The sequence below is a fragment of the Mastomys coucha genome, unplaced genomic scaffold, assembly GCF_008632895.1.
Source record: "Mastomys coucha isolate ucsf_1 unplaced genomic scaffold, UCSF_Mcou_1 pScaffold18, whole genome shotgun sequence".
NCBI lineage: Eukaryota > Metazoa > Chordata > Mammalia > Rodentia > Muridae > Mastomys > Mastomys coucha.
The window spans coordinates 90,828,445-90,892,216 of record NW_022196900.1 but is presented as its reverse complement, the minus strand read 5'-3'; the positions used below and the strand labels follow the sequence as shown (position 1 = coordinate 90,892,216).

General features: G+C 49.3%; 4 protein-coding genes across 11 annotated transcripts in view; 2 read left to right on the top strand and 2 right to left on the bottom strand.

The window, feature by feature from the left end:
• The window catches only part of Selenon (selenoprotein N), a 13,096-nt gene extending 3,969 nt beyond the window's left edge, over nt 1-9,127 (top strand). The window contains exons 3-12 of the mRNA XM_031379029.1: nt 388-521; nt 2,921-3,130; nt 3,332-3,456; nt 3,944-4,081; nt 5,507-5,588; nt 5,696-5,884; nt 6,104-6,209; nt 7,795-7,907; nt 7,995-8,096; nt 8,749-9,127. Of these exons, the coding sequence (XP_031234889.1) occupies nt 388-521; nt 2,921-3,130; nt 3,332-3,456; nt 3,944-4,081; nt 5,507-5,588; nt 5,696-5,884; nt 6,104-6,209; nt 7,795-7,907; nt 7,995-8,096; nt 8,749-8,922 (1,373 nt within the window). The 3' untranslated portion in view covers nt 8,923-9,127. The remainder of the gene's footprint in view (nt 1-387; nt 522-2,920; nt 3,131-3,331; nt 3,457-3,943; nt 4,082-5,506; nt 5,589-5,695; nt 5,885-6,103; nt 6,210-7,794; nt 7,908-7,994; nt 8,097-8,748) is intronic.
• A 3,741-nt stretch (nt 9,128-12,868) lies between these two features.
• Mtfr1l (mitochondrial fission regulator 1 like) lies at nt 12,869-22,593 on the top strand. 7 transcript variants are annotated; one of them, XM_031379024.1, is made up of 7 exons: nt 12,869-12,999; nt 15,864-15,989; nt 16,342-16,446; nt 17,898-18,007; nt 18,208-18,419; nt 19,304-19,625; nt 21,667-22,593. In XM_031379024.1, exons 2-7 carry the CDS (start codon nt 15,975-15,977, stop codon nt 21,770-21,772), a joined length of 870 nt encoding a protein of 289 aa, XP_031234884.1. In that variant the 5' UTR covers nt 12,869-12,999; nt 15,864-15,974; the 3' UTR covers nt 21,773-22,593. The 7 variants fall into 7 exon arrangements, with proteins under 7 accessions (XP_031234884.1, XP_031234888.1, XP_031234887.1 ...); XM_031379028.1 differs by having other exon boundaries at nt 12,869-13,021; nt 19,413-19,625; nt 21,667-22,073; XM_031379027.1 differs by having other exon boundaries at nt 12,870-13,021; nt 19,340-19,625; nt 21,667-22,073.
• A 1,667-nt stretch (nt 22,594-24,260) lies between these two features.
• Aunip (aurora kinase A and ninein interacting protein) lies at nt 24,261-37,425 on the bottom strand. 2 transcript variants are annotated; one of them, XM_031379020.1, is made up of 3 exons: nt 37,242-37,425; nt 26,423-26,552; nt 24,261-25,254 (listed from the first exon to the last, which is right to left on the bottom strand). In XM_031379020.1, the coding sequence occupies exons 1-3, from the start codon at nt 37,419-37,421 to the stop codon at nt 24,422-24,424; spliced, it is 1,143 nt and encodes a 380-aa protein (XP_031234880.1). In that variant the 5' UTR covers nt 37,422-37,425; the 3' UTR covers nt 24,261-24,421. The 2 variants fall into 2 exon arrangements, with proteins under 2 accessions (XP_031234880.1, XP_031234881.1); XM_031379021.1 differs by lacking the exon at nt 37,242-37,425 and adding an exon at nt 36,293-37,231.
• A 2,205-nt stretch (nt 37,426-39,630) lies between these two features.
• On the bottom strand, nt 39,631-51,631 carry Paqr7 (progestin and adipoQ receptor family member 7). Its single transcript, XM_031379019.1, has 2 exons — nt 51,089-51,631; nt 39,631-41,622 (listed from the first exon to the last, which is right to left on the bottom strand). The coding sequence occupies exon 2, from the start codon at nt 41,590-41,592 to the stop codon at nt 40,546-40,548; it is 1,047 nt and encodes a 348-aa protein (XP_031234879.1). The 5' UTR covers nt 41,593-41,622; nt 51,089-51,631; the 3' UTR covers nt 39,631-40,545.
• Between the last annotated feature and the right edge of the window lie 12,141 nt (nt 51,632-63,772).

Genomic DNA, 63,772 nt, shown 5'->3' with positions numbered 1-63,772 from the left:
CTCATCCAATGACATAGCTCAGATCAGGGAGAAGCAGGTCCAGTCTCCGCCCACCCGTGCTCATCCAACGACACAGCTCAACCTATGACTTGCTTTTCTTTTTGCTAAGCTCCCCTTGACTGCGCCCCTCACAGTAGCCTAAGATCCAGAAGGGGATCATAACCGATGTGGATTCAGAGTGACACAGGTCTAGCTTGGAGTCCCGACTCCCCCCTTGCCTAGTTTGTGACTTCATCTGCTCCCAGGCTGTGGGGAAAGTAGAACCCCATGCATGGCGACTTAGTTATCAGCTCCATCCCCAGCCTAGCTCCCTTGTCCTAGGCATCCTGAGAGAAGTGAGGCTTGTGGTCCAAGGGCAGGGCCTCTTCAGCCACCTCTGTCCCACAGGGTCAGTTCCTGTGGCCAGCGACGAGGAGGAGGAGCTGCCCCATGACCCCAGCGAGGAGACTCTTACTATAGAAGCCCGATTCCAGCCACTGCTCACGGAGACCATGACCAAGAGCAAAGATGGCTTCCTAGGGGTGAGTAGGGCCTGAGTGACGAGCGGCACAGGAGGGCCTGTGTACACTTGCTCCTGAGGACAGGCCTGTGCCCTCCTCCTCAGGCCTGTCAGCGTCCCTCATGTGCCCACTGCATTTAAGAAGTGGAGCTTGCTTTCCACTTCGGTCTGGCAGGAGAGCAGGAGAGAGCTGCAGAGGGAGGGAGCTGCAGAGGCCTCTTCCCTTCCCAGGGAAGTTAGGAGAGCTTATTGACAGGGGTGACAGCTAACAGGCTGTCCCCAGGATGGGAGTGAGCTAGAAAAGGAGCCTGTGTGATGGGGTACTCTCTGCCCACTTATTTCCTGGACCTGTAGCCCACTCCTGGCATGAGGCAGATGTTTTGTCAAATGCCCATGACCTGTTGCATGTTCAGCCTCTGGCGGGGATTATGGGGAGAACGAGCCCCTGAGGAAGAGGAGGGGAGAGGCAGGCAGGTGCTTGTATTGTTAGCTTCTTCCTGGCTCAATGTCCTGAGGACACAGAGAGCCCATTGCAGAGTCATGCCCGCCCCTCCCCAACTGGCTGTCACCTCTCCTACCAGGTCCTCTGGCTTTTCTTCCTATTCACTGGGTTTACTTCCCCCCTTCTTGCCCACTGTTCCCTCTGCCACAAGCAGCCATCGCTCCGGGCCCTTCCCGTACCCGCCCAGCAAAGCTCCACTTCTACCTAAGCTAGAGCTTGCCACAAAAAGTGGTGGGGCAGGCAGGCCAGAGGGCAGGTGCGGCTGGCCCAAGGCCTGAGTGGCATGCTAGCTCATGGGGCCGCAGAGGAGTCTAGCTTCCTGAGGGTCTCTTTGCCTGACTTCTAGCTTTGGTTTTGCAGAAGCCGAATGCCTTTGTGGGTTGACTGTGGAATTAGATTTGTGTTCTCCAGGCTGGGGATGGAGGTGGGGGTGCTGTGTGTAAGTTAGACCAATTCCTGGAGTGGGTAGAGGCAGGGAGATGGAAGGAGGGAACAGACTGGAGGATAGAGAGGAAGAAAGGGTGGGGTGCGGCTGCTGCTGACACGTGGGGCAGAGCAGGTGACTCAAACTCCTGGCTGGGGACCAGTGCTTGGTGTGCTGTTGGCCCAAGTAGGGGCTGTAAGAAGGGAGATCGTAAGACCACTTGGGACACAAAGCATTGAGGTGTCCAGAGCATGTCAGGGGGACTTCTGTAAGTGAAAACACAGCTTTGACCTTCTTGCGGAGACCTTGAATGGAGGAGTGATTGAAGGTGATGTCCCTGCCCAGCAGAGTGCCCCCACCCCCAAGAAGGGTAGGAATGGTAGTGAGATAAAAACCAGAGGGACTGTTTCACTCCAGGAGGTAGGGCAGTGTCCAGAACCCAGAACCCTTCCTCTGGCAATGCCCTGTAGGGTTGGCAGCCTGTGAGCAGGACCAGCAGGCAGGCAGCTCAGCCTGACCCTCCTTTGAGAACCTGTCAGATTCATCTAGATGGGAGCTCCCTGGACCATGCCTCCTCCTCTGGCCTCTCTCCAAGCCCTGCTCTTTTGGCATAGCGGAGATGGAGAGGGAGGGAGGGGCCTGCTGCCCAGCAAGGATTGGCAGTTTCCCAGGGGTCTGAATCCCTAAGGGGATGACACTCCCCTGTTCTGGAAATGATGCTTCAAGGGGTACAGCGCCTGCAGATAGTGTATGCAGACAGGTGCTTATGGTCCATAAGGTCACAGAGGAGCTACAGAAGCAAGAGCCATAACAGGGGGCCACCATCCTGCCTCTGAGCTTCAGGGCACATGTAGATAGATAGCCCTGCAGCTGTTGGCTAACCAGTTCTGCACACACACTCTTCAGCTAAAAGAGACAGGTGAGGGAAGGCCTTGCATGATGGACTAAGTATGATGTGGCAGGTGACTCGAGGTAGGGCCTTCTCTGGTGGTGATCTTCCTTCCTCGACCCTGGGGTTCTGCTCTTAACTCTGGAGTCTTCTCGATATTTTACTCCCCTCCTTCATCAGACTACACAGCAAACCCAAATTCTGATCAGCTATGGTTTGGGGTGCACTTTGGGGGGTTAGAGAAAACAGGATTGCCTAAGGGCCAGCAGCCTAGGGCAGGGCCTGGCACCTGGGACTGGTTGGAGGCTTATGCAGAGGCTGGGGTGGGACCTGCTCCACCACCCTGTTCTAGGCCAGGTGGCATCTCCAGCTACATAGCTGCCCACCCTGCATATGCTGCCCTGGCCTGGGCTAGGTCTGGAAAGCCACGGAAGCCAGGGCAGGTTGTGTGTGAGGTGGGCCTCTCTCTAGCAGGACAGTGCTAAGCTTGTGGCCATCTCTGAGGCATGACCTTCCCCGTGCTCCCTCTCCTGTCCCAGCCTATAGTCTAGCTGGCCTTGAGGGACATAGACAGGGCATCCAAGAGCCTTGGCTTCCCCGTCCCAGGTCTCCCGCCTCGCTCTGGCAGGCCTCCGCAACTGGACCACAGCCGCCTCTCCAAACGCAGTGTTTGCCGCCCGCCACTTCCGGCCCTTCCTGCCCCCTCCAGGTCAGGAGCTGGGCCAGCCCTGGTGGATTATCCCTGGGGAGTTGAGTGTCTTCACAGGCTATTTGTCCAACAACCGATTCTACCCACCGCCGCCCAAGGGCAAGGAGGTAAGAATAGCAGAGGGAGATGCAGGTCCCACCTGGAGCCACCTCAGGAGTGGCCCTTCCTGTGTAAACCTGGACCCAAGAGCCAGGCATGCCTCCCCCTCAGTCTCCCTCTCTCGCGCCTTCGGGTCCAGAGCTGACCCTCGGCTTACAGATCCAGGCTCAGAGCCCAACAAACCAGCTTGGATCTTACCCCTGCCCTAGGTCATCATCCACCGCCTACTGAGCATGTTCCACCCGCGCCCCTTTGTGAAGACCCGCTTTGCCCCTCAGGGCACCGTGGCCTGCCTGACTGCCATCAGCGATTCCTACTACACTGTGATGTTCCGGTGAGTGTCACTGTGCTTGGAAGTGTAGGAGAAGGCCAAGCCAGAGGCCCCCAACTTTACCACCTCCCTCCATGTTGGGTTTCAGCTCTCCGAGCCTCAGTTTCCTCCTCGATGGGTCAGGGGAATAGTAACTTCCTTCAGAGGGCACACGATTTGGTGAGAGGTGTCTGGAACTTGCTTAGCCCTGAACTGGAGCTAGCTGGTGGCCAGGGTGGTATCATCCACAGAAGAGGGCCAGGATATGGGCTATACACACACACACACACACACACACACACACACACACACACACACACACACAATCTGGAGAGGGATGGCTGGAGAGGGTTCTAAGGATGGCGGCACAGAGCTTTCTAGAGGACTGACATTTGTAGTATATCTCCTAGTTTCTCCTTGTCTCTGACCACATAGGAGTCTGGCCAAGGCTCCCTGGGCTCTGGGAGAGACTGGGGAGGGATCCGGGCTTAGCAAACTCCATTCCGAACAGGATCCACGCCGAGTTCCAGCTTAGCGAGCCTCCTGACTTCCCCTTCTGGTTCTCACCGGGCCAGTTCACCGGCCACATCATCTTATCCAAAGATGCTACACACATCCGTGACTTCAGGCTGTTTGTGCCCAATCACAGGTAGGAGCTAGTCCTGGCAGGGCCTCAGCACCTTTCTCCTGTGTTCTGCTCCTGCTGCTATTATTATTCAGTTCCCTGAGCTCAGAAATCAAGGGGCACATAGACCCTTCCGTCTTTGCCCTCTCCCTCGCTCCCCAGCGCTGCCTCTTGGGAGGGACTTGTGGCTGGCCAAGAAGAGGCAGCAGGGAACAGCTAAGTGGTCCTACCGACTTCTCACAGATATCTCCAGGCATTCAGCACTCCCTCCACCTCTATGGGAGCCCAACACAGTTTTCCCTAGGGCCAAGCAAACCAGCTGAGGTCTTTGCTCTTTGCCCCCAACTGCCAGCAGGCTCTCCCTGGACTGGTTTCTCTCGTCCTCCTAAAATAGCCTAGAGAGACATGGAACCTCGCCTACTTGTGCCCCCAAGAGGAAAGTCAGCAACTGGACAGGGCCTTGGTGGGACTTCTGGGACAACTGTTAAACGCTAGTTATTTGCCTGTTCTGGGTCAGCCCCATCAGCTGATCTGGGGACCGAAGGGTGGAGTGTTGGGGCTTGGGGTGGGTTCAAGACTCTTCCCCATAGCAAGTAGACTTTAAGCAGGCCCATGGATGTCTTATGCAAGAGCTGGGAATCCTGAGGCCCCAATTCAAAACTTGCTCTTGGTAGCAGTGGGCTGTGTGGCTATGAGCGAGGCCCTGGCTCTCTCTGGGCCTGTTTCCTCCCCATCCTGGTAGAAGACTAAGTGTCTTACCCACGGATCAGGGGTAACCATGGTTGGGAGAGCCTGAACTTACGTACCATGGTTGGGAGAGCCTGAACTTACCTACCATGGTTGGGAGAGCCTGAACTTACCTAGAGTGGTTTCTTTCCCTCTCTAGAGAGGCTGGGAGAGACATGAAAGTCTACCTACCCCCCTTCATGAGTTGAACTCAGTGCTGGGGCAGAAGCTGGCCTCAGTGTACCTGATTCGAGGACCAAATAACACAGAGGGTAGATGACTAGCCAGGATCTACTGCTTCTAGGACTGTCTAAGAATCAGGCCCCAGGGACAGACACCTCAGAGTATTTAGTCACTGTGCAGTCTTTTGCTTGGCGGTCCTGGGGCTCCCCCATGTGGCAGAACTTCAGATTGCACTGAGCAAGCCAGACTTCTATCCTCTGCAGGTGAGAGAGCTAGCCAGGGCCTCAGCACCCACCTGGCTCTTACTGCTGCCTCATCCTGTGTCCTGCAGCGAGGAGCTGCCCCTGTCTCTGCCACAAAGGGTCATGAGCAGTATATGGGTCATGCTGTGAGAGCCCTGTGCACTATCCAGAGCTGGCCCAGGCTCTACTGTCAAAATCCTAGGGACACATCTGCGGGTCTCTGTCTTCAGCTACTTTCGTTAAACAGGATGGCACCTGGGCTTTGATGGTGACATTGTTTTACTCTGGCCATCCTTAGGTCCCTGAATGTGGACATGGAATGGCTGTACGGGGCCAGTGAGACCAGCAACATGGAGGTAGACATTGGCTACGTCCCCCAGGTGAACACTCAGATGCCCCATCTCCCCACTTCTGCAGAGTAGACCATCCCTGACGGTTTCTCAGGGTCCCTCTCTGAGACACCCCTCACCACTGACTTCCGGCCCAGATGGAGCTGGAGGCTGTGGGCCCCTCAGTGCCCTCTGTGATCCTGGATGAGGACGGTAACATGATTGACAGCCGTCTGCCCTCGGGAGAACCTCTCCAGTTTGTGTTTGAGGAGATCAAGTGGCATCAGGAGCTGAGCTGGGAAGAAGCTGCCCGGCGCTTAGAAGTGGCCATGTACCCGTTCAAGAAGGTGAGCGCTGGGCATGAAGGCCAGAGTAAGACTCCAAGACACCAAGGCATGGGAGTCCCCTCTGCTACTCTGAACTTGGAGAAGGATCACATGGCTCAGCCATGTCCCCCTCCCCCAAACACACACACACACACACACACACACACACTTTACTGGCACTGGCACAACCACAGATAGGACCCCAGCCGCTCAGTAGCTTCTATTTTGGTTTGACCACAGGTGAGCTACTTGCCGTTCACGGAGGCCTTTGACAGAGCCAAGGCTGAGAACAAACTCGTTCATTCCATTTTGCTGTGGGGGGCCCTGGACGACCAGTCCTGCTGAGGTGAGGGAACCCCTGGTCAGCTCTAAGGGGAAGTAGGGAATTTTATACCCTATGGATGGGTCACAAGAAGCTCTGAGACAAACAGGACTTGGAGCCATGAAGACTTGGGCCACCAAGGCCCCAGGGACGCTTGCAGTACTTGGGTAAGCCTAGAAAACGATACCAAAGTGTAGGGAAAAGGCCAGGCAGATGTGTTCATGCTTAGCCATTTTAATCCAGTGACCTTGACCAAGCAACATTCTAGCCCTGAGTCTCAGTTTCCTCAACCATGAAATGGGCAGAGCATACCAGTCATGGCATTGGGTGTCAACATATCTTGTGCTCTGTAAAGTCTACATGTGAGAGAGGAGACAGTGCCAGAAGCTAGGCTTGGGTTTCTTATCCAGAGTGTTTGCCAAAGACCTTCTGGAAAGTTCTCTGGGTGTCCAACAGGACAAAAGATGAGATAAGCAAAGATCTTATCTTATCAAAGATGAGATAAGCAATGCTCCTGCCCTCATCTTGTCACCCAGCCAACATGGGCACCTGCTGTAGCTACGCTTTATCCTAGTGTGGTGTAGACGCAGGTGCTGGGCAGGGAGTGGCGTACCAGGCAAAGTGGGCAGGTAACAGAACTGAAGCTGGGGGAGTCGGGAGGTTTCTTGGAGAAAGTGACATTTAAACTGAGACGATAAGAGATGGCGTAGGGGTGTGTCACATGACAGGAGGAAGAGGGTTTGAGTGGAAAGTGCCTGTGTAAAAGCCCTAGAGACTGAGAACTAAGTGGGATCAAGAATCCATCACTGGGACTGGAGAGATGGCTCAATGGTTAAGAGGACTGGCTGCTTTTCCAGAGGACCTGGGTTCAAATCCCACCGCCCACATGGAAGCTCATGACTATCTATAATTCCCAGCTCCATACATGCAGGCAAAACATCAAGCACATAAAAAATAAATAGGTCTTTTAAAAAAAAATAGAAAAGAGAGAGAGAAAAAGAGAGAGAGAGAGAGAGAGAGAGAGAGAGAATCAGTCACTGTGAGCAGGCTCTGGGCCACTTCCAGCCACAGCTCAACATGCCAGTATGTCCATTTTGACCCCACCACCTCCTTCATTCAGTGTCTACTCCTTGAGAGTCTATTCTTGGGTTTCCATTTCTTTTTTTTTCTTTTTTCTTTTTTCTTTTTTTGTTTTTTTTCGAGACAGGGTTTCTCTGTGTAGCCCTGGCTGTCCTGGAACTCACTCTGTAGACCAGGCTGGCCTCGAACTAAGAAATCCGCCTGCCTCTGCCTCCCAGGTGCTGGGATTAAAGGTGTGCACCACCACTGCCCGTCGGGTTTCCGTTTCTTGAGATAGGTTCTCAGTCTGTAGCCCAGGCTAGCCTATAACTCAGTCATCCTGTAGCCCAGGCTGGCCCTGAATTTGTGGTAATTCTCCTGCCTTAGCCTCCTGAGTGCTAGGATATAGGTCACTCCTGTCTTCTATCTACTCTTTCAACCCATTACATCACCTGGGTATGGAGACATTCCAAAACCCCACAGAATTTACCTAAACTGAGGTCATTGCTGTAAAATCAGGACTACTCACCCTTGGCCTTACCCTGAACAGGTTCCGGGCGGACTCTCCGGGAGACTGTCCTGGAAAGCCCGCCCATCCTCACTCTCCTCAATGATAGCTTCATCAGTACCTGGTCCCTGGTAAAGGAACTGGAAGACCTGAAGGTGAGCACGGGATCAGGGGGAGTGGCCTGTGGGAGTCCCCACGACTGCACTGGGCCCAGATACCAGGAAGTATCATTGTCCCTACAGATCCAGCAGGAGAACCCACTCCACCGGCAGCTGGCAAGCCTGCACCTGGAGAAGTACAGCTTTCCTGTGGAGATGATGGTCTGCCTGCCCAATGGCACTGTGGTAGGTCCCCAGTGACAGTGGACAGCGGGCAGGGACACAGGGGGTGGTCTCCATCGCTGGCATAGCGGTCCTGAGCAGACTTCAGAGCTGCTTTGGGGAAGGTACCAAAACAGAGCCAAACATGACCCAAGGGAAGGCTCCCTGGACCACTCTAGCCAGGGAAGGAGGGTAGAGAGGAATAGACAGCCTAGCCTGAGCCAAGGTTCCCCTTCGCTCTTCGGGCTGCTTAGAGGGCCTGGCATCAGGTTGAAGCAGTTTTGGAAAACGTGCCCATTTTCAGACTGGTAGAGTAAGGCTCCCATTGGAAACAGCTGCCCCATCTTAAGTCTCCGTTTTGCCAGAGTGGGAGGACAGGGCTACAGGAGGGGAGTGAGCTGGCTAGCCTTTAGTGGGTGGTAGCCAGGAGCCGCAGCTGGGGCTAGATGGGAGAGGAAACACAGTGTGTTTGTAGCTTCTGCTGGTCCTGGCTCAGGTGAGAAAAGTCCTTGGAAGTATGAGGTGCCAGGTAGGAAAGGCCTGGGTTACTGGTTCCTACCCCGGGACGACCCGGCCTGGGTATCTCTAGGCAGCACGTATTTAGTGTGAGATCCTGAAGCCGATGGAGACTGAGCGGGCCTGGGTAGATGTTCTTTTCACCAGGTCCTTCCTCTAGGTTCACCACATCAACGCCAACTACTTCCTGGACATCACCTCCATGAAACCTGAAGAGATGGAGAATCACAACGTCTTCAGTTTCTCATCCACCTTTGAGGACCCATCCACAGCTACCTATATGCAGTTCCTGAGGGAAGGACTCCGGCGGGGCCTGCCCCTCCTCCAGCCCTAGTGTGCCTAGTCCCAGACAACCTGGACCTGGTGAAAACGTGGCCGACAGAATCCACGTGCCCTTGGAGCCACGGTGCCCCTAGTCCATTTCAGACTAGAAGTGGTCCCCACCTCATCCCCAGGCTGCCTAGAGAGGTCCAAGGTCAACTGAGGCTGCCACCTTCAAGTAGCCTGAAGGGTGGTGGCAAGATGAGGGGACCTGCCTATCCGGTCATGTGACTGAGCTTAAGCCTGCTACCACTAGCAGCTCATCTGGCTCCAAGAGCTTCTTCGAGTCCCCCCAAAAGGGGTCAGGGGAGACCTCCCTCGACCTTCCACAAAGTGATGTAGTTCAGGACCTCAGTGTGAATAAGGAGTGGGCTGGAAAGGTAGACAGTCCCTTCTTCCTAGACTCCCAAGCCAAAGGAATCAAAAGAGCTGGGCCCAGGGGACCAGGTGGCCAGCCCTCTGCCTGCTTGGAGCCTTCTGTGCTGCCTGTCCCCTAGGTAGCCTTCTGTGCACCGTGCCCCCAGCTGGGATCATGGTCAGCTGGAGACAGCTGTCTGGAGCCTGGGTACAGAAGTGGAGGCCATATTGTCACACTTCTACCCTTCAGCCCATTGACCTGATGACCTGAGCCCAGGCCTGTTCGAGGAATTGGAAAAGTTCACTGTGAAGTAGGTTGCAATAGATTCCCGCCACCTGACCCCTGTTCCATAGACGTGTGGCCCAGCCAAAGAGCGCGGCCTTTCTTATATCCAGCACTGTTTAGGCTCCCAGGGCACTGCCGGTCAACTCACTCACCACAGGATGGCCACCAGCACCTTTGGGAAACTGGTGAACATCTTGAACTGCTGACCATGGCCAGTCTTTTTTATGCATACAGAAAAGTGGTTTTTTTTATACGAACTTTCTCACGGTTTCTAGATATTTTTTAAAACTCTGAATGCTGAAGAGAAAGAAGAGGGCCGTGTCTTCCCCCAGCAGCAGCCGCATGATGGCTGGGTCTGAAATCCCAAGTGGATCCAGCCTGATGTCCTCGCAGTTGCACACAGGGGGAGGAAATAAGCCCATCTTCCTTCTCTTCCAGCTTTTTACAAGCAGTCAAGGCTCAGTATTCCCCAGCTCTGTCCTGTGCTCCACTCTCCCAAGAACCAACCACCTTGAACTCAATCTCATCAGAACCTTCTTGAGATCAGCCGGGTCCCTGTGTGCCATCTCTTTCCCCAGCTTCAGCAGGGGCTCAGGCTTCAACTGTGCAGAGGAGGGAGGCACATAGACTATCCCTGAGTCATACTGCCCTTCCTGCCCCTGGGGTCACCACAGAGAGCCCCCCCACACTGTCTGGCTCCCAAGAGCCTTGTCTCTGGGGTGCCCTGTGAAGATCACATACATTTTCTCATAACAAACCATGAATTGGGAACTTGCCCCCATTTTCAGAGGAAGTCATTGGAGTCTTAGGGAAGCAAAGTGACTTCCCAGGATCACTCAGAGGACCAGAGTTGTGATCTAAACCCACATGACTCTAAAGGCTATATCTAGGTTTTGGGGGTGCCCTGGCTCATTTCCCCCTGTGGTGGGAAGGGAATCCCTTCAAATCACGTCTTCTGGTAAACAGAGCAGGCGTCAATAGCTCTGCCAGGTACTCTGGGCAGTCCTGTGGGAAGTACTGATTGCTGGGGCTTTCTGGGTCTTCATCAGGCGCCTCTGCACATCCCCAGCTGCCATCTTATCACCCCTCTGCCTTTGTTCCCCCATCCCCAGCATTCCTGTAATAAAATTGAAGAGCCTAAGTAGCTTGGTGCTTTTCCTTTGAGCAGGATGTTTGGTTTTGTCCTTCCATAGCCAGAACGCCACCCCTGTTGGGGAATGGGCAAGGGTGGGCACATTTGAGCTGGAATGTTTTGGAAGCCTTGTCTGTCAACAGAGGTTGAGAGACTTGCAGAAGGCAAGTTTGTAATAGATAGAATGACAAACTATAGTACAGAACCCGGAAGTTTGTGTTGAGAATGGTCCTGATGTTGAACTCATTAGAAGTTGAGTGTATGACCAGTATTAGATAACTATGGGAAGAAATGTACCTGTGGGGGTGATGGGATGACTCACTGTGTAAAGGTGTTTGCTACTCAGACAACTTGAGTTCAGTCCCTGAATTCCCCATGGTGGAGAGAAGCAATTCCTGGTTTGGTTTGGTTTGTTTGTTTGTTTTTGTCTTTGTTGTTTGTTTGTTGTTTTTTGAGACAGGGTTTCTCTGTATAGCCCCAGCTGTCCTGGAACTCACTCTGTAGACCAGGCTGGCCTCGAACTCAGAAATCTGCCTGTCTCTGCCTCCCAAGTGCTGGGATTAAAGGCGTGCGCCACCACTGCCTGGCCCTGGTTATCTTTTGACCTCCTCATAGGCACCATAGTGCACACACAGTGGTAGGATGTAAGGATGGAGAAGATCTGTAAAAGAAGGTTGAGTCAGAAGTCAAGGAAACATGCTGAGCCAGAGTGTGTCAAAGCCTAGCCTTCCACAGAAGAAAGGCTCTGCAAACCACACTGCAAAGCCAAACCAGCCCTTTGTTTCCATATCATTTTCACTGACACAGAGAGGTAAAGTCAGTTTCCAGGCTATGGCTTGATTATAACCAGTTATTTATCCTACGGGAACCAGCGCAACATGAAGTACAAGAAAAACATAAGCCAGGCAAAGGTGGTGCACGCCTTTAATCCCAGCACTTGGGAGGCAGAGGCAGGTGGATTTCTGAGTTCGAGGCCAGCCTGGTCTACAGAGTGAGTTCCAGGACAGCCTGTGCTATACAGAGAAACCCTGTCTCGAAAAACCAAAAAAAAAAAAAAAAAGGAAAAATATTTAAATGGTCCGGTGCCACACAGTGGTGGCTTTGTCACTGATAGACTGTGTGTCTGACAGTGATACCCAGCAATCAAAAAGGAGCTGAGAAATTCCAGCTATCTAGAACTTGGCCCCTGCTCTATCTGTGTTTAGATGTAAATGTCTACAATTGGGATACAACTTCCCTGGGATTTAGCACAGTTGCAGCTGTGCAGGGTTGTAGCCTGGAGCAACAGGCTTTACGAATTCACCTAGGTGTGCAGTGTATTATGTAGGTGTGTGTAAGAACTCACTGTTTGTATAACTCAGTCACCTAAGGACACGTTTCTCAGAGAGTACCCGCGCTTCAGCAACATATAACTATAATTTCAAGAGGACAACAATAGACAAATAAAGCATGTACGGGTGTAGTAAGGCAGGTCTGGGCATAATGCCCATTGTGACTGCATAGAGCTGTCCACCCACGAATCCAACACATTTGTTCCTGGCAGGTGGGGATTACAGGCTTTGGGACCAAGGGAATGCAACTGGTGAGTCAGGCAAAGCCATGTGCAGAGAAAAAAGTGTATCCCCATTAACTGGATGCCATGGAGACCAGGAGAAAGAGCGAGCTTGAGAGCTTCGGAGTCTCTGAGAGTCATCAATCCACCCATCTAATTAACAGACTGAATTATGCTGCACACGTGTGTACGCGTGTATGCGTGTGTGAGACAGTGATCTTTGAGCTTTTAAGTAGAAGAAAGCTACTCCGAAGCTTTGGAGGACATGCCTCAAAGGCGAAAGCAACTATTTTTGCTGTGGGTTGTGTCTGGGAAGCGTGAACTGCGAGTCCAGAGTAGGCAGGAAGGGTTGAAATGCCAAGATGACATGATTCGGAGACTTCCTGCCGCAGAAGTAGGGACTGCATCAACTGTTTTCGGTGCTGAGCGGCAACACTGGCAGGCTGCCGCTTTCCAGAAGTTTGTTGACACTAAACACGAGAAGCAACTCCCACGGCAGCAACTAAACTCACAAGGAAACTCCAGCGGATGGAAGCACAGAATCGCCCCCCCGCCCGGGGAGAGGGCGTGGCCCAGAGAGGGTGTGGCCTCCTGGCGGCATGCCGTCCACTCAGAGCCCGCGTCCGGTCCCGGCCCCGTGCTAGGCCCGCCTCTCCTGGGCGTGTAGCTTGCCGCGCAGCTGCAAACGATTGCTTCCGGAGGCGGATCAGCGGAAGTGAGGACGTTGGAGGCTTAGCCGCCCGCTGTGGTAGGAGGGGCTGAGGTGAGCGGAGCTCGAATCCGAGGTGAGCCCGGTGCGGGGTCGGGCAGGCGGCGGGTCGGTGAGCGTCGCGTTTGCGTCCCCGGCCGGCGTCTCCGTGCCGGCGCGGGGCAGCACGCGTCCCCTGCTCCCGTGCAAGTTCTCGCGGGAGTTGCCGCTGTCTGCCCCGCTTAGCGAGGGCGCTAGTCCCCGGGCGGAGCTGCTGGCCAAGTCACCCAGCGGTCCGGATCGACCCGGCCGTTGGAGTGCGGTACGCCCGGGCCGCGCGGCGATCTGGGACCTCGCTGGCCTGGGGGCTCCTGCGAGCTCGGGCCCGGCCCGGCCCGGCCCGGCCCGTGGGTGCAAGGGCCGCTGGACGCGCGGTAGGGACTCGGCCGACCTTGGCCCGGGCCGGGTCGCCGTCGCGGGGCTGGGGACGCGTCGTTGAGGGCGCACGGTGCTGCCTCCGGCCGGCCCTTGGCGCCTAGTTAGACCCTCGCGCGCTCTGCCCAGGTGCCCGCCGGGCACTGCCGGGCAAAAGTTTCTCCCTGGCCCAGGACTGCGGGTCGAGGCCCTTCTCGGAGCAGAGAGGGTCGGCTGAGGGAGACCACACGTAAAGACGCGTGCACGGCCAGCGCGGAAGGGGCCGGGGAGCGGAGACCCCGGGCTGCGGAACAGGCGAGAGCGGCTAGCGGGCACGCGGGGGGCGGGGCCCGAGCCTAAGTTAGTGTCGCCTGCAACGCGCTTACAGTGGCTGGCAGGGGCCGAGGTGTGGGCCGTTTGGTTACTTCCATTTCTGTTTTGAGCAGCCTCGGAAGGCGATCCAGGCCGCTACGGAGTGAACTAAGGACCCAAGCTGCCCGGGACAGAGTGATGGATAAGCAGGGTGCTGAGGGACGGGGGATGAGCTGCTTAAGGAAGGGTTTTGTTGGGTCCCAGAGGCAGTGGTATAGACTGGGACACACAGCTAGGGCGTGTTGGGAGCTGGTAGCCCGGTAGCAGTATGGCCCCAGCAGAGGACTAGGGAGGGAGTACGGGCTGCAAATCGTGTACTTGCCAGAGCTTGGTCTGGAGAGAGCTGGAAGATGGAGTACACCCTGCTGGCAGGACTGTGGAGTCTAGGAGAGAGTTGAAAGTTTTAAACATCTGAGCAATAGAACGGGCAGCTTGCCGGGCAGTGGTGGCGTATGCCTTTAATCCCAGCACTTGGGAGGCAGAGACAGGTGGATTTCTGAGTTCGAGGCCAGCCTGGTCTACAGAGTGAGTTCCAGGACAGCCAGGACTGCACAGAGAAACCGTCTTGAAAAACCGAAAAACAAAAGAACGGGCAGCTCATTAAAATGCTGTCACTTGAAGTTTGGATTCGGTTGGAGTTTTTGGAGATGAAGCAGGACAGGAGAGGGTGTAATGGCAGAAGTAGCACACTTAAGTGGCATTTAGCAAGAAGTCTGGCATACGGGGACTTTGTAGGCTTGAAGAGGACTGCACATATCAGAACCTGGGCCAGACAAGTCCTTTCCTCTCTCCATGTGTACTCCCATGACCACTCTCTAAGGCAGAAGAGGAACTCCAGCTCTCCCTTAAGAGATACTGGCCATCCAGTTCATCTCCTCACTGAGAGAACCAGACCTAGGATCTCCAATGACTTCTTACGGAGGAATTGCAAACCCTCAGGATAAGACCTCTGGTCTGCCTTTTGTAATCTCTTGGGATGCTCTGTCCTCTTCAGAAGTCAGTCCTTCACTTTCCTATTCTCTCCAAACTCACCATGGGGCCCTGGGCTGTAGTCACCTCATATGACCGGTCACCTGCCTCATGTGCCTCTTAATGATACCCAGCCTTTCATAGAAAAATGTGTCCAGGTCCTGTCCTGCTGGACTTGAGTTCCTTAAAGGCATAGATGTCTGGCTGGAGAGATGGCTCAGCGGTTAAGAGCACTGACTGCTCTTCTGGAGGACCTGAGTTCAAATCCCAGCAACCACATGGTGGCTCACAACCATCAGTAATGGGATTCAACGTCCCTTTCTAGTGTGTCTGAAGACAGCTACAGTGTACTTATATAAATAAAAAAAATAAATAATATTTTTTTAAAAAGCACAAATGTCTACATGCCTGGCACTAGTGGGTATTTTTGTGTTTAATGGACATAAAAAGCTCACGGACAGAACCTCCATGCCAGGGTAGCTGTGAAGGGTGCAGTCAGGAGCTTTGTATATTAACCTTATAAATGCATTTTCAAAATTCAGGAGTAACTGTCTTATTTTAAATTTTGTTAAGCACTTTACCCACCCAATTTCACTGACCTTTAGGGTAGCCAGAGTGGCAACTTTACCTTTTTCTCCATTTTACCAATGAGGAAAGCAACATCCAAAAGACAGAGTCATAGATAAGGAAAAAGAAAAAAGGAAAAAAAAAAGCTCTTGGGGCTGGAGGTGTGGTTCTGTGACAGAATGTTGCAGTTGGGGTCGGGGTGATGCATTACAACCACTTAAAGCTCTTTTCCCCATAGCCCAGTAGACTGAAATTAGCATGAGTTGGCTGTTGAGTCTTTCTTACCTACTTGAATTTTCAAGAATGCTTAGGCTTGGATGGCTTTCTTGGTTTTGCTCTCCTTTGATCTTTGTGACCACCCAAGTGTTCTATCTGCATCTTGGAGGCGTTGCCTTGCTAGAGCCCGGAAGTTTCCCTGGGTTGGCCAGGCTTTCTCAGCCGGTCTGAAACACAGCCTGTAATGGGTCTGTCTGTGTTTAGAAAAGCCAGGGTCAAGGAAGGGCAGCCTCTTGGGCTAGCTTTCTGCCTTTAAACATTGGCGATGCTGGTTTTAGTAATGGCTCTGCAGAGGTTGTTTTGTGGCCACTGAGTGCCTGCTCTCTGGGGTTGTTTCACAGGAAAGAAACTCTCATACTCCCAGAAATGGCCTGATATGAAGGAGTTACACCTCCAGCTTCCCCTGTGGGTGCCTCGTCCTTCAGGTGCCGGAGCTGGCTGAAACATCAGGAATGGAAGCCAATGTGGTAAGAAGTCCCAAGGCAGGGGGCTAGAGAGCAGTACTATGCTTGCTTAAGAACTACACGAGGTCCTGAGACAACAGTTCATTTTTGCTTTTCTCTGAAGCCCTGCCATTTGAGCAAGGCTGGGATCCTACTTCCTTTTTTGTACAGAGGAACATGAGGGAGCCTGACCAGCCATACCACCAGCTAATTCTCGTCCCTTCTCTAGACCCTCCCCACCACTGACTACTTTAGCAGCAGCAGCTGTAGAGACTGGCCCTAGCAATTGGCTTGACTCACCTCCAGGAAGAGAAAGGCAGGCAAGGAACAGTAGTTGGACTCACTCTGAGGTTTGGGGTTATCTGTCTTTCTCTAGACTATCCCAATCTGGCAAAACAAGCCACATGGGGCTGCTCGCAGTGTGGTAAGAAGAATTGGGACCAATCTCCCCCTGAAACCCTGTCCACGGGCATCCTTTGAGGTGAGTGTGCAGGGAGGGTTCAGTGTATGGGACATAGATGCTACTTCTGGGCCTCAACATCTTGCCAGTTGCTAAGGCTTTTTTTTTTTTTTTTTTTTTTTTTTTTTTTTTTGGTCTGCTTTCCTGGTCACTTTCATTTACTGAATATTTATAATAGATCCTGGACACTGCCTTTCTGATTGCACACAGACGCGTGACCACAACAGTCAGCCTTCCAGCATGCTCACAGATTGACAATTTTTCATCTTATCTTTGTTGCTACTACAAAGTGTCTCAGGTTTTATAAGCTTCCAATGATGCATTTTTATTAAAGCAGGCCCCAAAGCCTTTGCTAAACCAAATCTCCAGATGACTTACATTAGAGCTCTGAGGCATTTGTGCCTTGTGTCTCTCTACATGTGTGCTGTGATTCTTGAGTAGACCTGCTCTTCTCATCAGCTCTGAGTGGACAACTTTGCCTCTATTTTTAGTGTTTCTCATTGGCCTCAAATCCCCATACTCTTCTGTCCACACATGGCCACTCTATTACTCTGTGTCTATGGATGCTTTAAAAGCATCCACTACAGTAGAGATGCCTACTGATGGCCAAGGTCTCTGAGACCTGCTTCTGTGGCAGAAAATTGAATAATGTTCATTAGAGCCAGATGCCTCCATTAAGAACTCCTTGTGAGGCACCAGCTCTGTGTTAGATGGTTATGGTGGCAAGTATGGGAAGTGGAGACTTGAAAGCATTATTGGCACAGAGAAGCATAAATTAGTGCATGAGGACCTGAGGCTTAGGTATTTAAAGGGCAAGCTGATAGAGTGAGCGAGTGAGTCTGTGTGGGAACTAAGTCCAGGGTTAGAAGTGGTATCAGGGCTGGTGTTAGGTAAGATTGGGATTGGAAATGTGTAGTTACTAGACAAGTGTCTCATTACTGAACACTATCCGGAGCTGTCAGAGGAACCTGGGAAGGTCCTGAGTACACAGAAGCAAACAAAGGGAAATAAAGCTGTGGAGCATGACACTGTGCAAGTGTCCTCACATTTGATTACATCCATTGTCAGATGCTGCTGAGCAAAGACAGTTAAGGACACAGGCTCTTGAGAGTAGCATATATGAGTAGCATTAATATTTAGTATATGGGACTGAAGAGATGGCTCAGCAGCTGCTTTTCCAGAGGACCCAGAGGGCACCTGGCAGCTGTCTGTAGCTCCAGTTCTAGAAGATCTTGACATCCTCTTCTAGCATCTGTAGGTACCAAGTATGCACATGGTACAGACATCATGCAGGCAATTCATTAAGGGGGGAGGGGCAACTCAGGCCAGTCCCATTAAGTAGCCTGATTTGTAAGCCGGAAGCTTTCTCCTTATTCTAGGAAGCCTTAAGTGCTAGATTGGGTGTCCCATTTTGCATTAATCTCATTAGCTCTCATCATGTTGGGTAAATGTTGAATTTTGCTTTCTCACAGACCCTGCCCAACATCTCTGACCTGTGTTTGAAAGATGTACCTCCAGTCCCTACTCTGGCAGACATTGCCTGGATTGCTGCAGATGAAGAGGAAACATATGCTAGGGTCAGGTAGCAGTTCTGCTGGTGACGGGCAGTTTCTACCAGAAGTGGCAACCAGCAAGGAGGGTGCTTATAAGAGGCTGAGGGGCACTAGGATTGAGAGCTATGGGCCTAAACGGGAGTGGAATCTGTGGGCTGAAGGAATTTCATCAGGGATAGACAGTGGCTAGCTGTCTGTATTAAGGCATCTTCTTCTTTCTCTGGCCCAGGAGCGATACACGCCCTCTGAGACATGCCTGGAAGCCCAGCCCTCTGATTGTCATGCAGCGCAATGCTTCAGTGCCCAATCTGCGTGGGTCCGAGGAGAGGCTCCTGGCCCTGAAGAAGCCAGCCTTGCCTGCCCTAAGCCGCACCACTGAGCTACAGGATGAACTGAGCCACCTTCGCAGCCAGATTGCTAAGATAGTGGCAGCAGATGCGGGTAGGAGCCCCACACCGAGCATGTAGCGGGCTGTCCTTTCTCTGCCCCTGATATTGAACAAGATAAGGATGAGAAAAATTATAGTCTGTGACTCAGGAAGATAGGCACAAGGCTCTGAGGTGCTCAGCAGGTAAAGGCAACTGCCACCAAGCCTAACTAGCTGAGTTCCGTCTTCATCCCTGTGACCCACATGAGGGAACAAAGACCAGACGTCTACAGGTTGTCCTGACCTACTCTGGTAAACCTGTACCTACACACATACAGTAAATAAATGTAATAACATTTCTTAGGAACTCTGAAGAACAGCTGTCTCAATTAAAACAGTTCAAGCTCATAGATAGCAAAATTCAAAATATCAAACCAGAACACCATCACAGTTGAGAAAATGACAAATGTAGGAAATGGAGGCCTTGCTTGGCTTGGTTTAAACCAGGACTTCCAGCCAGGTGGGGGTGGGGTGGGGTGCACCTTTAATCCCAGCAGTTGGGAGGCAGAAGAAAGCAGATCTCTGTGAGTCTGAGGCCAACCTGGTCTGCAGGGTTCCAGTACAGCCAGGGCTACACAGAGAACTGTCTTGGGAAAAACAAAAAACAGGGCTTCAAACCTATACCCCACTGTGGAATGGGAGCGATTAGGAGTCATGACTTCCTGTGGGATGGGGTTTCTATCCTAGACACTCAAACGCCAGTGCTTCTCCGCTTCATTGGAGCTCTCAGTGGGACGTGGGCTAAGGACGACTCCCTTGAGGATATCCCCACCCATGGCACTGCAGAAATGTCCCAATGTCAGCTCAGGGAACAAGTGTGTTCTGTAGGCACTGTGTGTGTGAGATCACTGCTGTACTGCAGCCCAATGTCCATTATGCCTGTTGTTTTCTCTTTCAGCTTCGGCTTCATTAACGCCAGATTTCTTATCTCCAGGAAGTTCAAATGTCTCTTCTCCCTTACCTTGCTTTGGATCCTCATTCCACTCTACAACTTCCTTTGTCATTAGTGACATCACCGAGGAGACTGAGGCTGAGGTCCCTGAGCTCCCAACAATCCCCCTGCTTTGTTCAACCAGCCCTGAATGTTGCAAACCAGAGCCTAAAACCACCTGCAGCTCGTCTGAGGACGACGACTGCCTCTCCCTGTCCAAGGCCAGCAGCTTTGCAGACATGATGGGCATCCTGAAGGATTTTCATCGGATAAAACAGAGCCAAGACCTGTGAGTATCTGACAGCAGCTCTGGTAATCTCTTAGTCACTCCTGGCTCATGATGAATAATCATGTTGCGCATTCTCAAAGCTTGCTGAGTGCCTAGGACCTAGTTTGAGGAAAAAGCAACACTTTACATTTGTTCTATTAAGTTACCTCAATCGAGTGTTAAGAAGTAGCTATGGAGCTGGAGAGAGCTCAGCAGTTCAAATTCCCAGCTCCCACAAGGGACTCACAACTGTCTGTAACTCTAGACCTACATACAGGCAAAACACCAATGCATTGGTTTAAAAGAAAAAAAGATTCAGTAGCTTTTTCGTTTACATGCCGCAGCTACCATGTTTCCCATGCTCTGTCCTTCAAAACGAGGTTTGTAAGACATACTGGTGTCTCAAACTAGTAGACTTTGGTGGAAGGAGAATTTCATAAGAGGTTTTATTGTTGAAATAGTGAGGTAGCTCAGGGGTTAAGAGCACCATGTGCTCTTGCAAAGGATCCAAGCTTTAGTTTTGTTTTTTCAAAACAGGGTTTCTCTGTGTAGTCTTGGAACTCACTCTGTAGACCAGCCTGCCTCTGCACCTGAGTGCTGGGATTAAAAGGCATCCACCACCACCTCGTGCCTTCACATATAATATATATTATATAAAATTCATATAAATCTGGCTGCTCATCAAAACTACTCAGATTTAGGGGGTTGTTTGTTGGTTTGTTTTTTGAGACAAGGTCTCACTCTAAAGCCCTGGTGGCCCGAGACTCGCTTTGAAGATCAGGCTGGCCTTGAATTTTCAGACTTCTGCCTGCCTCTACCTCCCAAGTGCTGGGATCAAAGGTCTGAGCCACTACACCCGGCCCAGATTTGTACACACTAAAACCAAAGCAGAATACCCAGAGAATGAAGCTGTGGCTGACTTTGCTCAAGTCTGAGGGAATTTGAGCAGGTCTGGGGTTTGAAGTATGGCCATTCTCTGAGCCACCTGAGAAGCTTCCTGGTAGACAAGCTCTAGAACTGCCCGAGGGAGCCTGTCCCTTGCAGCTACTCCAGATGTATCCTGAGTGACTCTACAGAAGACCTTGTTCTTGGGCACCTGGCTGCCCAGTATAGCTGTCCTTGTTAGTGCTGGGCAAGAAACTTGCCACTTGAGTCTTCTTATCTGGCTCATAAGGGTTCTTTGATCTCTTACTCCCCCAAATTCAGGTGCTGCTTCACCTCATTTTGGTTGGCCCTGATCCCCTTTTCTTCTAGTCAGTGTTCTAAAACATGCCTCTTGTTTTAAGGCATCTGTATAGCTCAAGCTGGTCTTGAACTTGCGGTCCTTCAACCTCTGCTTCATGAGTTCTAGAAATAGACATTTGTCATCAGCTCAGTTTCTAGTATTTGACTTCTTAGACCAAATTATATCCAAAACCATTGCCAAACCTGCCCCACGTGTGTCCTGGCATCTTTTTCTTTAATAGAAGAAAGAATGGTTCAGTTAGCCGGGTCAGCAAAGGTTCAGATAATGTTGACTTTCAGATTTGAAGTCAATCTTTGACCTTCATGTATTTCTTCAAAAACCAGTAAAACACTTCAGGAAACAAGAAGTTAACAGCTTCAGACGACTATTTCCAGAGTATCTGGGATGCTCTTCTATGATAAATGTGTGCCTACCCTAGCGTTCAGTTTTTCCCCACAGTTCCTTCTGGGGGGTGAGGGGGATGACGACAACCCACAACAGCTCACTTAAGGGAAGATGATGGTAGAATATCCCCAGAATTGTAAGGGTCAGAACTCCAACTAATTGATAGGCCTTCCTTTTACCCATATTTTGTAGCTGTGTAAGAAATATAGGAATTCTAATTCAGAGATGGGGTCCAGATCAGATAGCTTGGTTTTAAAGGCCAAACACTGACTGTAACTGAGATCTGCATGCTGAATCTTCCCATAGGTGAGGGAACATGCACTGGCAAGTGCTTCACAGAACTGCTGTGAAGATTCAGGGGTAAAGAGTGCACAAACACCATGACCCAGTACAGAGCAAGTGTGCCCTAAATGCAAGTTCTTGTGTCTCCAGGAGCCGGAGCTTGCTGAAGGAGGAAGACCCTGCTGCCCTCATCTCTGAGGTCCTCAGGAGGAAGTTCGCCCTGAAGGAAGAAGACATTACTAGAAAAGGAAACTGACAGCACGGACTGCAAACTCTCTCTCTTGCTCCTCAACTCCTTCAATAGCTGCCTTCCTCACCGCAGATGTCTGTCTCAGAGATCTGCAACAGTCTTGCTGACGAGGGCTTGGGCTGGAAGAGAAGAGCTGGATTTTGTGTTGTTACTTGCACTTAAACCTTGGCAGAAGCTAAGGTCTGTGGTTTTTTGAGATGAGGCATTTGTTACAGATAATTGGGTAGATCTCTGCTTAAGAGGTGACGTTTGTTTTTTCTTGTCTCTGAAAACTAAGCCCTCAATGAATGACTTAATTAACTCACTGCATTAGACTCCATAATTGGTCTCACTGGACACGTGCACAGCTGTTGCTCTCAGCAGCTTCCCTGCAGCGCCACTGGGCTAGGGGGAGCGGCTGTTTATGTTCATGTCCACAGGAAGGTCTTCTGCTGCTCCATCCTAGACCTGCCCCAGTGCCCAGCAGCCACCCTCTCCCTCTAGCTACAGAGGCCAGGCCACTGTACCAGCCAACTTCTGGGCTGCTGCAGGGAGGCCCGGCCTATTTTTTCTTAAACATATTTTATAAAACTACAACCTCCTCAGTTCCACTGATTGAAATTTTTTTCTTCCATGGACTTACTGAGTCCATCTAGGAAGGAGAAACGAGAGAAAAAGAATGTACCATCCTTCTTCTAGGACAACGACTGATTCTCTGGGTTGGGATATGATTTTATTTACTGCATCATGCATGACTCAGGTGCCCTCAGGGCCCTTTTCTCTATGGTATGAATACTGTGTGTTTGAGTTGAAGCATTACCTGATATTAAATGAAGGATTTGGAGAAATGGTGCATTTTTTTCTTTGTTCCTCTCTCAATTTTGACCACAGTAGCCTCTGGTGAAGAGAGGGCTCCTGACTTCCTTTCTTGCCCTCAGGACAGTGGTTCTCACTCTCACCATTTAATACAAATCCTTATGCTACGGTGACCCTCCCTCTCCACAGCCAGAAAATTACTGTGTTGTTACTTCATAACTAAATGTGTTACGAGTTGTAATGTTAATGCCTGCTATCAACCTCTAGAGGCCCAGACCCACAAGTTGAGAACCCTTAAGAAATTTCTTAGGCTGGAGAACTGACCCGGAAGTCAAGATCACTAGCTGACTCCCAGCACCTGCACAGCTGGTAACAATTGTTTGTTCCTCCAGTCCTGGGGATCTGACACTCTTCTGGCCTTGTTGGTACCAGGCACACACAAGGCACACATACATTCAGACAAAACACCTGTACATCTTATTCTAATGAATTTTGTCCTTTCCATAGAAAAATTTGCAAAACTCATAAAAGCAATTCTGTTTGGTAACTTACTGTGGTTTTCATCAACTGCCACAAAAAGTGCCACATGACCAGTGGTGCTTTGGGTAGAACACAGGCAAAATCACAGACGTTATGATTGGTGGAATTCAGGGCAGTAACACCACTTATTACTAAAAAGTTGACTTGGGCTGGCAAGATGGCTCAGTGGGTGTTTGCCACTCAGTCCGGTGCTGTGAGTCCAGAATCCACACAGCGGAAAGAGATCCTGGAAGCTGCCCTGACGGGGCACATGTGCGCCTGTACTCACATATCACAAAGTTGCCATCTTTAAGCAAAATTCCACTCTAGCCCAGGCTGCTCCAGTATTCAACTGTGAGCTCTGATAAAATGTTTTAATTACCAGAGCCAGCTCTCTAGATGTTAACCTAGAGTCAGTCTTGAAAAGGGAGCTTACTTCTTCCCTCATGGAAGAGTAATAGTTCAGGTTTGGGGATGAAATGATAAAGGAAGTAACTTTTTTAAAAATTTCATTTTATGTGTATGAGTGCCTGCATGTCTGTCTGTACCACATTTGTGTCTGGTGCCTGTAGAGGTCATAAAGCTGGAGCTATAGGTAGTTATGAACTGACACACGGTGCTGGCACCTGAACCTGGATTCTCTACCAGAGCAGCAGTGCTCTTAACATCTGAGCCATCTCTCCAGTTCCAAGCGTACAATGTATAGTTAACACCAACAAAAAGATGACCTATGGGGCTCTGGTGACTCATCCCGGCACTTAGGAGGCAGAGAAAAGCAAGTAGATCTCTGAGAGTCAAGGCCATCCAGAGCTACACAGAAAAACTGTGTGGGGAAGGGAGGATGACTATCTGCCATACGCTCCCCCACCACACACACACACACACACACACACACACACACACCCCCGCCCCACACACCTGGGCTGAGGAGGTAGGCTTCTCTTCAACTGCAGTTGGGAATAATGGTCCCAAGCTTATACTTGAATGATCCAGAGATGATAAGAGCACTATCGGTAAGAAGCAGAACCGTGAGGCCTCTAGAAGGGCAGAGGAGCAGCTCCGTGAGCTGAGATGGTTTCAGTGGTTAGTCCTGTCCTGCTGCCTCAGGACTCATCACATCCATTCATGGAATGCACCAGTCAGTCACCTTCCTGAGTGGAGCATGACACCAACCAGCATGCCTAGCACATATTACCTGCTTTATTTACATACAGAAAGGGTTCCGTAGCACAACTGCTTCATCCCACCTGGCCTCTCATCTAAACCCTCCTCGATACCCAGCCCTACCCTACTTCCCTCTATCCCTGCCACTTCATGATACACTCACATAAACATCTGGAACTAGTGCCTGATAACCCTATTACCTTCAGAGTCCTGGGTAAAGAGCACGTGTGACTGCAGATGTAACTGAGTAGGCCCATCTTGGCCCTGAGCCTGAGGGCTGTCAGGAAACTGCTCTGAGCCTTGATTCCTAGCATTGGTTACATCTTGGAAAGGCACTTTTGTATTGTGGGCGATGACTTGTTGGCCTTGGGAATCCTCAGTGAAAAGCTGACTCCAGGAATCCCTGTCACTCCTTTCACTGTCCCAAGAAAATACAGAAAGAGGACAAGGGCTTTTTGTCACCAATGGTGTTTTTTTCCTACTGCTGGTTCCAAGCCTATAGGTTTGAAGATGCACAGGGGCCTGCCTGTTTTCCTTGGCAGGCCCCCTCTTCCCCACTTTGGCTTTGTCCAGGGGCTGATAGCATTTACCCCCAGGTGGTCTGATGTGGCTTCCCATCCCTAAACAGTCAGTCTTAGATCCATGAAGCCCTTCCCCTTTGCTCTTGGCCTCTCTGTGGTCCAGCAAACAAGAACGTTCCAAGAACCGGGTAAAGGAAGGATCCATGGGGACTTTACTCTCTCCAGTGCCCATCAGGACATCAGGCTGAGGCAAAGACAAGATAGTCAAAGATGATGTTTCCGAACTCTGGCAGCCTGAGATCTGGGGAGACTGAGGAGAAGGTCCAGCTTCCTGGATGTCTGCAGGAGTTGAAGTGACCAAAGGTGATACCAAGCAATCATCCTCTAATCCCTGGACCAAACAATCTAGCTGGGTTCTCTTGCATTCTTTGTTGATCTGATTTTCTTTGAGAGAGAAAATGTTCTTCTGGTTACCACCATTTGCCATTCCTAATGAAACGAAAGATAATTACACTAAGAAAAATGCTCTGAGCAGAAGTTCATTGGCAACCCAGTATCAGGCACTGTTACTAGCAGGTGCAGGAGGCCTAGACTCTTAACGCTCTAAGACTTCAATCATATATTCACCTGTTCAAACATGATGTTTCCAGGGATCGACCCTCTGCCTAATATGTCAAATATGCTTTATAGTCAGGCCATAGCCGACTTCTCCAACTCAGTTTTTGTCACATGGTTTTTAACATAGGGCCAATTTCACCTTTTTTTTTTTTTTAACTTACTATGGCTTCTACTAAACAGTGACCCTGCCTTAGCTAACCACATACCCAGGTATTATCCTTAAGGAAATATGCTCAGACATTTGTTTTATAAGGTCATAAAAAATTAACAACCAAACTCTAAAATTTTCTGGTAATTATAAAAATAAATTTCATTTCTCCACAACTCAGATATTTCATGGGAAAGCTAATGAAGATAGCAGGATGCTAAATCAGCCAGTTAGAAACTGAAAATAAACTAGTGTCTAGCCTATCCATTTCAATAAGTGTGGGATGGATCCTATTCCCCCTTAAAGATGAATGAGACAGGGTTCCTAGTCCACGCAAATGACTCAAATTATATAAAGATACCATTTTAAAAAGCAGAACGGTGGATTTCTTTTTTACTTCACTAATAAGATACATTGCAGAAACTATTCTGTGAGAATCTTCAGTTTTTCTTAAGAATTCAACATAGAGTATATAAAATACCCCAGGTTTTGAAAATAGGGAGTGTTTTTGGGGGGGAGCAGAGGAAGACAGAAGTGTTTACGTTTTGTTTGGAGGAGAACAGTGTACATTAAGTTTACACAGCTATCCTGAGTGGCACCGAGAGTGGGAGCACTCGTTCCCAGTGTTCCAACTAGCTCTGTGTGCTCCAGCCAGCTGAGACAGCTCTCACGTATGCCCTTCCTCATGGATCTATCGGTAAATACAAATATTTAAAATTAGATGGAGCTGAACAGAACCAGTAAACACGTGTCTAATACATAGCTTCTCCAGAGCAACAAGTACAGCTCATAGAGATGCCATCACAGGGAGTGAGAGAGACGCCATCACGGAGAGTGAGCATGTGTGCTCTGCTCCTCGGATACCCAAGTGTTTCCAGGTTGGTACCATACCTGCTTGTAAGGTGACAAAGGACGCAATGCTGGTCTGCCGAGTGCCTCTTCTTTGGGTAAAAGGAATATTCGGTTCCCTCTCTCCGGGAAGCAATGTCAGCATTTTGGTTCCTAGTTTGATTAAATGTGTCTGAGGGAGAAAAAGAATGGAACCTGTTACTACCACCAGCAGTGATTCTTGAAGCATACCAGTTCCATGCTGTGGGCCCAACTCATACCCTCTCTCTAGGCAGGTGGTTTGTACAGACGTCATCTCCCTCTGCTTCCTCCCATCCAGAGGGTCCTTATTTCAGCCCAGTCTTTCCAACAGCCAAGAGTTACCAGTGAGGCTGACCAAACAGCATTATTAATCAAAGAATGCAAAGATGAGGCCCTCTCCTTTAGTTTCGAAATAATTGATTCTGCACTAGCAATCAATATACTTTCGATAATTTTCAAATATGCACTTAACGGTTTAAGAACATGGCCACAGAATCACATGGAATGAGCTCAAATCATTCAAACATCCCTTTATGGTCAAAGTCCCGAAGAAACCCAGAACAGAAGAAACATAAATAAACATAAAGGTAACGTGTGTTACATAAGAAAAATTTCCACTAAACCAGGAACAAGTCAAGGTGTCTCCTTTCTCCGCTCTTCACCAGTGCTAGCAGTCTTGGCTGGAACAATAAGAGAAGCAAACGGAAGGGTCAAAGACAGTAACGGAAAAGTCAAAGCACCCCATGGGTAATGAACTTATCATAGACACAGAGACCCTGCCAGAAAACTCTACGCTGATAAACACTTTCAGCAAAGTGAAAAGGTACATTAGCCTACATACATCTGCAGTCTTCCTATATACCAATAATAAACATGCAAGGAAGAAATCACATTCAAAATTACCTCAAAAAACGATAGACTACCTTGGGATAAACTTAACCAAGTAAGTGACAGATCTCCACAATTATAATAAAGACTTTAATAAAACACTCAGAGAAATTGAAGACAATAGAAGATGAAAAGATCTCCCATGTTCACTGAAGAATAGATACTGTGAAAATGATTGTCTTAACCATCGTCATTAATACTGTCAATTTGACAGGAGACAAGGCTCTGGGCACACCAGGAAGGATTCTCTTGATGAGGCTGGCTTCTGGCCTGGCCTGTTCAGGACTGTCTTAACCAAGGTGGGAAGACTCACTCTTAAAGTAAGCGCACCCTACAGAAAGGAGAAAGGCAGCTGAGCCACCAGCCCTGAGTCTCCACTCACTAACTGCAGACACAACGTTCAAGGCCAGCCTGGCCTACAGAGTGAGTTCCAGGACAGTCAGGGCTACACAGAGAAATCCTGTCTTGAACCCCACCTCCCCCCAAAAAGACAGGGTCTTGTGTATTGCAGGTTGTCCTTGAGCTCACATGTAGTCAGGGATGACCTGAATTTCTAATCTCCCATCTCTGTCTTCTGGGGGCTGGATTTTAGGCATGGGCCATTCTCCAAGCTTTATGAATGCCAGATGAGCACACTACCAACTGAAGTACATCCCGAGCCCTAAAGTTTGACCTTATAAAGAACAGTAATAGAAAATAATGATAACAATATACTGGTGAATGGGGAGCGCAGAGTACACAGTGAAGTGCGCTGGCTAAAGATGACTCGCATCCTTGCATCAGCTGCTACAGCCAGGACTTCACCACCATGTGCACTATCCCCTCCAACTGTGAGCCAAATTCCATCCACTTTCTTGCACACTGCAGCATTCCATCTCCTTTAAGGCTGAATATGATGTACATACACCACATTTTCATTATCCATTCAGTTCACATCTGGGTTGATTCCATCTCCTTGGTGTTGGGATAGAGTAGCAATAAACATGGACAAGCTAGTACCTCTGCAATAGGTTATAAGTCCTCCAGGTCTATGTCCAGGAGTAGATGGGCCATGTGCTTGTTCTATTTTTCACTTTTAGAGAAAGGTCCACACTGATTTCATAGTGGCGCACCAGGCTCCACTCAGAACCATCTGTGAATAAAGTTCCTTTCTCCCGGGGCCTGGAGAGATGGCTCAGCGGGCAAGAGCTCTGACTGCTCTTCCAAGGGTCCTGAGTTCAAATCCCAGCAACCACATGGTGGCTCACAACCATCCATAATGAGATCTGACTCCCTCTTCTGGTGTGTCTGAAGATAGCTACAGTGTACTTACATATAATAATAAATAAATTTAAAAAAAAAGTTCCTTCTCCCTCCAGCTGTATTTGTCAGTTTTCCCCTTAAGATTTGTTTATTTCATGAGTGTAAGTGTTTCCCTACATGTGTGTCTATGGACTGAGTGCATGTCTGGTGCCCTCAGAGGCTGGAAGAGTTTTAGTTCAAGGGCACCTGGAACTGGAGTTATAGACTGTTGATAGGTTTCACTACGTAGACCCAGCTGACCTTGAATTAGTGGCCCTCCGGCCTCCACCTCTCAAGTGCTTAGCCTACATGTACACACCAGACTCCAAATTATTAGTTCTAGGCAGAAGTTGACTTCAGTTGTATCATTTGGAAACCCTATTGTACTTCAAGTGGTTAAAACAAGATTGTACATTTAAAAGTAGACTTTTGCCAGGTACAGTGGCACACATTTCTAATCTCGGCACTGGAAAGGCAGAAGCAGATGGCCCTCTCCAAATTCAAGGTCAGACTGGTCTACATAGCAAGTTCTAGGCCAACCAGGGCTATATACAAACCAAATATTTAAACACAGGAGCAGTGCAGACTGGGAAGATAGCCCAGCTGGCCAGAGCACTAGCTGTTCTTCCAGAGGACCTGCACATACCCGGCAGTCACTACCATCCTGTAGCCCAGTTCCAGGGGACCCAGCACCAGGCTTACATGTGGTACACAGACATACAGGCTAGCAATCATTTATATAAAAGTTAAAATTAAAAAACAGAAACAGCTGACCCCAGGAAAACCCAAGATACCATGAATAGCAGGCAGTAAAAAACTTGGAGCATCAGGGCAGTGGTGGTGCACGCCTTTAATCCCAGTGCTCAGAAGGCAGAGGCAGGCAGATTTCTTTTTTTTTTTTTTTTAAAGATTTATTTATTTATTACATGTAAGTACACTGTAGCTGTCTTCAGATGCACCAGAAGAGGGCATCAGACATCAGATCTCATTACGGGTGGTTGTGAGCCACCATGTGGTTGCTGGGATCTGAACTCATGACCTTCTGAAGAGCAGTCGGTGCTCTTCCCTGCTGAGCCATCTCACCAGCCCGAGGCAGGCAGATTTCTGAGTTTGAAGCCAGCCTGGTCTACAGAGTGAGTTCCAGGATAGCCAGGGCTACACAGAGAAACCCTGTCTTGAAAGAAAAAAAAAAAAGGAAGAAATAAAGATAAAAAAAGAACTGAGAGCAGAGAGAGGGAAACGACGGGCAGGCTGCCCTCGCCTGCAGCTTGGGAGCGCTTTCCAGGCCAGCACACACCCAAGCTGAGCACTGCAGTCTACCTACTAAGTCAACATCAGACTGTTTTATTGTTTGTTTTCTTTTTATTTCTTCATTTTTTTGAGACAGGGTTTCTCTGTGTAGCCCTGGCTGTCCTGGAACTCACTCTGGAGACCAGGCTGTCATGGAACTCAGAAATCCGCCTGCCTCAGTCTCCCAAGTGCTGGGATTAAAGGCGCGCGCCACCACTGCCCGGCAAGAGAGAGGTCCTTACTGCTTCACCTTGAATTTGAGTTTGGGAAAAATCCTATGACTACCTTGACCAATAATCTGACTCCCCAAACTAGAATGTGAAGCACTTCTGCCTTGCTCCCTAGAAATACTCACTCTTGGAACCTACCCAACACATTGTAAGAAGCCCACGCTGGCATATGGTCTTTCAATTTTATGGAAACACATGTTAAATGTGTGAAATATTGTGAATGATATTTGAGTATCTATATATGCAAGATACTGAAATGCAAACAAACAAAATACTCGGCAAGGTAGAGGTCAGCCTGCATTGGGGGAGGGGGTTGTTCTTTGCATTGGGGGAGGGGGTTGCTCTTTGCATTGGGGGAGGGGGTTGCTCTTTGCTGGTGATGGGGTTGCATGACTATAATCCCAAGGCAGGAGAACAGAGTCAAATCCACTGGGCCAATACCCTTTCCATGAATCCAGGACATTATCCTAACAAGTTCTCCTTGAAGAGTTTCGATTGCTGGGTTAAGGCAAGCAGATCTGAGTTCTAAGAGATCGCAGAGTTGGTGCCCAGTCAATGTCAGGCAGGAAGATAAGCAAAGTCAGCCAGCCAGGCCGTGCAGCTGTCCCACAGGGAAGTGGTCACCAGCAAACATCTGTATCAGGCAGGTAACTGGACTGACCACACCGAGGAACTGTGGGGTTCTAGATTAGGGTACTAACTTGGAAACTTATATAGTCAATGACCTCCACTTCCGGCATGAGAAAATGTAACTTCTGACTGAAATGGATGCCAGGGGACACAAAGCAGAAGACTGGATGACAGACTTTGCCAGGTGACAGGTGTGCACCCCGAGCGCTGTCCCCTTGGACCCCACTACTCCTGAGTCTTTCCATTTAGGGAAGCTTTCCTTCTCTATTGAAAAGCAAGGAGAGTGCTGACCACGTCAGCAGCCACGGTCCTGGACATCTCCAGCCTGTTTTTACCCAAAAGAGCTCAAAATCCTCCCACTTATCCCTCAGAGTGGAAGAGTAAGGCACTGCAACAACAGCAGAGACAGCAAAGCTGACCCAGTTGTTCACTCGGCAGATAACTATTTACTGAGGGCAACTGTACTCATTCGGCCTTTCATTCGAATGAGTGGCAAAAGGGACAGGTTAAACACAGAGCATACTGCATGCTAGACAAACCACGCTACAGTGAAAGATAAAGCAAGGGAGAGATGGCGACGAGCCTGTGGGGCAGGGACGAAGTCTCCTATTTTATGTGGCTAATGAAGAACTCACTGATAAAACAGGGATCTGAGCAAGCACAGAAGGAGCATGTGACTCTGCTCCATCCACTCGGGAGCAGCTCAGCATGTGACTCTGCTCCATCCACTCCGGTGCAGAGAAGTGCTAAAGCACCAGGCCTGTCCCAAGGAACAGCAGGGTCGGTGTGGCTGGAGCAGAGTAAAGCCGAGCAGTCAGAGAGCAGATGCACATCCAATCAGTGCCCGAGGGACTAAAGGAGCTTTCTGGCTGTTAGGAGATGCTCAGTTCAACTGAGCAAAGGGTCATTCTGGTCCATGTGGGAGAGACGGTAAGAAACATGACTCTAGGGCTAGAGAGATGGCTCAGTGGGTAAGAGCACTGACTACTCTTCCGAAGGTCCTGAGTTCAAATCCCAGCAACCACATGGTGGCTCACAACCATCCATCTCAGATCTGATACCCTCTTCTAGGGCTACAGTGTACTTACCTATAATAAACAAATAAACCTTTAAAAAAAAAAAGAAAAAGAAAAAATGAAACACGACTCTAGACAAGGCATTGAGGCACTCTCATAACCCCAGCCTGTGGGAAGCTGAGGCTGGCGGATTCTGAGTTTGGGAACATAGTGAGACCTTAGCAGGGTGAGGGGAGACAGAGCTGAGGATATGGAGGTGGTAGAGGACTTGAATGCCCTGCAAGAGGCTTAGATACAGGGAGGCCTTCTGTTCAGCCCAAGGACAAAGTGACGGGCTGGGAAGAGGGAAGAATGGAGAGAAGAATTCTAAATATAGCAGAATGCCCAGCAGAGGATGTGCTGACGGCATGAATGCTAACAAGGCTGCCAAGGAGCCGGACAGCAGTCCGTGTTCTACCTGGCTGGCCTAGAAACCAGTCATGACTCAGCCAGGGTTTCTGGGATGTTCCTGATCATGCCCTTTAATTAGAGTGACATTTAAATGTAACACAATGAAGATGGCAGACATATTAATCACCTTAAATTTGTGTCACCTCCCTAATGTGTAGGAAAAATACATTTCCTAAGGGCTCCCAAGGACGCCTGCACACACGCACATATGCTCACGCATGCACATCTGCATATGAAGTAAAAAAGATTTAAAAGTCAGGGAGAGTAGTTTAGTGGTAGCATGCTTACCTGGCATGTGCCAGGCCCTAGATTCAGTCCCCAGTACTAGGTGGCGCAAGGGGGCAGTGGCAGATTTTTCAATGTTTTTTTATACAGGAAGCATAGTTAAAAGATAAAACTTGAAAGTTATAGAAGTGAAATTGTCTTTTCAAACAGTCATAGAACGTGGGGTCCTGCGTGGGAGGTGGGTAGCTCCCGCAAGTGCGGAAAGCACACCCTTTACTCAAGGGCCTGCTTTCTGTTGTTTCAGCCTCCTATGGCAACGCAAGTCTAACACATTAGTGGAAATTACAGAAATGAACAAGTTGTAATTTGTCACTCTGACTACGGCAGGGAGTTTCTACACTATCCTGCTTCCCCAGGATGCGAGTCATCTTTAGCCAGCGCACTTCACTGTGTACTCTGCGCTCCCCATTCACCAGTATATTGTTATCATTATTTTCTATTACTGTTCTTTATAAGGTCAAACTTTAGGGCTCGGGATGTACTTCAGTTGGTAGAGTGCTCATCTGGCATTCATAAAGCTCGGAGAATGGCCCATGCCTAAAATCCAGCCCCCAGAAGACAGAGATGGGAGATTAGAAATTCAGGTCATCTTTGACTACATGTGAGCTCAAGGACAACCTGCAATACACAAGACCCTGTCTTTTTGGGGGGAGGTGGGGTTCAAGACAGGGTTTCTCTGTGCAGCCCTGGCTGTCCTGGAACTCACTCTGTAGACCAGGCTGGCCTCGAACTCAGAGGTCCACCTGCCTCTGCCTCCCAAGTGCTAGGATTAAATAAAGGCGTGTGCCACAACTGCCTGGCTGAGACCCTGTTGTAATAAGGGCTACAGATATGACTCAGCAGTCAAGAGCGGTTGTAGTCCAGAGGACTGGAGTACTTACATAAGTCCACAATTGCCTTTGACGCCACTCCAGAGGATCTCTGGCTTCTAAGGCATCTGCATTAGTGTGCACATACTCCAACACAGACACGCACACCTATGCAGATCAAAAAAGAGATCTTGCCCTTCAAGTGGCACACACTTTGCATTCAAATACTTGGGAGAGGCCAGTCTGATCTACATAATGAGTTTCAGGACACCCAGGACTATAGGGAGACACTGTTTCAAAATAATAAAAATTATAAAATAAAAATCTTAATAAATGCTGTACATAGTAGTGCATACCTTTAATTTCAGCAGTCAGGAAGAAGAGGCAAGTGAATTCAAGGCCAACCTGGTCTACATAGTGAGTTCCAGGACAGCTAGGGCTACACAGAGAAACCCTGTCTCGAAAAACCAAAACAAACAAACAAACAAAAACAAAAAATAAACAAAAACATACCAAACCAAAACAAACAAAAAATCTTAATAAACAAAAATTTATCATTGGTTTCTATCTATGGGAAAAAATACAGCATATATAGGGTTCAGTACTGCAGTTTCAAATGCCCACTAGATTAGGGGGACACTACTTATACACACATCTTGAAGGATATCAATGTGTTAACTGTAACTACCATCAATGAGGCCTTTTGTCTTTAAAATAATTCAGTATTATCTGTTTGGTTTTATTTTTATAAACAACCACTATCCTCTCCCCCTCAGCCTATGTAGTGAGGCCAGTGCTGCACGCTTGTGGCACTGAGAACAGGTAAGACATAAACTCACTCTAAATATAGGCCAAGCTAGATGCCACCCCCATCCTCTCCAAAATAAACAGTTGTATTCAAGGACCAAGAGGGGAAGAGACAGGTTTACCAAAGCACTGGCCAGTAGCTACGCCATGTGCCCCTCTGATGGCTACTCTAGAAGAGACAGGTTTCTAGTCCGCTAGACACTGGAGTGCTCTTGTCCGGTATGTGAAGTGTTTTGTGAGACTAGAGTAAGAAAATACACATTCCCCACAGTGTGTGGATTTTTTTCCTCAGCCGAGCAAATCCAGGCAGCAAAAGCCGGTTAAACGTGCTCTGACCCAATTCACGGTGACACACTGCTCACAGATGTCAGACCTCACAGGCTAAGAGGCAGCTCTGAGAACACCATCCCCTTTCGATGCCAATCACAAGCCTAGGGTTGTTTAACTTGTGCTATTATTCCAGTCCACAAACCACTGTAACCTGCTCTTGGAGGCTCCCAGAGCCCAGAGAAACACTAGCATCTACTGTTTCCTTTAAATATTACATATGCCCTGTCATCTTAGCAGGAAGATCAAGGGAACTTCAAGGCCAGCCTGGTCTACATCGTGAGCTCCAGGCCAGGCTGGGCTACACAGAAAGAAAACAAACAAAACTAGCCATACATATTATACAGGATCCCAAAAGAACAGATGCATGCGGCGAGGTGCAGAGGGCTGTGCCATGTTCATCACAGAAAGGTTTTGTGGTGAATCTGTTGCTGTCCCCCAAGGCTTGAATAGTCCAAGCTGACCTGACCTCAGCCACACAAGATGGCTACAAACATGGAACCCTCTTGCTTCCAGCTTCTGAGTCCCACATCATCAGACCTAGCTCAGAAGGTGTTCTAAACGGCAAAAGGTGGAAGACAACTTTTCATTTCATAGGGACTACTTGTGCAGACACAGCCACACCCCTCTGCTGTGGACTGAACTGTGTTACATGGAGTTCACATACTGAAACACGAACTCCCAGAGAGGTGGTACGTAGAGATGGAGACTGAGGAGTCTCTGACAGCATTAGAGAGCCTGCTGTTTCTCCTTCTCCATACCTGCACCCACACAGACATCACACCACCACCTATGCACACTGTCTGCAAGCTAGGAGAATCCTCACCAAAATGGGACTATGGCAACACTCTGATCCCGAGACGGGCAGTCCTCAGAACTAAGAAAAATGTTTGTTTTGCTTTGTTTTTTTAAAGAATTATTTATTTTATGTATATGAGTACATGGTAGCTGTCTCAGACACACCAGAAGAGGGCATCAGATCCCATTACAGATGGTCGTGAGCCACCATGTGGTTGCTGGGAATTGAACTCAGGACCTCTGGAAGAACAGTCAGTGCTCTTAACCGCTGAGCCATCTCTCCAGCCGCAGTTCTGTTGTTTAAGCTATCTATTCTATGGTGTGTTGTTACAGCAGCCTGAGACGACTACGGCAATATTACCGCACACAGTGAACCACATTCCATATGTGTCACATTACAAAGGCATGAAAACCTGATTCATCAGGCAAGAAGTAAAAACCTAAGCTTCAGGCTAGAGACATGGCTCAGCGGTTAGGAAAGCTTGCTGCTCAGTTAAAGGAGCCAAGCTCCGTTCCCAGCACTCACGTCAGACAGCTGCCCTCCAAAGTCATCCAGACAGACATCCAGGGGTAGGCGGAGATGACCTGGAGAGAGACTGGTACGTAAGAGCACACACTACTCTTCCTGAGGGCCTGAGTTTGATTTCCAGCACCCGTATCAGGTGGCTTAAAACAACCTGTAACCCCAGCTCCAGGGGGTCTCTCACACCTCCGTGGGCAATTGTTCTCCTGTACATATCTCACACACACATACATATAATTAAGATAATTTTAAAAATCTAAATACACACAAACTGCTAAACAGTGTATAGCATGCAACTATTTGTAAATAGGAAAAAGATGCATTTGCATACAAACATGTATGTGTGTGCCTATGTATACATAGGCACACACATATATGTAATTCATATATATATGTGTGTGTGTGTGTATATATATATATATATATATATATGAATTACAGGCAAAGCCAGGAAGTATGTCTCACAGACTATATATGTTTACATTACAGAACACATCAATATATTACCTATTCCAAAAATGTTCAGAGGAATAAAAAGAAATGTGAAAATTTGTTACCCTCAAAAAATTTCTTCAGCCAGGCAATGGCGGCCTTTTGGTGGATCTCTGAGTTCCCCCTGTCTCCGGGGGAAGAAAATTACTTCAGTTGTAAGACAGATGACTTTAAGAATTCTCAATTTCTCAGTTGGGTGTGGTTGCACACACTTATCCTAGCACTTGGGAGGCAAAGAGGTGGTGGACCTCTGAGCTCAAGGCCAGCCTGCTCTACACAGTGAGTTCCAGAATCGCCGGAGTTACATAACAGAAAGACCGTGGCTCAAGACAAAACAAACAAAAAAAATCTCCAATCTTTTCATCAGCAAAAAATGGCTAACAGCTGGTCTTTAGACCGCTATAACTATTTAACTCTCAGCTCTCCGTTCCATCTGCCTTAAAAGTCTCAAATCCATAGCAATCTTTCTAAACTCCACAAATTTCATGTCTCTTGAAACTACTTATGGAGACATATCATGTTCTGCCTAAGTAAGTGGACTGATACTAGCATATAGCTGGACCAAACAAGGTAATACCGCCTAAACCCTAAACCCAGCAGCCAGCAGAAGCAGCTAAACCAGCAGTTATCTCACACTCGTTGGTAATGAGCGGACTGGATGAACCTGGACTACTCAACCCTCTTTCACTAGTAAAAAAAAAAAAGTAAAAAGAAATTAAGAAAGAGAAAAAGAAAAAAAGATTAATGACACAGCCAACGCATATTAAAAGCCCATTAGTCTCTAGCACCCCAGGGATGCTCATTTAACACTGGGCCAGATCCCCCCGTTCTGCATTTTCGCTGTTGCTGGTTCTGGCAAACACCCTGTGGGTGGCCAGTAGTCGAGCCTCTCCCAGCATGCCACAGGGTGTCTTAGGCGCCGGTTTATGGCCGCGCGCAACCAGTCGCCCCGAAGCCGTCCTCCCTCGGTGCCGACCCCAAAGCCCGCATGTCGCCTCAATATCGGCCTCCCACCTGCATCTTCCGCCTCTTCAGGGCCGCCGCGTCCAACCACACGCCACACGCCTCCTCCTCCGGCCCTCGACGTCTCATGGCGACCGCGCACCGAGCGCCACCACAGCCGCCGTTAGCGTTGACCCGCGCGGGTTCAGATCTCCCGCCACTGCGGGAGGCGGGGCTCCGCCCGGCCGTCATGACGTAGGCCCCGCCTCTAACCCCGCCCAGTGCGCGGGAGCAGGTCACCTCTTCCCTCTTTGCTCTTCACTCCTGTGTGGACTCTGCACTCTCTGCATGTGTAGGTCACCACCAAGTTTGGTTTGGCAGGATTGCACTATTTTTCAGAAATATATGTATATGAGTACATATTACAGAATATGTATTCACATATGCGTATTCATATAATTTATATGACAATATATGATTATATAATTATGTATAGAATATATATGATAAAAATAAAATATATCCATATATTCTATGTGTGTATAATATATTAACATATTATATATGTGGATATATATTTGTGTAAATATATTATATACTGTTAAAGATTTATTTATTTATTATAAGTACGCTGTAGCTGTCTTCAGACACTCCAGAAGACTGAGTCAGATCTCGTTACGGGTGATTGTGAGCCACCATGTGGTTGCTGTGATTTGAACTCGGGACCTTCAGAAGAGCAGTCAGTGCTCTTAACCACTGAGCCATCTCACCAGCCCCTATAATTTTTAAGAATTATGTTGGAGGTGGGGTGTCTGTTTGTAGGCGTGCGCACATGAGCGTAGGTGGAGATGGAGGACAGAAGAGTCTGATCCCGAGGATGGAGCTAGAGTTATAGGTTCTTCTGAGTCACCATACAGGAGCTAGGAATCAAATCAGGGTCCCCTGCAAGAGCAACCAGTGCTCTTAACCACTGAGCCATCTCTCCAGTTTTACTACGGAGCCTCTCCTCCTACAAGGGAACCGTCTAGCCAGGCTCCAGACCCCACTCCAAACCCTCTTACCCCAGCTGAGCCGGTGGTTACCCGACACTCGAGGTTGCCACTAATTGGCATGTAAGAGTAACTGAGCCACTGCATGGAAGATTTTTGAGAACATGAAATAAATCAAAATCAAGGAAGTGGGTGGTGGTGCCACAGATCTTTAATCCCAGCAGAGGCAGGTGGATTTCTGTGAGTTACAAGACAAGTCTGGTCTGTAGAGTGAATTCCAGGACAGCCCAGATTACACAGGGAAACCCTGTTTCAAAAAACAAAAGAAACAAAATTAGAATCAAGGGATGAGGGTGTAACGTCATTTGTGAGAGTGTTTGTCTAGCGTGCACAGAAGGCTGTTAGTACAAGCACTTGAGAGGCAGAGGCAGGCGGATCTCTGTCCGTTCAAAGCAGAACTAGAAGAAAGTTTATAATTATTATTTGGAGTTGCAGGAGATCGTGAGCCACCCAACATGTGTGCTGGAAATCAAACTCAGGTCTCCCAGAAGGGCAGGACACACTCCTAACCACTGAGCTGTCTCTCCAGCCCTGGGTGTATAGTTCTTATAAGTTTTCCTATGTATGATTTTATGTAAATTTTATATATGACTTTCATATGTATTACAGGAAGACCCTCAGAATGGGCTATCAGTGGAGTAGATTCTAGTCATTCACTGTTCTGGGGAAGAATGAAGTGTCTCATGCAAAGACTCTACATGAGCCAGGCAGTGGTGGTGCATGCCTTTAATCTCAGCCCTTGGGAGGCAGAGGCTGGCAGATTTCTGAGTTTGAGGCCAGCCTGGTCTACAGAGTGACCTGGTCTCCAGTGGTGTCCTGGTCTCCAGGACAGCCAGGGCTACACAGAGAAACCCTGTCTTGAAAAACAAACAAACAAAACAAAACAAGCAAACAAAAAATTCTACATGAACAATTCCCAGTCCTTTCTTTTTCTTTTTTCTTTTTTTTAATTTATTTATTATTATATAGACACACCAGAAGAGGGAGTCAGATCTCATTACGGATGGTTGTAAGCCACCATGTGGTTGCTGGGACTTGAACTCAGGACTTTTGGGAGAGCAGTCAGTGCTTTTACCCACTGAGCCATCTCACCAGCCCCCAGTCCTTTCTTTACTTTGAGACAAGATCTCTCTGTTTCCCAGGCTGGCAAACCTGGCCACTCTTTAATCCCTCAAATTGCCAAATATGAATATAATCACACACACACACACACACACACACACACACACACACACACACACACACTGCATTCCCAACATCAGTTCTACCCTCTGGTAAAAATGAAATGTGAACCCCTCTAGCTCCCTCAGCACCCTGCAGCTTCATGCAAAAACAAAAACAACAACAACAACAAAACCCCACCTCCTATGAACAGGGCCCCTCCCTGGAACCGGAGTCAAAACACAGAGGAAGGAATTTCATAGTCATTTTATTGAATCTAGGGCATATCAGGGACCAGCCTTGCCTCCAGCCCCAGGGACCAAACTTGCCTCTAGCCCCCCTGAACTCCTTGCATCTCCACATCAAAGGTGTCCCCTTTGTCTCAACCTGCAAACTCCTCCTCACCCTTCCTGTTGAAGGCTCTGAGTGCTCAGGCAGAGCTGACCAGTCTGGCCTTTGAGCTTTCCTTGACAATCCTAAGGATTCTAGAGCCTGGAGCCCCAGGGAACAGTGAGCTAAGGAGACATATCTCAACATCATAAATGAGTTGTGGGGAGAAGCTGGAAACAGTGTTCAAGAAATATAGGCCAATGCTAGATGTGAGGCTTTCTGCCTGGGCTGGGATGCAGGGACATGGGCAGTGGAGGGGATCTTTTGTCTTTGGGGACTCTCCGGAACCCAGCGATCCAGGCTGTGGTGCAGGGCACAGTAAAGTTAAAATGCTACCCATCTTTGGGCCTGTTTCTTTTCCCTCCACCAGTGAGCTCTGGTAGGTGGTAGCTGCTAAGACTTCCACTCCCTCTCTGCTCAAGTTTGACACTGGCCTGAGTCTTACCTCTCACCCAACAACCTAGAAACCCCAACCAGTGTGGTGACCAAAGCTGAACCCCAACCCTTAGCTCTGAGAGGAGGCAAGGAAGGGGCAGTCAGGAATCCTTCATCCCTTCCCCTCCCATGGTAGAGAATTGAACAAGGCTCTGCAGCTCCCAGCCAATCCCCAGGTCCAAGGATTGGCTAGCACCACTTTGACCATTGAGCTTGTATGCAGGGAGTCATGGCCTACCAGACAGAATCAGCTTTACCAGGCCTTGTTCCCATCTGGAGCCAAATCCAGGCTTTCGTCCCTAGCACCTTCTCTCACTCTGCCAGCTCCCACCCAACTGTTTTCACTTGGTCTTCTGACGGAGTTTGCTGAGTTTGTGCCGCACCAGCTGGCTGAGGAGCAGCGCGGTGAGGACGCTGCTGCCCACGGTGAGCAGGAAGAGGCCAGAGAAGTTGTGGGGCCAACGGGTGTGCAGAGGCTCGAAGATGGTCCTTCGGGCCTGATAGTCCAGCGTCACAGCCTCTAGCTGAGCCAGAGTGCACAGCACCAAAAAGACATGGAAAACTTGGTGTCCCTGCCCAAAGATGTGGCAGCTGTCGGGGAACCAACTCTCCGGCATAACCGTGGAGAAAAACGCAGCAGCTAGAAGGAAGAAAACCACCTGGCATTTGTGATAGAGAAGAGCGGGATCCTCCTCGGCAGGGAGGGGAGACACTATGATGCGGTGCACCACGGGGCTGATGTCCAGCACATAGGCCAGCGCCGAGGGCGCCTCCTGGAAAATGCGCCCCAGCAGGCCTGGCTTCTGGCTGTATTTGTTGTAGCAGGAGCCAGCGCAGGAAAGCCAGGCCAGGAAGGCAGCCGTGGGCAGGAAAATAGCCTGCACTTTGCCATGCCAGGACGGCTCTATGGCATAGTAGAAGTGTGCCAGAGCACTGCCAAACTGGTACACGGCCACACCCACATAGTCCAAGAAGAAGAAGCTGTAATGCCAGAACTCCGACTTGGCCTGCAGGAGGTGAGCCAGGGCACTGAAAGAGAGGTAGGTGAAGGAGGCCAGGACGAGGATGAAGAGGGGCAGCGCATGCGGATCTTCCCAGAAGTCCACACTCCCCGCCAAGCCGAGCAGCCGCAGCAGCAGAGCCAGCGCCGCCAGGAGGTGGGTCCACACGTTCACAGCCTCATTGTGCTGCTGGAACAGGGTGCGGAAATAGAAACACCAGCTCCGGTGCAGAGGCCGGTAGCCAGCATAGATGTACGGCTTCCAGAAGAGCGGCGGCACCTCGGCCCGGTTCACGGTAAACACCGGATCTGATTGCAGAGGCTTCTGGCCCACGTGCCACAGGCTGGACAGCAGGTGGCTGAACTTCTGGGCTACTGCCATCGCCATGCCTGGGGCCCGAAAGAGAAGTCAGGAAAACTGGAAGAGAGGTCAGGACATAGTCAGAATCCTTGTGTCTCTACGTGAGGCTTGGAAGCCCCAGACTGTTGTCTCTTTCTCATACCCTGACATTAGGTTGAGTTTGAGGATCAAGGAGTCACCCTTTAAAAAAAAAGAAAAGCCAACCTCTCCTGTTCTCAGAACGGGACCTGATTCTGCTCACCTCGAAATGCCTCATTCATTCGTTCGTTTGTTCATTCATTCATTCATTCATAAAGCGCCCTGACTTGGTCACTTCCTTTCCAGACAGTCACCACACAGCTGGCCCAGCTGTTTTCTCTACTTAAGTATAGCCACGCTGAACTCAGAATGTGGGGACAGGCTCTCAGAGCCCGGGAACTTGTGCCACCATCCGTGTTCACTCTGAGTGAAAATGCCCTTATTAACAGAGCCACGACCTCTACCCACAACCCATCCAGTGCTACCAGGGACTCCCACTGCCCCTTCCTCTGCATAATCTACCTCCTGCTCCCCCACTGCCACCCACTTCCTCCTCCTGCCTTACTACTCAGCCCCAGTGCACTTCGGTTCGTAACAGAACTCTTGCGGCCACTGCTTCAGGTGACGACTTTGCACAAAGCTGTTCCCTCTACTGTGCCATACCCCCCACCTTGCCCACTCAGCAAACTCCTATTAATTCTTCAAAACCTATTTCTTCTTTGACCTCTGACCTCTGTTCTTGAGTGCCCACCATCAAACCGTTATCGGTCTCATGAGCATTGCGTGGGTTACGGTGCCCTCAGAGGTTGGGCAGTTTGTCTCCACACTTTGTGGGCATACATTGTAGAACAAAAAGGGAAGGAAGCTGGTCTGGGGTGTGACGTAGGCTAGGTGGACATCAGGACAGGAGCAGTCCCAAGCTCTGAGTTCCAGGAAGAGGGATTAAGTTTGGTTTATCTAGAACTAGGATTCAAGGGCAACTTGCAATACCCTCCCTACCTGTGCCCTGTGGTTTGAACTCTCAGAGACTGTGGCAGCATGCCCAGGGCCTGCACAGGTCTAAGCCAGATTAGGAGTAAATACTGGGAGGGAAGTAAACACTTGCCTAATCCAGAAGTTATCTCTAATTGATAACCGCTTGCAAAGGAAAAATTAGTTTTCTCAGTAGAGTCTCACTGGGTATGCAAACCACGCCTAGGGTCAGGCCCCATGCCAACACAAATGAACTCAGAGTCAGGCCCCATGGCCAACACAAAATGAACTCAGGGTCAGGCCCCATGCCAACACAAAAATGAACTCAGGGCCCTTTTCTTTTCTCCTTTTTGGAAGAGGAGGAGAAGTTTTTTGTTTTTATTTATTTATTTTCATTTTTTTGTTGTTTTTGTTTTTGTCTCACAATACTTTGTGCTTCACACACATATTTTTTTTTCCTTATATATTATGGTCTCTGATTGTATTTTATTTTTTTATGAGTTTTCTCTCTCTCTCTCTCTCTCTCTCTCTCTCTCTCTCTCTGTGTGTGTGTGTGTACATCTCAGCATCTGGATGTGTTTCTTCTGATTTTTTCTTTAGATTTTTGTTGTTATTATTTGTTTGTCCTATTATTATTGTTAATTATTTTAGATGACTATATTCTAGTAAGAGAAAGAAAGAAAGGATGCGTTCTTGGGGTGCGTGGGGAAGTAGAGAAGGTCTGGGAGGAGTTGGGAGAGGAGAACCCCAATTAGAATACATTGTATTAAAAGATTATATTTCCAACTTAAAATAATTTCCAAGCAGGGCAGTGGTGGCACACGCCTTTAATCCCAGCGTTTGGGAGGCAGAGGCAGGCGGATTTCTGAGTCTGAGGCCAGCCTGGTCTACAGAGTAAGTTCCAGGGCTATACAGAAAAACCCTGTCTTGAAAAAGAAAAAAACAAAAACAAAAAACAAACAAAAAAATTTCCGAACAGAAGAGAGAGAAAGAGAAAGAGAAAACACACTGCATACCAGCCTTCCTTGCTCTCTGTTTCCTGACTGGGTGCAATGTGATCAGCTGCCTGAAGAACACGCCACAGTGCCTTCCTGACCATGATGGACTGAGAACTCTCAAACTGTGAGCCCAAAGCAACCCTTCCTCACTTGAGTTGCCTTTGTCAAGTACTTTACCACAGAGAAGAAAATAGCTAATATTTAAGACATGGTGCATTCCTTTAGTAAACATAGCTGCTCCCCCCCCCCTTTTTTTTTTTTTTTTTGGTTTTTCGAGACAGGGTTTCTCTGTGTAGCCCTGGCTGTCCTGGAACTCACTCTGTAGACCAGGCTGGCCTTGAACTCAGAAATCCACCTGCCTCTGCCTCCCAAGTGCTGGGACTAAAGGCATGTGCCACCACTGCCTAGCATGCCATCTACTCCTTAATCCAAGTATATCAATTTGTGCTGGCCAGTTTTATATCAACTTGAAACAAGCTAAGAGTGGTCAGAGAGGAGGGAGCCTCAATTGAGAGAAAATGTCCCTATAAGATTGAGATGTAGGCAAGCCTAGAGTGCATTTTCTTAATTAGTAATCAATGGGGTAAGAGCACTGACTGCTCTTCCGAAGGTCCTGAGTTCGGAGCCCAACAACTACAGGGTGGCTCACAACCACCCTTAATGAGATCTGAAGTCAGAAGACAGCTAGAAAGAAAGAGAGAAGAAAAGAAAGAAAGGAAGCAGGCTGAGCAAGCCATGAGGAGCAAGCCGGTAAGCAGCACCCTCCATGGCCTCTGCATCAGCTCCTGGCACTTGTTTGAGTTCCTGTGCTGACTCCCTATGAAAATGAACTGTTATATATACTGTGGAAGCATAAGCTAAATAAACCCTTTCCTCCCCAAATTGCTTGGGCCACGGAGCTCACCTCCGCAACGGTGACCCTTAGACACCACCTTCATCTCTTGATAGCTGCCAGACTTGATATCTTCCTGAACAAGCTTTCTGGACTCAGCATGCAGTGTTCTGTCCATGGGGTATCTATCAGATGCCCTCCAAAGCCACCTTTACCCCAGCCACTATACGTGCAGGAGCCTATGTTCCCTGAACCTCACCGCCACTACCCCCAGGCCACCCAAAGGATGCATGCACAATTCAAGACCTGCCCTCAACTTGCTTTCCCTCCCTAAATACCTACTCTCCAGGCTTCCAGACTTGGATCAGCCACACACCGCTGGATATGGGGGCTCCTTAGTATGGGGCTCTTCTGATTCCTTCACCTCAGGGCCTGGCTCAACAAGACTCAGGAAGCCTTTAGATGACCTATTAACACGGACTCGTAACAATCTCCACCCAGCGCTTCTTCCTCTTCTCAAGAGAATGGACTTCAGCCGTAACAACGTGGCCTTCATTGGTGTCCACGATTTTATCTTCAGGGGCAGGACAGGTTTCAGAATACATCTTGTATAGTTCACAAGGACACCAGACCTGAGAGCTCCCTCCTAGACTTAGCCAACACAGCAAGGCTTCCTCTCTGCTCTGGGAACAATGAAGCTGGATGGAGCCTGTGGACACCTAGTTACAGGGTGCCCGTGATCTGTGAAGTCTACTCCTAGGGTTCATCTCCCACTCCTGTCCCTCCCAAGCATGAGGACACATCATAGGCTCTGGGAAGTTCGATGGCAGAATCTTCTCAGCTTTGTTAAACCCTACATATGTCAAGTTTACACGGTTTAGGTCTCCTTTGCCAGTCATGACTACACGATAAAGCCATATGTTCATTCTTCACTACCTTTTTGTAATCAATTCTTGTAACTTCCCTGGGAGGTAAGCACTAGTCCCATTTTGTTGTTCTATATGATGTATTCCAGACAGATAGAGATTCTTACTCAAGGGCAGAGAAGAGGGAAAGAACGTGCCGAGGGGACCCAGTGCTCTGCCTGAAAACCTGCACACTCTTGTTTTGTTTTGTTTTTCAACACAGGGTTTCTCTGCATAGCTCTGTAGACCAGGCTGGCCTTGAACGCAGAGATCTACCTGAGAAACCAGGAACAGAGGTCAAGCCCGAACCAACAGAAAGAGCTGCCTATGGAGAGAGAGAGACTCTAGGGCATCCAAAATGGTCTGCCAATCAAGCATCCAGGCCTTGCCTAGCCTGTACAGCCAGCTCAGCGAAATGCCACAGCCTCCCACTAGGCCTGTCCAACTACACTAGGTACCTGGGGGTGTTTCTCTGGATCCTGGAACTGATACCTGCTGTGGGACAGTACAAAGTGGCCAGATGCCAGAGTGCTAAGTGGCACTTGCTCAGATGAGAGATGCTAGGGGTGGGGCTTCCAAGGGCCTGGAGGGGTCTTGTATTATGTCATGGGGGGTGGGGCTAAAGACACCTCCCTCCTCCCTTTCTTTCTGACTCCCACACTAGTAAAATCCAGGCTCCACATGTGCCCTCAGTGACAGACAACACCTCTGTGAAAGTGCTGTCTGGAGAGCTGTGGCTTACCTAAGATCTCACAACAAAAGAAGAGCCAAGCCAGCTGGCCCCACGTGTCTGGGGTCTGGGAGGACAGCTGGTGCACTTGGGCTGCTTCAGCAGGAACCAGAAGGGGAGTTAAGAAAAGGATAAGGAGCTGGAGAGCTGGCTCAACAGTTAAGAGCACTGACTGCTCTTCCAGGAGTCCCGAGTTCAATTCCCAACAACCACATGCTGGCTCACAACCATCTGTAATGGGATCCGATGCCCTCTTCTGGTATACATGAAGAGAGTGGCAGTGTATATGTAACATAAAAAGATAAATCTTAAAAAAAAAAAGGAATAAAAGAATAAGCGGCCACTTTCTTAGAAAGACTTGCTGGGAGATGGGCTTCAGAGACAAATTGACAGCAGATTCCATAAAACACAAGCTCCAGGACCGTGGATCACTGACTCTCTGGTTCTTAGCTCCCTCATGGGAAAGACGAAAGTATAGACCTTGGAGATTGCTGCCGAGATTTAAACAACTGGAACTAAGTTTGAGCACCATTCAGAGACTCAGTAAAGCACTGCTGCCATTTTTTATGACTACTAGAGTGGTCAGAGAAATCACAGCCTGCCGTTAACTTGAGGGGGAATTCTTTAAAAATCTGTCCTTAAGCTGGGAGTGTGGCCTTGGCAGGCCCAAGGCCCAAGGTCCCACCCAGCATTACAGCGAACACAAACACCCTCGCTCTGGGCCAGTGGACCTGGGGGGATGGTTAGAAAGATAAATGTATCCTAGCCTAGTGTAGTAGTGTGGCGGCACCCACCTATAATCTCAGCACTAAGGATGATCAGATGTTGAGGGTCATCCTTACTTATAGCAAGTACAAGGCCAGCCTGGGCTACATTAGACCCTGTCTTTGGGAGGGAAGTGGTCAACTGTCCCCTGAAACATTTATCTGATCTTTGGGGACACATTTAATGACCAGGGAAGTTTGGCTAGAGTTTGCACTCCTGAGAACAACACTGACCTGTTTAATAATTAAGTTGTTCTCAGCAAGGATCATTCAGAACCACCCTTCCGGATCGCAGGAGGAATCTGAATTCTGAAAATTGGCACTTGCCCACAGACCACAAAAGGTGTCTGGGAAGTGACTTTCCCAGGGAAGCAGTCTTAATCCACGCTGCCCTATCATGTAGCTAGAGGACACCAGAGGGCAAACTGGAAGCAGGCAGCCCGAAAGCTATACCGCCATGGGCTGGAGGGACGCTTTAGTAGCTAAGAGTGTGTAATGCTTGCAGAGGCTCTGTGTTCGGCTCCCAGTACCCACAGGCTTACAACTGCCTGAAATTCCAGCTCCAGGGGGAATCTGATAGCATCATCTAAACTCTTTTGGCATCTGCACTCATATGAGCACAAACTCATAGGCAGAAACACAGATAAAATAAAATACATCTTCAAAAAAAAAAAATAGGTTGCCAAGAGAAGCCAGAATTCCGGTCCTCCAACCCCCCTTCTCCAGGCCTAACTCATGCTCCCCTTTTCCTAAAATCCAGATCACCCTCTTCACCTTCTCTTCCAAGGTTTATCAACCCTAATTCCTCCTGGAATTAGGTGGTACCTTCCGCTGGCTGTGGGTCATCTGGAGAGAGCTAGCCTGGCCCGTCCATGCTCAGTTTTCTACCAATGCCTACTAACTTCCCAGTCAGCAGGCCACCCCCACAGAACAGGGAACACAGGGAATGATGGGCGACCCCGCTCTGCTGCTCCACCCACACAGATGCCTGTGGAGGGAAGGAAGCCAAAGAGCAACCTCAAAAAAGACAGGGCCACTGTCTAAAGTGTGGGTGTCTACAACTCGACTCCGAAGAAGCCAAAAGTCTGGGTCGTACGTGGGCCTGGAATCTGAAGTCTGGAACTTACTAGCTGGGTAACTTCCTGAGATGTCCTTTACCTCTCTGAGCTGGTCTCCTGGGAGGCTAAGAAGAGCTACCACTGGGGTCTTGCAAAAACTGTCATCGCTCGATGCTAAGTGTTCATCCTGGCTTTGGCTCTGCTAATTTTATTGAGATCTCCTTACTCAGCCACATAAGCTCTGGGTGGCTTGGAAAAGTCTCTTGCACTTTGGTCCCTTTTTTAAGGGGGAAAAAGTAAATCCACCTACGTAAAAGGGTCCTGAGGCCCTGTGACATTCCATCAGTATTTTAGGCCTGCAGAACAGAGCTAGCAAATTAGCCTGGTTTATTCCCTAGCTCTCAGATGCTTCGGGCCTCACAAAATAACCAGGGTTAGCAGGCTTGGTCATTTCTTCGCTTCTTCCTGTCCTTGGCCTGCAAGGTATTCATTGTTGCTTTGTATATCTGGACTGCCCCCCCCACCTGTTTTTTCGAGACAGGGTTTCTCTGTGTAGCCCTGGCTGTCCTGGAACTCACTCTGCAGACCAGGCTGGCCTCAAACTCAGAAATCCACATGCCTCTGCCTCCCAAGTGCTGGGATCCACCACTGCCCGATCAGCATGTTCTCTTAAAAATTATTTTATCTTGGAGAGCAAGGTTTGGCCTCATTAGATAAAAAGAATAAAGGCAGGATTCAGAAATCACACAATGCACAAATGTCTCTTCTCCCTTCGTTTTTTTCTCCTTTATTCATTCATCCACCTTTCCTTGTTTTCTTCCTTCTGTGTTTCTTTTTCTGTGGGTGTGCACACGTGTATGCATGCCCACGTGTATGCATGCCCATGCATGAGACTCTGTGGGGACAGAGGTCTGTCAGGACCTCTATCCAGGCTCCACCTTATTTTGAGGCAGGGTCTCCCCTTGAACTTAGAGCTCACCAGTTGGGCTAGACTGACTGGTCGATGAGTCCCATAAGCTCCACCTCATCCCTGGTGTGACAGGTTTTTCATGTGAGCGCGAGAGGGCCATACTCAGTTCCTCATACTAACCCAGCAAGCACTTTACTGGCTCAGCCCTCTTTGTCCCTCTCAGACAGGATCTCACCGTGTTGCTCAGATTGACCTTCAAACCGTGATTCCCCTGCCTCTGCCTCCCAAGTGCTGGGGTTGCAGGTGTATAGCACTGTGTACACCTAATTTTCCATGTTTCTATGATCCTGTTAAGAAATAAATAACCCTTGGCCAGAGAGTGGTGGCGCATGCCTTTGGTCCCAGCACTCGGGAGGCAGAGGCAGGCAGATCTCTGAGTTCCTGAGTTTAAGGCTAATCTGGTCTACAGAGGCGCTCTTCCAGAGCTACACAGAGAAACCCTGTTCCCAGAAACCAAGAAAGGAAGAAAGGAAAGAAGGAAGGAAGGAAGGAAGGAAGGAAGGAAGGAAGGAAGGAAAGAAGGAAGGAAGGAAGGAAGGAAGGAAGGAAGGAAGGAAGGAAGGAAAGAAGGAAGGAAGAAGAAAAGAAGGAAAAAGGAAAGAAAGAAAGAAAGAAAGAAAGAAAGAGCCCTAGCAATTTGGAGCTGACATGGGAGGGTTACTCCTATGTCCAGCATGGCCTACATACTAAGATCCTGCATCAAAATTAAGTTAAGTTAATAGCTGCTTGGAGACAGAAGAGAAAATCACTTGAACCCAGGAGTTCAAGGTCCATATGGGGAAAACGCCAAGACTCCTATCTACAAAGATAAAGAATAGCAATAAGAAGTCTAGCCAGAGTTCATATTGTGACTGGGAGGCAAACCCTCCAGAGGGGTCCTGAGCGAAAGACAAGCCATGGAGGAAGTCACAAGCCAAATGACTGATTAGGGACTCCATCAGTCCCCTACAATAGCTACTTTCCCACATGGTTCTGCACAACTTCAAGTCCCAGGTACATCTAGTGATCGAGGCCCAGAGGAAAGATAATGCCAACATTTGTCTAAGACTAACTCCTGAAGCAGAAGTCCAGGCAACTTCTGGGCACCCAGTGTGGGTGAATGTAGACTGGACAAGCTCCAGCAGGCCTTCGGGTCTCGCAGCAACTGGGTTACCTCCCTCTTTGCAAGCCAATTCTCCAATTCAGCTCAACCAGTTTAAAGAAAAAGCTACCTCCGTGTCTTCCAGGACTGAACAAGAAACCACTTGTGCTTGACACTGCCTTGTGGGTCTCCATTTGTGCTCAGAGACGTGATCAGAATGGAAATTTAAGGAAATTCTTCCCCAAAGCTCAGACACCCCCACTGTTCCAAGGAGAGTACCCTGAAAGAGGAGAGCTTCCCCATGGTGTTGGTCCCCAGGTACCCAGAAAGAACTGTCCAGCTTGGGGAAGCCATCAACCCTCTCAGCCCATAGCCTGAGGCAGCCTAAGAGGCTGCAGGGGCTGCTGGGAGAAAATCTCCCAGGTTAGGTCTGAGGGTGGTGGTGGGGCCTGGTCTCTTTTCTTACCTAGGACAACCTGGCTTTCCTGACGCTAGGGAAAGGATCCAATCTTCTGGCCTGAGAGCCCTTCCACCTCCCTAAAGCTTTCCTCAGGGTTCCCCACAAGGATCTGCAACACACACACAACACACACACAACACACACACAACACACACACACACACACACACACACACACACACACACACACACACTCTTCCACTCCTGTTCCTTCTGGCCCCATTATCACCTCGCTCCTAGAATGCAGCACACAGCCTGTGAGCTTGTTCCTTGGGTGTGATGCTGTCTCCCATGCCTACCTTCTGCAGACGACACTAAAATATTCTCCACAAGCTCAGGCTTTTTGCTCCAGCCCTGGTTCTCCTTCTCCACGACACACAACCTCTCTCTGGTCCTTCCAGAGTCCTTCTGCTTTCCCCACTCCCTGCTACAGTGACACCCCCCACACACTGCTCCTCCGGGGAGGGGGTGACCTCAGACTTTGCTTCTTCCGGTCCCCTCCTTGCAGCTGATTCTCTTGGCGATCTCTCCCCACCCCCACCGGGAGGTGTTCCCCTACATAACTGTCCGACTGTCAGGGTCCTGCTGTCTTCGGTCTCGCCCAATCTTCGGCCACCTGCCCACTTCCGCCACTGGGCACCGCACGCATGCAGAGCTAGGAGCACTCCCCCCACCAACACGCGTGCCGGTAGAAGCACTCCCAGCCCAGCCCCAGGATCTCCAGAAGCAGTCTCACCTGCGGTCAGAGCAGAGCTGGGTGCTGTCTGCTGCGTCCCCGCGCTGGAGTCGCAGATAAAGGGACAGCGGCCACGCCCGGAGCCCGGAGGGCGGCGTTGGGCACCCGGAGCTCGGCCGCCTCCGCCAGTCTGCAGCTTCCCGCCTGGCGTTATGCAAGCTTAGGCTGCAGGAGGGGTCACTCCCCGACGCATCCCGGGACTTCCTGCGGTCACAGTACTGTCTGAAATAGGAGGCTCAGAGAACCTAGGCTCAGAAATGGGGCTGCAGACTCCTGCAGAGTTCGCCCACTTCCCCAAAGCGCAAGCTTCTGTCTGTGATAGTTGCAAGAGAGTCCGATGAGTGTCTCAGCAAGAACCCTGAGCCCAGCATGAGCTCACCACATACGGCTCACGCCTCACAGGGCTACTGTAGTCCAGATGCCAGTCTGCCTGGGAGCTGCGTCCCAAACTGGACTCTCTGGCTTATCAAAGCCTCATCCCATGATCTCTGACATTTTCCCTGTCCTGGTTTGTCTAGATTTCTGTCAAAACAACCACTACCGGTTGTTACATCTTCCAGGTGTGGGCGCCCCAGAAAAGGTGAACAGCCAATGGGTTTTTATAGGCAGGTTATGCCTCCAGTAAATACTGGCTCACAGTGCCTCATGTGCCTGCCCCTTCCTGTTATACCTAACAAGAATGGAGTACCAGACTGGGTCTTACATGAATAAGCCTGATTGGTGGAGGCTAGGGCTCTGCCCTTCCTGAGCTTTTGAGTCTAGAGCCCTGGCACATTAACAGGATTGGAGCCCTGATGCTACCCCAGCTCACCATATGACCTTGGACAAACCTTGCTCTCTGAGCCTCAGTATTATGGAAATGACAGTACCACTTGACAAGGTGGTTTGTTTAGGTCAGACAGTGGACATGAAGGTCTTTGGAAACTGTAAGTTTTCACTCTGTACTGTGATGAACCATATAATCTTAAGAAAATTGTGTGAAACTGGCCTCTCATTCAACAAATTCAGACAGACCCCCACATTTCCTGAATCCATGGGGCAAGGCGACAGGCATGCCATCCCAAGCCTACTACTCTGGAGGCTGAGGCAGGAGGATTGTTTGAGGCCAGGAGTTCAAGGCCAGCCTGGGCTACACAAGGTGACCATGTCTCAATAGGATGAATAAAAGTTAAAGACTTGGCAGACAGTGGTGGTGCATGTCTTTGATCCCAGCACTCAGGAGCCAGAGGCAGAGGCAAGGAATCTCTGAGTTTGAGGCCAACCTGCTCTATGGAGCTAGTTCCAGGAAAGCCAGGGCTACACAAAGAAATCCTGTCTTAAACAAAACAAGGCAAAACAAACAGTAAAGACTTAAGAAGACTTGGACTCAGCTTCTATTTTTGGAAGGAAGGACAGGCTCCCACTCCCGTTGCTTTGATTCTTTGTTTTGGGTTGGCTTGGGTTTTGTCAGTGGCAGTATGGTTTTTGTTCATTTGTGTGGCTTTAAAGGCAGAGTCTCTAAGCCAGGCAGTGGTGGTGTCCGCCTTTAATCCCAGCACTTGGGAGACAGAGGCAAGCAAATTTCTGAGTTCGAGGCCAGCCTGGTCTACAGAGTGAGCTCCAGGACAGCCAGGGCTATACAGAGAAACCCTGTCTTGAAACAAAACAAAACAAAACAAACAAACAAAAAGGCAGAGTCTCATGCAGCTCCTGCTTGGAACTCACAAATGAAGCAAAGGCTGGCTTTTAAGTGCCTGATCCTCCTAGCTCCACTTCCTAAGCGCTGAAGTAGCGGGCATACACCACCACATCCTGTCCCCTCTTAGCTTGTTTTAAAATCCACGGTTTATACTTAATGTTCTTGGTATGTGGCAAGCAGTGAGACAAACAGTTGCCATGACGACCTCTCTTGATCTAAACCATCCTCTGAAACAGGTACTGTGTCCACTTCACGCATGGGGGAAGTGAGCTCCAAGCGGAGATGGGCGCCTTCTCTATGACCTTGTTTAAACCTCAAACATTCCTTTGAGGTGAATGTGGTGGCCCCTGTTTTACGGATGGAAAAGTCGAGGCCTAGAGCCGGGAAAGATGTGTCCTGGCTCAGGCAGCTGTAGATGAGTCTGGCTTGGGCTCTGCAAAGTGGCCCAGGAGGTTTGCCTGCAAGAGTGAAGTCATTTAGCTATGACCCTCTGAGAGCCCAGCGATTAAGTGAGGACTGTGGTCAGCCATGGAGCCTCATTGCCTGTCAGCTCATGTATGCTGTTGATCTATGGCACCCTCTGTCACCATCTTTGTCTGTATCTGAGGAAACAGGTTCCAGAGTGCGACCTGCCCAAGGCCTCCCAGTCGCCTAGCACTGGGCCTGGATTCAAGCCAGCTCTTATCTTGTGGCACAGAGATGGTATGAAGGAGTAACCCCAGCGCTTCCTTCACAGTCTTGCTATGCAGCAACTCCTGTTCCCAGCCCAGACATCAGGAGAGCAGCATAGTTCAGGCCTTTGGGTGAAGCAAGGCCTCCACGGTCCAGAAGCACACCCCTCTTCTCCTTCCCCAGAATTGCTTAAGTGCAGGACTGGGGCCTTATGGGTAACTGTGCATTATCCAGCTGTTGTCTCAGATCCTAGGAACAAGGTTTCCAGTGAGACTGAGGCCTGGTCCAGCCTCCTCAAGCCCCCAGAAGTAGTCAACAGGCCCCAGGAGCCAAGTTCTGAACTCGAATTTACCAGGAGAGGGCTTAGGGTGCTCACAGTGAGAGAAAGAATGGACAGGTGGCACCTGTGACGTTCCCCAACCAAGTCGCATATTCATGAACTCTGCAATGCATCCGCTGTGTTACCATGAGCAAGTTGCATACCCTTTCTTAATACATCCCCATCACCAGAGAGAGAGAGAGAGAGAAAAAGAGAGAGAGAGAGAGAGAGAGAGAGAGAGAGAGAGAGAGAGAGAGAGAGAGGCAGTTGCATAGGGTTTTTGTAAGGAGAATAAATCAGGTAAAGTGCTCACATGGACTGGTCTGCAAGAGCTACTCAATAAATTCCACACAGTATTTCTCTTTTTTTTTCTAGATGTGAGATTGACAATTGAACATTGTAGGGGGCAGGACTCAGCTCACTGGAAGCCTTCTGGAGTGCAGGGCCTACCATCTGTCTGGGATACCACAAGTAGGGATGTATGTGACTCCAACAGCCATCAGGGAGAAGCTGCCTCTCAGCTGCTAAGTCCGAGGTTCTCAACCTTCCTGACACTGTAACCCTTTAACACTGTAACCCGTTCCTCATGCTGTGGGGACCCCACTATAATCATCTGTGTTTTCCGATGGTCTTAGGTGACCCCTGTGTTGTTTGACCACCCCCAAAGGGCTCATGACCGACAGACTGAGAACCACTGTGCTAAGTCATCTGCATTAAACTTAATAAAGCCCTACCTCTTTGAGATGCGGATCCTCCGCTGCTGTCAGAGAACACTTGGCTCTAGGCAGGACCTCAATCACATGGTCTTTATTCTATAACCTAGTGCAAAGAACCATGCTGACATGGCCAAGATGGACCCTGGCCATTGTGCCCTGGGGCTTTCCAGAGGCACCCTGCATAGCTGTCTGTCCTGTCAGCCCCAGCACTGGGCGCCATCTTGATGATTCAGATGAGTGGGAAGGACAGGGCCCGACTCTAGAATGAGAGTCGTCTTTGCCCCAGCCTTTTGCCATGTATTTGTTGGCACAAATACTGGGAATCTCTCGGGCTTCAGGGGAGATTGTCACACTTGTCTGATACCATGCGGCCACGAAAGGGGAATCCGCCCACTTTTGCTGCCTTCTATCCCGAGTCAAAGATGAATCCCTGCCAACATCGGAGATGCCTGGGCAGAGATGATAAACTGGGTATAGTTTGTTCTCACAACGTGGGCAGCACTGGACAGGGCAGTCCATGAGAAAAGCGTCTTAGGTGGTGGACACTATGGAGGAAAGGATTGCTGTGTAAAGATAACAGTGTGGTGTGTGTGTGAGAGAGAGAGAGACAGAGACAGAGACAGAGACAGAGAAGGAAGGAGAGGGAGGGAGAAGGAGTGGAAGAGACAGAGAAAGAGAGGGGAGAGGGAAAAGAGAGAGGGAGAGGGAGAGGCAAGACCTATGGAAGTCAGAGTACAACACACGAGAGTCTATTCCCTCCTCCCACCTCATGGGTCTCAGACATTGAACTTGCATCCATCAGGCGAGGAGGCAGGTGCCTTTGCCCACTGAGCCATCTTGCCTGCCCTTCCCCTCTTTCCTCTTCCCTTCCCCTCCAACTTTTGCCCAAAATGAGAAAAGAAAAAGGAGCCCTGGCTAGAAGGTTGAGGTTAGGCTCCATTGCTGAAGGTCTTCTGGCCTCTCACGTAACAAAGCCAGGACTGAGCCTCTGGGGTCTAGCTGAAAACTGTCATTGCAGGACAGACCAGGAGCAGGATGACTTTCCTAGTCGTTGATCCTCCTGGGACCAGTATCCCAGGAGCCCTCAGGAACAAAAAGGACTTCCGGCAGAAGAAAGATCAGGACCACAGGGTAAGAAGGATGGTAAGTGAATGAATTTCAGGAGTTGTGGGCTGGGAGCAAGGTGGGGGTTGGAGAAGGACCAGAAGGAGAAATGACAGGAGGAGTAAAATAGGATGGGCAGGGGCTTCAACGAGCCAGATGTCCTATGACAACAGAGCTGGCGTCTCTCTTGAAGATTCCGAAGGGGACATGATTATATAGCACACCCTTCCTCCAGCTCCCGGCAAAGGAGGCAGAGTGGCGGGTGTCGCATCTCTATGGAGACAGGCCAGGTGTGCATGCTTCCTGAGCCACCCGACAGAGCTGGCTGCAGGAACCATGAGCCTGGGCTGAACATCTTGGGGGTGGCTGGGGAAGAGGGTGGTCCTAGGCAACCTGCTGGCAGAGACTCCCCTGGGCAGGGCACTTCAGATGGCGGTTGCCACGGTGATTGTCAACAGTGTGGCAGACACCAGAGTGCCAGGTCAAACTCCTACTTCAGCCTCCACAAGAGAGGACTTCACCAGGCTTATTGACTCATCCACCTCCATTTTCCTGCCTTGAGGACTGTTGACTAGAGCGCAGGCTGTTTACACCCTGAGGACACAGTGCTATCTGGGAGCTTTTATACAGGCCCTGGCCGGTCCAAGTGGAGCTGTGTGCTGAGAGCAAGGTGGGACTTCTGAGGATGGCAGGACCCTGGAGACAGCAGGGTAGAACAGGACAGGGCTTCAACAGGCCAGGTGCCCCCTGTGACGTGGCTTGGCACATTGCCTGAGAAAACCACTTTCCCTTTGTGTGTGTGAGATGCTCCAGGGAACAGCTCTGTTACCTAAGCAACAAGCTGTAGTGGACCCTTACTTCCTCTACTTGCTTGGGCAGACGCAAGTAGGCAGGGGGTGTGAGCGCAAAGGCCAAGAGTCTCTATTCCCACTCTAGGTTCAAAGATGCAACACCTGCCCAGCCCCGGGACCTTTGTACTTCTCCTGCTGTCCCTTAGGGTATGTGGAGAGGTGACTTAAGGTGCCTGGGTTGGACTGACTGCTGAATCTGTGGGGCCTGCACAAAATGAAAATGCCAAGCTGAAGATTTCAAGATGGCAGTGCAGAATCCCTCTGGAAGCCCCAGGGACCGTCCATGTACAGGGCTCCGCTGCTCACCGGGTCCCAGGGAATGGCATGCCTGTCTGACCTTCACTCAGATCTCTATTTAGATGTTACCTAATCATAGAGGGTCCCCTCCCCACCTCAGCTTCCCTCTGAACCTTCTACTTCCAGGATTGAAGGACTGAATCTCCCCACAAGAAATGTCAGCTCGAAGAGGTCCTGGGTGGGGCCTGGTCACTGTGGTATTTCAGAACATTCTTGACACCCAGTAAGTACTCTGTAGAGGTTAAGGAGGAAGGCAAGAAAAGAAGAAGGGACTGGGTAGGGGGTAGAAATCTTCAAGCCTAGAGTGGACTTAGCCTTCAGAAAGCAAATACTTGACTGAAATTCAAGTTGTCCACAGAAGGCTGCTTTGTGTTTTAAAGTCACTAGGAGCGGGGCTGGAAGGATGGCTCAGCAGTTAGAGCACTGGCTGCTCATTTAAAGGACCTGGGTTCAATTCCCAGCACCCACATATCCCTGTCAACTGTCTGTTAGCTCCAGTCCTAGGGGATCTAACGCCCTCTCTGGTCTCTGAGAGTACCGCCTGAAAGTGATTCACGGACGTAGAAACACTTTTAGATCCAGGCTAGCCAAGGATAGCGTGAGACCTTGTCTCAGAAATAAAATTAATACTATTTAAAAAAAAAAATAGCCAAGCTGTGGTGGTGCACGCCTTTAATCCCAGCACTTGGGAGGCAGAGACAGGTGGATTTCTGAGTTGGAGGCCAGCCTGGTCTACAGAGTGAGTTCCAGGACAGCCTGGAACTTTACACAGAGAAACCCTGTCTTGAAAAACCAAATAAATAAATAAATAAATAACTAAATAAATAAATAAAGTGACTGGGAGCATTTTTCTTTAAAATCTGAGTGTCAAGTTACAGGAAGTGTGAATGATTTAGGCTGGGGAATGGGAACCAGCTCACAAGAGCTATCCCAACAGATACTGGGGGACCAAGGGCACAAGAAGCGATTTTCTCTGGAACTAGGTGTCCCCCCATTGCTAGAAGTGTTGGTCCTTCATGCACATTCACCCCAACCCCCTTATCTACACAAATGGCTAAAGTCCCTTTAGTGTTTAGCTTGCCTGTCTCGTCTCCTGCCACAGACACCTCACTGTTTCCTTTTGGTGTTTCCACTTCACGGTGTGGCTCTGACCTTTCCCCTACATCGTTCCTCTGAAGCCAGAGTATCTGTAAGGCAAAGTCCTAGGAGTAGAAATGCTGGGTCAAAGGGAAAGGATTTGAGGAGCTGCAGCGGAGAGCAGAGAACCTCTGGCCTCAGAAGTCTCCGTGGGGGCCGAGTCCCCTACATTAGCACAGAGCCTTCTCCCCCTTAACCCACAGGGTTTTTATGAGTGGGAATGGATCTGCATCAAAATATGCCAAAGGAGGGTCCGGAAAGATGGCTCAGCAGTCAAGGGCTTGATGCCCACAAGGACAGAAGAAGGCATTGGATCCCTGGGAACCAGAGTTACAGAGAGATGTGAGCCATCGTGTGGGTGGAGAGAATCAAACAAACCGCCCTGTCTGCAAGCACAGCCAGCGTTCTTAACCACTGAGCCATCTCCCCCAGGTGCCTTTTCTTGTCTTCCTTTCGAAATAGAGTTTATCTTGGAACTCACTGTGTGCTGGGACTAAAGGTGTGTGTCACCGTGTCCAGCTACAAGATTTGTCTCTTGTTTTTTCAGTGTGCACGTGTGCATGTTTGTATGCATGTGGGGGGGAGGTGGCAAATGTACATGCAGGTTCCCTAGAAGGTCAGGAGAGGGCTAATCTCCTGGAGCTGGAAATACAAGGAGTCGTGCACCCCCAAAGCCCTGACATGGGGGTTAAGAACTGAACTCAGGTCCTCTGGAGGAGAAGAAAGGGCTCTTAACCCTGTGTGATCTGTCCACACACACACACACACACACACACCCGCAAGGTGAGTTTTAAAGCAGCAACCCCCCAACTGCACCATCTGTGTGCTGTGAATCTAAATGTATCCTCTCTCCATGTCTCTCCTCTCTGGATCCAGGGAAGGTTAAACAGGAGAGAAAACATATAAATGTATCAACAGAAAACAGGAGACTCATCACAGGTATGTTTATTCTTATCTATGTGCTACGCACACTCGTCTACTCCAGTCACATCCAAAATATCGGGGATAAAATCCTGATAAAGGATAAGAGGCAATAAGAATCCAAAAGGAGTTCTGTGTCTCCTGGATTTCAGACAGTCGCTGGTATTCCCCTAACTCAGATGTGTTCCAGATTAGTCTTTCCAATCGTCAACACGGCCTCATAATTAGGCATAAAGGTACCCCAAGAAATGATTCATAAATGGCTAAGATTGGGCACTGTTTTCTGGCCAGCACAATGTTTCCAACTATCCTAGTTTAATACCAAGCTGTCCATAGCTTGCAATTTCTCTCAAAGTATCTGCTTCGCCAGAGCTAGCAACAGAGGTCAAGTACATTCCTTAGGACAATAGATAGTTTACAATAATTAGAAATGTTTTACATACTAGAGAGTAATGAAGGGTTTCCCTCACTCAAGGACATTAGCTAAAAGTGTTAGGTCAGAACTCCCCACTGCCTGCCCCCAGCTAGACCCAGAGAACTAGCAGGAAATGCTAGATTGAAACCTCCTGGTCATTGCCTCCAGCAGAATCAGAGAATTAGCCTAGGAATATCAAAATACCTCAACAGGTAGAGTTCCACTTCTCTTCCTCCTGCTTCACACCTAGCTACCAGACCCTACTGACCTTGATGTGCGGTCATCTGCCCACGTGACTCTTGACATCTGCCCTGCTTTCTGTATGGTATTTAAGCCTGAATCTCACCTTGCACAAATACATTCAGATTCACCACACCCTTGTGTCTCGAGTCTGTTTGTCATCCGCCGACTTATTGTCCACCTGACCAGAATTCTCATCCCGTGGAAATTGGGGTCCCCGCAACGAACCCGGTCTGCGGCATCTATGTAGGGAGGAGGGAAAGAATGGGGAAAAGAGACAGCATTTAGGGGCATAGCAAAGCGGCACAAGCCAGGCTTTAGTGGCGCACGCCTTTAATCCAGCGCCACGGAGGCAAAGGCAAGTAGATCTCTGTGAGTTCAAGACCAGCCTGATCTATAGATTGAGTTCCAGAAGAGCCAGGGCTACACAGAGAAACCCTGTCTCAAAAACAAAAACAAAAGTAAAATAAATTAGGACAGAAATGAACTTCCACAAGAATTCTTAAAGTTTGAATGAACCCAACAGACACAGGTCCGTACACAAGGGAAGTCCATTGAGGTGTGATCCCTGGTCTTGGCTTCTCTCTGGGTAGGAGAGAGGATCTTAGGGTATGGATGGAAGCTGACTGTGGCCCAAGGAATTCCTCTCGGCATGCATGTAAGGAGCAAGGGAAGTGAGAAAGACCTGGGTTCTAGCCTGACTTTTTCAAGCCTTTAATCGCCTTTATGTTAAACTGCTCAGTGTGATTTTTCAAAAGATTTATTTATTTTACATACAAGTGCTCTATCTGCACGCACACCAAGAAGAGGGCATCAGATCGTATTACAGATGGTTGTGGGCCACCATGGGCTTGCTGGGAATTGAACTCAGGATCTCTGGAAGAATTCTCAGTGCTCTTAACCACTGAGCTATCTCTTCAGCCACTCAGTGTGATTTTAAAAACAACTATATTTGGAGAGGCCTTGTTCTTTCTGCTGTGGAGTGAAGCATGTCACACGTCCTAGTTAGTTGCTCAAACAGAGTCACTCGGTGTCACTGACTTCTGTGGGAAGGGAAGGAAGTACAGTGGGAGAAACAATAAATATTGAGCCACCATGACTTAGTGACTAGCACTTTGAAACAGCTGGACTCTGTCAGCCTCTTTCCTCCTACCTGGAAAAGACCCCTTAGGTACAGGGCCAGGCAAGCATCCTGCCCCTGAGTTACGAACCAAGCCCTAAACACACAGAGACATCCCAGATTCAAAATCTGGTTTCCTGATACCTCTCAGAGTTTATGTCAGGCCCTGGGCTCTGAATTCCCTTGCTTTTCCTGTTTGGAACTGAGAGACCTGGGATCATTCAGAGACTGGTGAGATCTGGGAGAGTTCTTTGATCAGAGGCAGCTCACAGCTGAAGAAACAGGATATAGAAAGAGGACCTTGCCAGTAGCCAGGCACCTGGCGACAGTCTCACCAGCACTCAGGACAATACTGGCTTCCCCTGGGGACTACCAGGAACCCACTGGGTGAGTGGGATCTGGCTTGGGGCAGACAGTTCCTTCCTTGGCTCCTAGAGCCCTGGGACTTTCGTAGAGCCCTTAGGCCTTGGGTAGAATGTTCCTGACTGACCCTTTCTATAGTCCAGGCCTTGTCAGGCAAGGAAGCTGGGTCCTGTTTACAGTTTTCTTCTTTCTAACGTTTCCTCTGTTTGGCTCTGGAATAGCATAAGGGGCATTAGCTCTCCTCCACCCCGTCCTCCTCCCTGCTTTATCAGAACAGAGTCTGAACACCAGCGCTCTGTGGCTTATTACTGCTTTCGTTGACCAGGATGGCCATGAACTGACCCCGATCCTCCTGCCTCTGCCTCCTGAGGACTAGGTTTACAGTGGTGGCTCACCCACCATATCACTAATGCATGGCTTCTGGGGTGCTGTGGATGACCCCGGGGCATGCACACTACGCCAGCCCTCTCCTGACTGAGCAATGGCAGTGTCCAGTTCCCCCTCTTCTTCTGTTGTTGGGAGCAAGCAAAAGGAACTTACTGGAAGTACTACCATCTTGTTCTCAGAAACTAAATTCAAGGTCGCAGGCCCCAGGGGACCTGGGGACTTCCCTATAGCTGAACAGTGTCTGTTGTGAGCACTTGTCAGAGTCCAGACTTCTCAGAGACGACTTGTAAGGAGACCACTGCCTGAGTCTGGTCATCTCAAGGACAACTTCTCCATCTTACTGGTCGGGTCAAACAAGGTCTTGTTCCCAGGCCTAGGAATAAACACCTATCCCATTTCTCCAAATGGTTTCTTAATTGTCTGTGAACTGGTAAAGAATATAGAAATTGCTGTTATCTAAGCCAAGGTGCATAAGTTATAAAATATAAGCAATAAAATATAAGCAATAAATAATCGCTCCTTTGTCCCCTTATCACTCCGAGCTCCGGACTTATTGTCTGGGAGAATGAATTGAGAACCTTGAAGCCAGGCGTCCTGGATCCAGCCCAGTCTCCAGCAGGTACTTCCTTGATTAACCCATAACGTCAAAATACAATTGGATAACACGGCGGCTCTCCCCAGTCTCCCCTCACTTTGTGTTTCATCCTTTAAAAATGTTGTACAATCTCCTCCCTTCGGGAACCTGGTTCAGAACCCAAACTGACTGTCTCCCTGAGCACTCAGAAAATAAAGTTTTCATCTTAAAGCTTCCATATCTGAAGTGAGCTTTCTCAGCTTCCACACCAAACCTAACACTGTTACTTACTTATTGTGTATTTATAAGCAGGGTCTGAAGTAGCTCAGGTTGGTCTGGAATGCTCTACGTCCGTGGTTCTCAACCTTCCTAGTGCTGCAACCCTTTAATACAATTCCTCATGTTTTGGTGACCCCCAACCATAAAATTATTTCATTGCTACTTCGTAACTGTAATGAGTTATAATATAAATATCTGATGTGCAGGATATCTAATATGCAACCCTCCCCCAAAAGAGTTGTGACCCACAGGCTGAAAACCACTGCTCGAATAACCATGCCTATCTGGTCCTTTTGAGTTCAACCCTCCAAGACCTGGGATTACCTGTGAGCCATTTGCCCATCCTGGCGTGGTCAGCTTTGTCTTTTATGCACTTTGCTTTTGAAGGCAGCTGTCCAGAAGGAAAGGGTGGATATAGATAACGGCTTTCATTGACCTGTGATTGGGCCTCACTGCCTCTGGATTGACTGGACCCTAAGGCTGACCTTGTATGCTTTCTGTGCTTAGATCAATCTGCCATAGCGAGCCTTGCTCGGGCGTGGCTCTTTCAGAAGACACAAAGCCTCTGCACACAGCCACCTCTCTTCTGAAGGTGCTGCTGGCCAGCGTCGGAAGCTGAAAACTGAATCAAGAATCAAGGGAGGGAGGGAACAGTTTGTCACTTCAGGCCATGCTGACACAGCTGGAAGCCGGAGCACCTTCCCTCCCCAGATACTGATAGACACCCTCCATTACTGTTCCGGGGACACTGACGGTCACAGGACAGACAGTCTCCATTCTCCTCACAGACACACTAGAATGTATGGGTTGGAATGCAGGGACTAGCTAAATACCATGAATTTTAAAGGGTAGTATAGGAAATAGGGGCAGAAGTGGCTAGTTTTGTAGGCTCTTTCCTCTCTCCACCACGAAAGCCAGAATACCCCGATCCCACCCCAGACTTCTGTGAGTAGTAGCCTTACCCTTTGCACACTTTAGTCAGTATCCCCGAGCCTGCTCAGAAACTGTAAGTCAGCATTTTTTACCACTGAGCCTCCAGCCCTATTCACAGATGGGTAGACTGAGACTTGAGACACAGCCGGTGGAACTGCTTGGTATTAGAGTCCAAGTCGGCCTGTCCTTGAAGCTCTTTTCTTTTCATCTTTCACGTCCAGGATCCTCTGGCCCAGGCTGCTCTTCAGTCTCAAGGTCAGTGCCATCATCACTAGTAAATATTTAAGCACTCAGTGATGGGGATAAAGGTCAGACCAGGTCACTCAGATGGCCTGGAAGGCAAAGGGCAGAGGCAGAGTTAGGACCGCTCAGGCGAGGTCTGAACTGAGTCCAGAGAATAAACCAGGGAGCAAAACAAGCAAACAAACAAGCAAACAACAAACATCTCAGGTCATCTACCACCTAGAGGCCAATGATCAGGAACCAACTGTAGAATCACCTCAGGAAAACGTCTAGAAGTTTCAAGTCTGATCAAAATGAGAACACCAGGACACCCTGGCATATGGGTGCTGGAAACTGAACCCAGGTCCTCTGCAAAAGCATTTAATCTGCAAGTGTTCTTAGTTATAGAACCACACACTACACACACACAGAGACACACAGAGAGAGAGGGGGGGG

What these genes read in the sequence shown, in the direction of transcription:
- Mtfr1l (XM_031379024.1), top strand. An exon ending in GTCCACGGGCATCCTTTGAG is followed by an intron (nt 16,447 to 17,897) that starts GTGAGTGTGCAG and finishes GCTTTCTCACAG; the next exon opens with ACCCTGCCCAACATCTCTGA. An exon ending in GAAACATATGCTAGGGTCAG is followed by an intron (nt 18,008 to 18,207) that starts GTAGCAGTTCTG and finishes TCTCTGGCCCAG; the next exon opens with GAGCGATACACGCCCTCTGA.
- Aunip (XM_031379020.1), bottom strand. Translation starts at nt 37,421, where the DNA reads ATGACGGCCGGGCGGAGCCCCGCCTCCCGCAGTGGCGGGAGATCTGAA. An exon ending in TGAAGAGGCGGAAGATGCAG is followed by an intron (nt 26,553 to 37,241) that starts GTGGGAGGCCGA and finishes TTTCTCCCTCAG; the next exon opens with ACACATTTAATCAAACTAGG. An exon ending in CTTTGTCACCTTACAAGCAG is followed by an intron (nt 25,255 to 26,422) that starts GTATGGTACCAA and finishes TCGTTTCATTAG; the next exon opens with GAATGGCAAATGGTGGTAAC.
- Paqr7 (XM_031379019.1), bottom strand. Translation starts at nt 41,592, where the DNA reads ATGGCGATGGCAGTAGCCCAGAAGTTCAGCCACCTGCTGTCCAGCCTG.